General features: G+C 39.9%; 3 protein-coding genes and 1 long non-coding RNA gene across 4 annotated transcripts in view; 3 read left to right on the top strand and 1 right to left on the bottom strand.

Moving 5' to 3' along the window:
- LOC311077453 (NACHT, LRR and PYD domains-containing protein 3-like) overlaps positions 1 to 3,156 on the bottom strand; it is a 14,356-nt gene extending 11,200 nt beyond the window's left edge. Inside the window, exons 1-2 of the mRNA XM_084105960.1 lie at positions 3,101 to 3,156; positions 2,812 to 2,997 (exon numbers count right to left, since the gene is read on the bottom strand). Coding sequence (XP_083962086.1) covers positions 2,812 to 2,951 — 140 coding nt within the window. The 5' untranslated portion in view covers positions 2,952 to 2,997; positions 3,101 to 3,156. The remainder of the gene's footprint in view (positions 1 to 2,811; positions 2,998 to 3,100) is intronic.
- A 25,084-nt stretch (positions 3,157 to 28,240) lies between these two features.
- On the top strand, positions 28,241 to 39,717 carry LOC311077469 (uncharacterized protein). The gene is made up of 4 exons (XM_084105997.1): positions 28,241 to 28,526; positions 29,753 to 29,920; positions 30,123 to 30,477; positions 37,647 to 39,717. Exons 2-4 carry the CDS (start codon positions 29,753 to 29,755, stop codon positions 38,804 to 38,806), a joined length of 1,683 nt encoding a protein of 560 aa, XP_083962123.1. The 5' UTR covers positions 28,241 to 28,526; the 3' UTR covers positions 38,807 to 39,717.
- A 2,051-nt stretch (positions 39,718 to 41,768) lies between these two features.
- On the top strand, positions 41,769 to 60,579 carry LOC311069288 (uncharacterized protein; the record flags this gene model as incomplete). The annotated part of the gene is made up of 3 exons (XM_084092335.1): positions 41,769 to 41,927; positions 42,066 to 42,393; positions 58,213 to 60,579. The coding sequence occupies 3 exons, from the start codon at positions 41,769 to 41,771 to the stop codon at positions 59,304 to 59,306; spliced, it is 1,581 nt and encodes a 526-aa protein (XP_083948461.1). The 3' UTR covers positions 59,307 to 60,579.
- A 3,452-nt stretch (positions 60,580 to 64,031) lies between these two features.
- LOC311077528 lies at positions 64,032 to 65,370 on the top strand. The gene is made up of 4 exons (XR_014604914.1): positions 64,032 to 64,144; positions 64,283 to 64,524; positions 64,614 to 64,667; positions 65,285 to 65,370. It is a non-coding gene; the product is annotated as an uncharacterized lncRNA (long non-coding RNA).
- Positions 65,371 to 72,089: the final 6,719 nt, after the last annotated feature.

Raw genomic sequence — 72,089 nt, 5'->3', positions numbered from 1 at the left:
TTTTCTCTTAGTGGAGCCACAGAATTCATTATGTCATTACTAATGGAATTGAATAACATAAGATGTTCATCAACATTAAGCAAATTTGAAAGGGAATCAAGACCATACATTTGGCAAGCCCCATTCAAAAGAAAAGAAAAAGAATCACTAGATGAAGGGCTAAAGGTACGAATCTGCTGTGAAACCCTCTGTGTTTTTGTAACTTCATTTGGGAAGGAGCAAGTGAATGTAACAGGCATATGATCAGAGAAACTCAAATCAAGGATTTCAAGTTCACAGATCGAAATACCGTGCAACAACACAAGATCTAGTGTGTGGCCCTGTTTATGAGTTGGACCATTTACCACCTGCGTAAAGTCGAAAGAATCAGTCAGATTAGTAAAATCCTTGGCCAAGGAATTTGACTCACAACAAATGTGGATATTAAAATCCCCCGCAATCAAAAGACGATCATACTGAAGAACAATGTCTCCTAAAAAGTTTGCAAACTCATTTAAAAAATCCTTATTTGGTTTTGGAGGCCGATAAACCACAGCGATCGCTAACTGATCCATATTTAGCAGAAACAGGAGAACTTCAAAACTAGAAAACATTTCTGTCTTTAAAGATCGGCAGCAAAAATTACTTTTAAAAACAGACGCAAGCCCACCGCCTCTACCAGAAAGTCTAGGACAGTTCAAAAAAGAACAGTCTGAAGTTCTGAAAAGGGGCTTGTATCCCCCATACTCATCCAAGTCTCAGTCACTAGTAAAAAATCCAGTTTATTTAAGTTGAAGAAATCTCGCAAAATGTCTTATTTGCAAGAGATCTTGTGTTTACCAGAGCCATCTTGACACTTACTGGATCGCAGTCCGGCTGTGCTGCACGGCACAGCGGGCGAAGATTGCAGAGATTTACACCTCTGCGACGAGATCTGGGTCTCCGACGGCGGGAATAGTTTAAAAGTGTATCCTGGGTCACAGGTAAAATCCATTGAGCCACTTCAAGCGATTGCCGCATAACAAAGCGACCGGATCCAGGCCCGAGCTGAGAGCAATCCAAACCATGACGCGATTTCAGCTGACGCACTAAACTTAACTTCAGTTTAGCTGCAATGCCCGCTCGCTTTCCTCTTCTCCTACGGCGTTTCTTTCCATGAAAATTCCACGGCAACCGGATTTCCCAGGCCGGGACAGTTTTCAAAAATGGAGGGAAGTAGTTTGATTGAAAGAATTTTAAATCAGCGTTCGATGAAATCTCAACAGAGTCCCTTATATTCAAAAGCATTTGACGGTCATAAACAAATAAAGTAAAAACATTTTGAGTTAAAACAGAAATATAAAACCAAATAAACAGGACAGGGAACAGACGGCCAGCCAAACACACCAGCGCCATCATGCATCATGCTAAAAACACTTTCGGGTGTATATGCAGGTTAGCAGGTTTAGTTCTCTCAAAAATGAAAATTACCCCATGATTTACTCAAATGAACTATCCCTTTAAGTGATAAAACAGTTGAATGACTGGCAGCCAAAAAAAAAAAAAAAAAAAAAAAAATTAAAGTAAAATATCCTTATTTAAATAAACCAAAAAATTGAGATATATATATATATATATATATATATATATATATATATATATATATATATATGTGTGTGTGTGTGTGTGTGTGTGTGTGTGTGTGTGTGTGTGTGTGTTACCGGCAAAGTGTGAAATTCCGGTATTGTATAGAATGCCTAGGCAATGTATAGAATTCCTGATGTTTTTTGCAAAAAATACATTACGGATTACACAATTTGCCGGTAACATATATATTACAGGTAATTCCTGAATTATTAAGATCAAACACCTTCACTGTAAAAAAAAAAAATATATATATATATATATATTTTAGCAGTTTACAGGTATCTTTATCTGTAAATTATTGAAATTTTCAAAAGCATTTCTATTTTGCATAAACATTTTCCCTGACAGCAAGTGAATCACAAGCATTAACAGAGATTCACTCGCTGTCTGGGCAAGTTTTTATGCAAAATAAAAATGATTGTGTACTTCACAGATACAGGCGCATCAAACAGGCTGAGCGCAACAGATAGAAAGTGCAATAATTATGACTTATGCATTTGGATGAAGCAATTGTTGGACATTAAATATAGATTTAAAATTCTTAATGTACAGTAATAAATTGCATTTTTATGAGAACAGTAACTGTAAATTGACGATTGTAATTGGAGTATGTTCAGATGAATTACATTTTTAATTTAGGGATTTTAACTTCTGCTTTAAAATAGTAAGCAATCAGTTTTTGTTTTAGAACGTACTGTTTATATTTTAGAACAATTTTTGCACATAATGTATAGCATAGCCTACTGTATACAGATGCATTCCCTATATTTGTTTTCATAGCCTAATAGCACTATGATTTATAGTATTTATACCAATAATAGTACCATTACACTAAAATATTAACTCGTCAGCAACAAATAGTTATACTTTCCACCTCTGCCTACATAGGCCTACTGTATATTAATGATGTACTGTAGACATATGATAACCTGCACATTTAAAGAATTACATGACATTGAAGGTTGAGTATTTGATGTTCAGAAGTCTCCATCTCTGGTAATGACTCAAATATTTGTTGTTAATTCTCACAATGCATATATTGGTTTCACTAGATATAATTGAGGCTCTTCCATAGATTTGATATTTATACAGAATGAGAATTTAAGTTAGAAAATGTATTTCCTCTGTGTATATATTGTAATGAATGTTTACACATGAACTAATATCTTAGCAGTAATTAACTTTATCTAACGTGTTTATACTCACATAGTATCAGTGGTCACTGGTTTATCACTGAACTCAAAAGGAGTATCCTTGGATGCGTCACTCTTCATAGACACACAGCTGTGTTCAGGAGATCTCCGGGACTGAGAACATCCCTCCTCTGCTTTCTCACTGAGACTCATTTTAGAAGCAGCGCCACTCTTCTTTCTATCCAGAAAGATATTAGTCCTGCAAATACATATCGTTTATAAATTAGGAAAATTCACATAATTTATCCATAGAAAGACACAAGACACAGCAGAAAAGCCATTTGCTTTAAACTTGTAATTACCATGAAAATATCCTGCTGGTTTATGCTGCTTTTTCAGCCTCTTTCCTTTCCGATGTGAAGCTCTTGTATGTTTCTGCTTTCAGTTTTAGCTGTTCTACTTGTTACACCTGCTTTACTCAGAGGTCAAGGAGGAGTTTCATGTAGTTCCAGAACAGTGCAAAAGCAGAACAGTGTCCAATAAAAACATGTTTTGAAAAAGGAAAGATGCTGGTAACCTTCACATTTACCATGTTTGTTTTAACCCTCTCACACCTTAAGCAATGTAGTTCAAAGCAAAACACAAGCTATTCAGAATAAGTTTGATAAACGACATACAAATTGCACTTATTTAATGTGTTACTGCAAACACCATTTAAATTAAATATTCAAAAATAAAAAGGATAATGTAGCTCTGAACACCTGTATAAACTGTATATAACCCCAATTCACAAACAGTGCAGCACATGTGCACTAATGGAAATAAACAGCAAGCTAGCCAATAAATCGAAATGCATCCCTGATAAAAATGACTTCCATGATCTCCTAAAGACAATCATTTTATATTCTGTTAAACCAACTTTTATCTGATTAAGATAAGAATAAAAACAAAAACTGATGTTCAGCACATGTTGACAGTTGGTGCCACAATTTGTTGTAGGCACAATATGTATTTGAGGTATATATTGGATGTATACAGTATTATATTATGTTATATTAAAACATACCATTCTAATGAGTTCTAGAAGTTTTAAAATCCTTTAGTGTGAGAGTGAGATCAAATAAACATTGTGTCCTGCTGTCTGATTTAATTAAGATTTAATTTTGTGCTTAAATTTTTTACAATTCCCATAGCCTACTTCACACTGGAAGTTGAGGTTTTCACTGAGGCTAAATGCAGAAGTGGGCATTTGCAGAATTCATTGCATTTAACGGCCTGTGGTCCAACTACAGTGTCTGACTCAGTATATGCTCTTATGATTTGTTGCTGAGTTCATTATTGTGTCAAACAAAGAAAGCTGATGTGTCTGATGCAGCAACTTGAATCTGAAATAGACTGTATGATGACCTTTAGCAGAATTAATAACTCATGTTCAACTTATTTTGTCCTGCAAAGGTGACCGATTTTGCTGTTACACTGTGAGGTATCAGATCTTTCAGCAAAATTGATTTGACTACAATCCGTGTAAATCAGGGTATCTTCCGTCCATTTCATTTCCTATTTGAAATGAAATAAGCAGAAACGAGAAATGGCGCCTTTATCCGTTTTTTCGTTTTTTTCCAAAAAACGAAAAACGAGATTTCGGCTTGATTTTTCGTTTTTTAGTTCACAGGCAAAAAACGAATGAATTACTTCAAAATTAGTTTTGCACATGTGGACGGTCATGAGGCGCCCCTGTCAGCCGATTGGTCAAGAAAATCTGAGCATGGACGTCATCGGTAGTTCCCCAGGTTTATTCAACAAAATAATAGTCCTATGGCTCTGCGTACTATATTAAACTGTTCAGGGCAGGTCCTGGGCTTACTTATGTGCAACTTAACGCGTTTCAGAGAAATATTTATATATCAGAAATATTAAATATTAATCTGCACCCAGACGGTTTTATTAGCTGTGCGGAGTTAAATCTGTCTGGTGCTGCGCTAGGCAAGCAATGTTCAGTCAAGTGTAGCATATACGCAGCTGTCATAACTCTTCTTTTAGACAATACGCTCAGTTTTGGACAAGGGGTGGTTATTGCAAATACTGTAGGTGTAACGCTGCTGGCTGAATGATAGGAGGAAGCAGGATCCACATGCAGCAAACTTTATTTAATAAATCAAAAACTAGACAAACTCAGACTCGGGAAACAGGACACAGGAACCAAACAGCCAACATACACAAACAAGAACCCACAAACACTGAAACAAGATACAGGGTTTAAATACAGAGACTAACAAGCTAAACAAGATAACAAGGGGGCGTGGTTAATCTGAAACACCTGGGGAGACTAATAAACAAGAAAGACTACAAAGGACTACAAAACATGGCACAGAACAGGAAATAACAAAAATGCACACCAGACAAGGGAAACACAGGACAGGAATCATGACATAGCCCCCCACTTAAGGAGCAGATTCCAGATGCTCCTCAGGAAATAGTTCAGGAGGGTGGTGGAGCGGAGGCGGACCCGGGGGCGGGATGGAGGGCCAGGCCCATGGAACGGCAGAGGGCCTGGAGACTGTGGCAGAACGGGAGACCAGGGCGGATCAGGCTGTGCAGGCGACCAGGGCGGAGCAGGCTGTGCAGGCGGCCAGGGCGGAGCAGGCTGTGCAGGCGGCCAGGGCGGTGCTGGCTGAGGAGACGGCCACGGCGGAGACGACCCTTCGGGCGGCCACGGCGGAGACGACCCTTCGGGCGGCCACGGCGGAGACGACCCTTCGGGCGGCCACGGCGGAGACGACCCTTCGGGCGGCCACGGCGGAGACGACCCTTCGGGCGGCCACGGCGGAGACGACCCTTCGGGCGGCCACGGCGGAGACGACCCTTCGGGCGGCCACGGCGGAGACGACCCTTCGGGCGGCCAGGGCGGAGACGACCCTTCGGGCGGCCACGGCGGAGACGACCCTTCAGGCGGCCAGGGCGGAACAGGAGACCACCCCTCTGGCGGTCCTGGCGGATCGGGCTGGTCCGGAGGTGTATTGCCCCCCCCCAAAATTTTCTTGGGGAGGCTCCCCGGTAAAGAGTCCTGGACCAGCGATGAAGAGGGCTTTGAGCTGGGCAGGACCAGCGGCGAAGAGGGCACTGAGCTGGGCAGGACCAGCGGCGAAGAGGGCTCTGAACTGGGCAGGACCAGCGGCGAAGAGGGCTCTGAACTGGGCAGGACCAGCGGCGAAGAGGGCTCTGAGCTGGGCAGGACCAGCGGCGAAGAGGGCACTGAGCTGGGCAGGACCAGCGGCGAAGAGGGCACTGAGCTGGGCAGGACCAGCGGCGAAGAGGGCACTGAGCTGGGCAGGACCAGCGGCGAAGAGGGCACTGAGCTGGGCAGGACCAGCGGCGAAGACGGCACTGAGCTGGGCAGGACCAGCGGCGAAGACGGCACTGAGCTGGGCAGGACCAGCGGCGAAGAGGGCACTGAGCTGGGCAGGACCAGCGGTGAAGAGGGCACTGAGCTGGGCAGGACCAGCGGCGAAGAGGGCTCTGAGCTGGCGTGAAGCTCTTGATCGGCAGAAGTGACGTGAACAGTCTCTGGATCAGCAGAAGTGACGTGAACAGTCTCTAGATCAGCAGAAGTGACGTGAACAGTCTCTGGATCAGCAGAAGCGACGTGAACAGTCTCTGGATCAGCAGAAGCGACGTGAACAGTCTCTGGATCAGCAGAAGCGACGTGAACAGTCTCTGGATCAGCAGAAGCGACGTGAACAGTCTCTGGATCAGCAGAAGCGACGTGAACAGTCTCTGGATCAGCAGAAGCGACGTGAACAGTCTCTGGATCAGCAGAAGCGACGTGAAGAAGCTCAGGTTCAGGAACAGGCTCAGACTCAGGAACAGATGCGGTCTCAGGAACAGACAGAGGCTCAGGAAGCGTGGCGGCGGCCATCCTTGGAACCAGAATCAGGCGTGGCCGCCTTCTTGGCTGGAGATTCTCAGACAACGTGGTGGCGGCCATCCTGGGAACCAGAATCAGACGTGGCCGCCATCTTGGCTGGAGACTCCCCAAAGCTGCTGCTGGATCCATTAAGTGGTGGGTTCTTCTGTAACGCTGCTGGCTGAATGATAGGAGGAAGCAGGATCCACATGCAGCAAACTTTATTTAATAAATCAAAAACTAGACAAACTCAGACTCGGGAAACAGGACACAGGAACCAAACAGCCAACATACACAAACAAGAACCCACAAACACTGAAACAAGATACAGGGTTTAAATACAGAGACTAACAAGCTAAACAAGATAACAAGGGGGCGTGGTTAATCTGAAACACCTGGGGAGACTAATAAACAAGAAAGACTACAAAGGACTACAAAACATGGCACAGAACAGGAAATAACAAAAATGCACACCAGACAAGGGAAACACAGGACAGGAATCATGACAGTAGGTCTAATGCAAAACTGCTGATGGTGGTGGGTACCGCGATGATGGTACATAAAATTGTACTGTAACTGTAGCCGCGAGAGTGAGACAGCGAGATTATTGACAGGACGATAGCGGAGGAAAAAGCGCAAGATTTTGTTAGTAAAAAAATATTTATTTGTTTAATATAAGTGAGTTTGTCTTTGAAAACAACAACAAAACAGTGAAATAACAGTGTGATCACAAAACTGAGCGTTCGTTTTAAAGGGAAAATTTCCAAATATATTTTATTTATTTGTTATTTATTTGTTAGCCTATGCTGTTGTTATTCCGCCTTAATCGTTTTGTTAATTCAAGTTTAATACTATGCAGGAGTTTTTTTTTATTGTAGCCTACTATTTTATTGTTGTTGTGTCAAATTGACAAATTGGTCAAATTGTTTTTTAACCATTTTTAAAACCGTTTTCTTTTTATAAACAGTATAGGCCTACTGACTTTTTTTTTACGTTTTCATTTTTTCTTATACATTTTATGCTTATAACATCATAACTAAACAATTAAATGTAGCTGTATAATGAAAATACTTATTTAAATGTCAATCTTTGGGAGCTCATTTTTCCTGCTGTCTATGCCAAAGTCTTGTGCCACACTAAGCAAAATTGTAGGAAAGCTCATTATTCACTCACATGGGAGTGAGAAACAAAACATAACAAAAACATACATCAAATAAAATGTTTTTTATTTATTTATTGGCTCTGTAAAGCTGCCTTTGAAAATCATAAAAGGTTAAAAGCTAGGTATTTCAGATATCTTGAATATAGAAATGAGAGCTTATTTGTCTGACAAAGATTTTCATCTGTAATTTGCAATTAATTCTGAACAACGTGATTTAGCTTTTTCAAGTGTGTTTGGATAGGGTTAGATCACTTTTAGACACTTGCACTTTAGAACTGGAGTTGAAGTGCCCTGTCATACAAACACATGTGTCCATACAGTTGCTTTTGAATAGCTGAGGGACAAATTGACCCGGGCGGGAACATCACAAATGTGTGGTGTGAAAACGAACCAAAACGCCTGAAAAATGCTACAAAGTATAATTTTTCTCCCTTGGTCCGGAATGAACGGAACTACAGATGTGAAAGCACCCTAAACGGTTCAAATTGACCCGCAACATAACACAAGGGTTAGGGGTGCTGAGGGGGACCTCTGGCGTGGAGTCCGGAAGAAAAAAAAATATGGATGGTAAAAATCAAGTTTAAACAAACTCGTGTTGTGTTTTGGCTATGCATACATATTACGTGTGTTTGTGGTTGTATTTTACGCTGTAGGCTACAATTACACTGGGTCACCAACATAGCCCAGCACAGTTTTAACTCCCGCATCCGCATAGTATTAAACTTGTAGCATAAAACAACAGCATTAGGCTAACAAATAAATCAAATATATTTAGAAATTTCCCTTTAAAACGAACGCTCAGTTTTGTGATCACACTGTTATTTCACCTTTTTGTTGTTGTTTTCAAAGACAAACTCACTTTTATATTAAACAAATAAATATTTCTTTACTAACAAAATCTTGCGCTTTTTCCTCCGCTATCGTCCTGTCAATCATCTCGCTGTCTCACTCTCGCGGCTACAGTTACAGTACAATTTTATTTACCATCATCGCGGTACCAACCACCATCAGCAGTTTTGCATTACAGTATTTGCAATAATAACCACCCCTTGTCCAAAACTGAGCGTATTGTCTAAAAGAAGAGTTATGACTGCTGCGTATATGCTACACTTGACTGAACAGCACCAGACAGATTTAGCGCAGCACATTAATAAAACCGTCTGGGTGCAGCAGATTAATATTTAATATTTCTGATATATAAATATTTCTCTGAAACGCGTTAAGTTGCACATAAGTAAGCCCAGGACCTGCCCTGAACAGTTTAATATTCGGTACGCAGAGCCATAGGACTATTATTTTGTTGAATAAACCTAGGGAACTACCGATGACGTCCATGCTCAGATTTTCTTGACCAATCGGCTGACAGGGGCGCCTCATGACCGTCCACATGTGCAAAACGAATTTTGAAGTAATTTATTCGTTTTTTGCCTGTGAACTAAAAAACGAAAAATCAAGCCGAAATCTCGTTTTTTCGTTTTTTGGAAAAAACGAAAAAACGAATAAAGGCGCCATTTCTCGTTTCTGCTTATTTCATTTCAAATAGGAAATGAAATGGACGGAAGATACCCTGATTCGTGTATCATTCGTTCAGTCGTTTTTAGATTTAATATTGAAAGTAGAAAAATGAGAAAACGGTTCCTATTTCGTTTTTTCATAAAAAAAAAAAAAATAAAAAAAAAAACGAAAAACAAGAATTCAGCTTGATTTTTCGTTTTTTGTTTTGAGGTATTAAAATTAATCAACAGCTTGAATATTCGATTTCTACACATACCTGTAGGCGGGAATGAAACGCCCCTTTCCTCTGATTTGTCAGCCGAAGATCAAACTGTCCCGTCATCAGTTCTTCCTGCAGAATAAGAGTCCTCTGTAGTGTGGATTCTTAACGCGTTTATTGCAACTTTTTCATATGTTTTCCATCAACCAGACTAATGAATGCCTCGACACAACCCGTACTGGGGAATAGACTAGACAGGGCTTTCTTCTGTGTAGACCAGAGTTCTCAAGTGTCAGGGGTTTGCTATTTTCCTATTTTCCGAACTGTAAAGTCACATTTTTATTTTTTTATCATGAACTACGCTGTGTTTTATTCCTAAGTGACCTAATAATGCATTTTACTTCAAATAATCTAAATGTTGACTCTGAAAAGTAGGCGCGTCAGAAGGCTATTCACTCTATTTTGGTTCATTTTTGGTGTGCGCCAGAAAGATGTTCAAAGAGACTGAGACACGCTAAAGCAGCGCATCATGTTGTTTTCTTTATTTTTCAAAGGCATGACATTTTGTAGTCATTTTGAATGTACACAAATAAAAAATATACATTTTACTGTTTGGAATGACAGAGTATTAAATGACAGAATATTAAGTTATTTCCCCTGCTGAGCAACAAATCCAAGTGATGGCGCCGGCGCATCGCTCGCTCACACAACATCTAGGCTATTATCAGTTCACTTCTGGCATTGCTAACTTGACATCGCAGCCTGTTCATTATTAAAATAAAACACAGTCAACCAAATATATAAAAAGTTATTCTGCTTAATTTAATTGGTCTGTTGTACAATATAAAGGCTGTGCCGCAGAGTCCTACTTGCTGTTATTCCAAACTCATTTCCCTTGCTGTGAAGATGCTGATTTAGCTATAGGCTAAATGTTGTTTATAATAAAGGACACAATAGTCTATTATTATAAGCTATTAGGTTATATTTTTATTATACTTGGCTACTTATTTTTCATTCTTGTTGTTTTCTGAATACCGTTAATTTAAAGATTTGACATAGGCAAATGTCAAAGGGGAAGTAAAGGTAAGGGGAAGTAAAATACGCATAGACATAGCTTATATGTTATTAATAGTGTTTATAATGTTAATGTTGTATTTTATTTACCAGTCTTTTACACTATTTCTGAAAAGGCTAATAATAAAATGCGTTTGTTTCCCTCTCAACATGACCCGGTGCTCTGTGCACAAGCGCACATCTTTGAGATATAAATTAATAAATTTTAATAAAACAAGGCCTACATTATAAAACTCAGTAGAGTATGTATTTTAAGATCTCTGTTGTTCTCTGTTCTCCGGTTGTTAGATAGTCAGTCTGAATGACAGTTCATGCGTTTACATTAATATAGGCCTATTATATAGTCAATGCATTATTCTTTTCTTATTGTATTAGTGTTAAAAATATTTAATTTACAACTAATTATATTGATTTATATCTTCATTTATTATTTAAAAACAAATTAGGCTACTGGGCGATTGAGGGCGACCATGGTAGGCTAACAGCCGTCATTTATCCTGCATACCCAGCTGATGCAAAGCGTAGGTGAATTTATATCTACACAGAAGAAACTGTCACAGGTTGGGGTGGGCTCTTAATGACCGGCCGTCACCCCTGACTTACACACCACCGTGAGGAGCTACACTGCAGGACACAGCAGACAGGACAACCAAAGGTAAGTACAAAAGTCTCTTTATTTAATTAAAACATCTCTTTAAAACAATTACTGTAGTAGCTTCGACGTTCGCCTCAACAGGATTCGAATGGAGGAAGAGGCGGATATGCTTTGCAGCTTTAGCAGGTTCTTCACTGGACTCAGACGGAGAGAATGGAGGTGAGTATACTTCACCGCTTTAGCGGGCTCTGCAGACTTTTGTAGACTCTTCACTGGACTCAGACGGAGAGGAGGGTACGTATCCTTCACAGCTTTAGCGTACTCTTCACTGGACTCAGACTTAGAGAAGGGTACGTATACTTCACGGCTTTAGCGGGCTCTTCACTGGACTCAGACTGAGAGAAGGGTACGTATACTTCACGGCTTTAGCGGGCTCTTCACTGGACTCAGACTGAGAGAAGGGTACGTATACTTCACAGCTTTAGCGGGCTCTGCACTGGACTCAGACGGAGAGAAGGGTACGTATACTTCACGGCTTTAGCGTACTCTTCACTGGACTCAGACGGAGAGAAGGGTACGTATACTTCACAGCTTTAGCGGGCTCTTCACTGGACTCAGACGGAGAGAATGGAGGTGAGTATACTTCACCGCTTTAGCGGGCTCTGCAGACTTTTGTAGACTCTTCACTGGACTCAGACGGAGAGGAGGGTACGTATCCTTCACAGCTTTAGCGTACTCTTCACTGGACTCAGACGGAGAGGAGGGTACGTATACTTCACAGCTTTAGCGTACTCTTCACTGGACTCAGACTTAGAGAAGGGTACGTATACTTCACGGCTTTAGCGTACTCTTCACTGGACTCAGACTGAGAGAAGGGTACGTATACTTCACGGCTTTAGCGGGCTCTTCACTGGACTCAGACTGAGAGAAGGGTACGTATACTTCACAGCTTTAGCGGGCTCTGCACTGGACTCAGACGGAGAGAAGGGTACGTATACTTCACAGCTTTAGCGGGCTCTTCACTGGACTCAGACGGAGAGAATGGAGGTGAGTATACTTCACCGCTTTAGCGGGCTCTGCAGACTTTTGTAGACTCTTCACTGGACTCAGACGGAGAGGAGGGTACGTATCCTTCACAGCTTTAGCGTACTCTTCACTGGACTCAGACTTAGAGAAGGGTACGTATACTTCACGGCTTTAGCGGGCTCTTCACTGGACTCAGACTGAGAGAAGGGTACGTATACTTCACAGCTTTAGCGGGCTCTGCACTGGACTCAGACAGCGAGAAGGGTACGTATACTTCACGGCTTTAGCGTACTCTTCACTGGACTCAGACGGAGAAAAGGGTACGTATACTTCACGGCTTTAGCGGGCTCTTCACTGGACTCAGACGGAGAGAAGGGTACGTATACTTCACGGCTTTAGCGGGCTCTTCACTGGACTCAGACTGAGAGAAGGGTACGTATACTTCACAGCTTTAGCGGGCTCTTCACTGGACTCAGACGGAGAGAATAGAGGCGAGTATACTTCACCGCTTTAGCGGGCTCTGCAGACTTTTGTAGACTCTTCACTGGACTCAGACGGAGAGGAGGGTACGTATCCTTCACAGCTTTAGCGTACTCTTCACTGGACTCAGACAGCGAGAAGGGTATGTATACTTCACAGCTTTAGCAGGTTCTTCACTGGACTCAGACGGAGAGAATGGAGGTGAGTATACTTCACCGCTTTAGCGGGCTCTGCAGACTTTTGTAGACTCTTCACTGGACTCAGACGGAGAGGAGGGTACGTATCCTTCACAGCTTTAGCGTACTCTTCACTGGACTCAGACTGAGAGAAGGGTATGTATACTTCACAGCTTTAGCGTACTCTTCACTGGACTCAGACTTAGAGAAGGGTACGTATACTTCACGGCTTTAGCGTACTCTTCACTGGACTCAGACGGAGAGAAGGGTACGTATACTTCACGGCTTTAGCGGGCTCTTCACTGGACTCAGACGGAGAGAAGGGTACGTATACTTCACGGCTTTAGCGGGCTCTTCACTGGACTCAGACGGAGAGAAGGGTACGTATACTTCACGGCTTTAGCGGGCTCTTCACTGGACTCAGACGGAGAGAAGGGTACGTATACTTCACGGCTTTAGCGGGCTCTTCACTGGACTCAGACGGAGAGAAGGGTACGTATACTTCACAGCTTTAGCGTACTCTTCACTGGACTCAGACTTAGAGAAGGGTACGTATACTTCACGGCTTTAGCGGGCTCTTCACTGGACTCAGACGGAGAGAAGGGTACGTATACTTCACAGCTTTAGCGGGCTCTTCACTGGACTCAGACGGAGAGGAGGGTACGTATACTTCACAGCTTTAGCAGACTCTTCACAGGACTCAGATGGAGAGAGAAAAGTGTTCCACAGCTTAACTGTTTCTTCACAGGGCTCAGACAGAGAGAGAGGAGGTAAGGAGTCCACAGCTTAACTGGTTCTCTTCACGGGGCTCAGACGGAGAGAGAGGAGGTAAGGATTCCACAGCTTAACTAGTTCTCTTCACGGGGCTCAGACGGAGAGAGAGGAGGTAAGGATTCCACAGCTTAACTAGTTCTGATTACAACAGAGAGAATGGCACGTCGGCTAACTGTAACCACCAATGCTTTAGCGATGCTCTCCCACACTTGTGTTTCACTGCAACCCACACAAATAATCACACGTGAATATATCAATGTACAGCACTGCAAAGTCTCTCCACTCACAGAATAGGGCGTTGGCATGGGGTCCTGTCCACCACTCGCTGATGGAGTCTCATTGGTAACAGCAGTGAAGCATGGGGTATCCAATAAACTATAAACTCCTCCCAAAAGACAATTTCAAATTACATGAAGTTCCATCCAGTTCCAAGAGACATCAATTATGTCACAATCCAGTTAAAGACATCACTTATCTCTCATCGGTGTCGATTCTCCTCTCCAACCCTTCAGTTATGCCTCAGCCCGTTAGACTCGCCCTTTGCCCGGTTTCCGGTCTCCTACCGCGTCTGGAACACAAGACTGGCTTCCCCAACACCGCTCGACTCCACTCCGCTGGACTGCTGAACTCCCTTCGGTTTGAATGCAATACATTTTTATGTTACCCCCAATCAATGCGCGCCCCAATCGCTGTTCCGCTTACTCTCCTCCCACACCTGTTCTCAATCTTTCATAATAATCTCTGTCATTGCCCGGTGTACCCGGAACCGGAGTCTTTGCGGGTCTCACACCGGAAGAGCTCCCCATAGGAACCTCCGGCCGGAATCAAAGGTTCCGTCTCCTTCATAATCGTCATCACCCGTGACAAAACCCCTTGTCGGTACACGATCCGTTCTACTACGTATGCGTATAATGGGATTTTAGCAATATTGCGATTATACTTTACCTCATGTAAACACAATACTTAATAATGTGATTAAGCTCATAATCGCATCAACTATAATCGTATTAAAACAGGTGGCGTACGCCGTTTTTAATTGCAGTATGCGGCCATGTAAACACTTTAATCGCACTAACTGAAGTGCGCGTGTGTTTTTGTCACGCACCTTAAATATTGAAAATATGCACATGATGCAAGTATAACAGTGACACTCCAACAATGAAGTACACTTAAACAATAGATAGAACTCAGTGTCTAACACTGCATACACACACTATTAAATAACTGTAATCAATTCTGTAAAAATAGGGGAAAAAACTCTGCATTCTGTGTGTTATTTCCTACATAAAATTGTCATTTTTTAGACCAATAAAGTCAGTAAAGGGGCCGCTGTGGCCTACTGGTTAGGGCTTCGGGCTTCGGGCTTGTAACTGAAGGGTTGCCGGTTTGATCCCTGACCAGTAGGAAAAATGTGGCTGGGGGAAGTGGTAGAGCACTATCCACAGCTGAAGTGGTTTTTCTAAAAAAATAAGCTGAAAATGTGTTGTTTGTGAAAATGTTAACTTTTTAAATTTCAAAATATATTTCAATTTAAACAATTTGCAAAAGTTAAAATATATATGAACAATATATTTACATATATTTAACTAAAATGTATTTATTAGGCCAATTCCAAATATTTGCATATATTCCAAAAATATATTTTGAAAATATATTTCAAATATATTTCTTTTGTGTATGGGTTTACTGCCCCTGCAAGACCTCACCCAACTGCTCAGTCTGGAGCAAAGGATGCAGCACAACCCAGATTTCAAGCAAACACTGGTAAGAATTTCTTTCTTTCTAGTTATTAATTATTTATTTTATAATTTCTACGACATTCAGTGCTTGTGTCACTTTTTCCAAAACTCTTAATACAGTTGTCCTTACCAGCTTGGCACAGCAATAAATGTTAAATTTAAAATGGACTACAACTACCAAATCACTTAAAGGGATACTTCACCTCTGGAAAGATGAATGTGTATTTAAAATAGGTAATTTATGTAGAAGAAATGTGAAGACATTTTTGAATTTGGAGCTTCCTAGACTGAGAAAAGCCAGAAAATGTATTTTTGGCTTATGTGGATGAAAGACAACAACTCCCAGAATGCACTTGCTTCGCTGCCCTAGGAGGACACTCCCAAGCCACGCCTACCGGTAAGAGTGCGCAGTTGAAAACAACAAAGTTAGCCTACTAGTGAGTCTCCGTGACGAGTCTGCCCTGGATTTCGAGATCGCCCAAAATGTCTGGGATTTGGCTTTTGCGTTCTACAGTCGCCATTCATCATGTTTACTGTGGCGAGCAGGACGAGGCTGAAGGCCGTGGGAGAACGGCGCGAGGCCGGTGGCGTCATTACTGAGACGCGCCGGTCTAGTAAGTTATCTCTCACGGAGGAGCGGGAATTTTCTTAGCAATGGTAAAACGCACATCAACCGATCACTTGTTTAGCGTTCATGTAAACACTACATTCAGATTCACCGATCGGAATGAATTCAGCTAGATTGAAACAAAAGGTGTGCATGTAAACAATGAATGGCGACCGCGGAAAACAAAAGCCGAATCCCGGACATTTTGGACGATCTCGCCCGCCGGACAAGTCCGGGAAAAGGAGGATGGTAACCCCTACTACTCAGCTTTCTCCTACTACTCAGCTTTCTCCACTGAACAAGAGCCTGCTAGCTTAGCTTCCAAAGAAAGACGGCTGACACTGTGTGTACAGTCTGTGAGTGAGATCCCACCCTCTATGGGCGGGTTGAACACATGCGGGACAGCGCCTCCTACTGGCTGTAGTCTTTAGCCTCTGGCCAGAAAATCCTCTGATGACACAAAATGACGATTTCTGCGTCATCGGAGGATTTTTTCCAGACAAAATAAATCAGTAAATAAATCACAATAAATCTCTCCTCTCAGGGGGATATGAGGGTGGAAAGCATGGTAATTCGAAAACACTACAGGTTTTCTACTAATACAAAGCTTAATGCTAAATCCTGAAGTATCCCTTTAATACGTGTCCCAAACAGGTTTACTGCGGGCCCTTAAAAAGTCTTATATTTGGTTTGATTAAATTTAAAGGCACAATATGTAACTTTTTTGCTTTAAAAATAGCAAAAATCACTATATCTATGTTATATTTTTTTTTTAGTTGTGTACTTACATTATCCCAACTGTTTCCAACAACTTTCAAACCAGGAGAAATTTCAATTTAATTCGAAGACACGGCACGTTTCTTTATTTCCGTTTTGTCTCAGTCAATGGCGTCATATCCGCGTTGTCCCTGGTGTCCGCTTGTCCTGCCATGGTAACCATAGACATAATAAATACATAGACGCCCTATTGGCCGCTTTGGAACGTTGCTGCGATACGTCAACGCGTCCGCCATTTTGCGGAGGGCTAGACTGCGCTGTAATCAAATGCAAGTAAACAGGTGAGCTGCGGTTTTTCTGTATAAAACCCCCAAAAAATATATTTATCAACCGATTTCAGTGGTTTGTATGTGGTGTACAAAAAAGTTCAATTTCTAGTTATTTAAAATCTCGATAGTTAGACTTATAAAATGTATTTATTTTTAATAAGGAATGGCCAAAGCTCAGGGTTGTCATGTATTTGGTTTTTCATTCTTGGAAAAGAATTGTGAACACCCCCATACTGAGATATAATTTAATTTTCACATTAAATTAAATAAAGTTTTCTTATTGTGGGAAAAGCATATTCTGTCATTGACCCGATTTTAGCAATAAAAAAGATAACTGATGGATCCTTTATGGTAATACATGGTACAACTACAGTGCAATGCAAATAGTAAATATAAAATAAAGTGAGAAGTAGGCTAATAGTAAATAGTTTAGTCAATAAAATAAACAAACAGTATACAGCAAATTAAATAGTAATGAAAAGTATAATGATATAATATCATAAGTACTAATATAATAATAATAATATATTGATAATAACATATAGTTTATGTATAATACTATAATAATAGCAATAGAATATGAAATATCAATTACAGAATATAGACAATAAAAAATAAGTTAAATAGTTACTATGAATAGTACAATAATTTAACAGCATAACTATAATAGATTGATAATCGCAAGTGGTATATTATTAAAATAACAATAATAAATAATGTAAATTTATATATTTTAAAATATTCTTACATAGTCTATATAAAATAAAATGACACAACCCTGTCTCTTTTTGTTAAATTTCAGTTTTTAAAAGGTATAAGAAGCTATACAAGTCAAGAAATAAAGTTAATGAAACCAAAGATCACCCATTAGATATACACAAGACGAATTATTCTCACTAGACCAGTGGTTCTCAACCTTTTTTGGGCCAGCGCCCCCTATCCAATATCCAGGTCCCTGAACGCCCCCCACCCCCAAACTACTGAGCGAGCAGGAATGAGTGAGAGTTAATAGATGAAATAAGTGCAAAATTTTCTTTTATTAATACAACTGAACTATACTCCACAGTGATTCATCCAAAAAAAAAAAAAAGTTATAAACTGCATTGACATAGCAATACCAGTATTTCTCACAGGATTTTGGTAAATCTGTGGTGAGTGGACCTCAGGCCTTCTAGGGGGGTCCGGGGGCATGCCCCCCCCGTAAGAAAATTTTGTGCATTTTAATGTTAAATGCATCAATCTGGTGCACTTTGAGAGTTCAAAATTAAAAGTGCCAACCCATATTCAGTGTGCAAAGAAAAATTCAAACCTCTTTTAGTTGTGTCTGTCTACATTACACTACTACATAATAATAGTTATAATATTAATCCCATGACAGTAATAGCCATATATTGTAAAACAAATGCACTGAAATATAAAGGACGGTCATTAAAGTGGTAATGTTCGCACTTATAGGTTTTATTACGCATTTAGGAGAGTATTGCAAGAAGCTGCTTACATTAACCTTACTTTCGAAAAATAAATAAATACAATCATGATTTTTCATGAAAAATTATGTTAGAATTGTAGGCCTAAAATACCTTGGTATAAGCTTGTTTTCTTCAATGGTATAATTAATACAATTACAATTAATTTGGTTTGTTGTGATTAATTTGTGTTCATAATCAGTGAAAAAAATCTTCTAACAAGAATAAACACATATGAACAATTACATTATTATTGTATTATTAATTATTTGTATATCTTGAAACTACCCAAGCAGCGTTTCGCGCTCAGATGTGACGGCGGAATGAATACATTACCAAAATGTGATTGCAGAATATATTTAAATTATCCATCAAATTGTCATTTTCTCCTTACTGTCTTGTGAGTTAACAATAATGCCTGACCAGTAAATTACTTGGTGAACAAAGAAAACATTTTGGCATTTGGGATTTGAATTAGTTAAAGGAACTGTATGTAAGATTGTGGCCAAAACTGGTACTGCAATCACTTTCAAATTACTGTAGAGCGGTGTATCCCCTCCCCCTCCCCCCTGACTCGAGGTTGCCAGATAGGCTGCAGGATCATAGGCTGACACGTTTGTAGCTGCAGCTGTGGTATCTAGAGCAGAGCTGGCAACCCGGATGCTGAAACACTACTGACTTTGTGATTGGTAGATAGGTGGAGGGTGGCGCTTCAGGCCAAAACACAAGATGACAACATCAACATCAGTTGAGGGCTGCAACTATCACTTTTAAATGACAATATCCTGGCCGGACTACTGTTGTTAGTGATATAAGTATTTGAAATGAACATGATTTCTTAATGTCTAGTGACATATCAGGGCCATTTTATGATTAATTGAAATACATTTCTTACATACAGCTCCTTTAATGCCTAAAAATGTAAAAGTTTTACCTTATAAATAGAATATAGTTTAATTAATTTTAAAATTCTTCGCCAGAGTGAATGGGAACATGATTTATTTAAAATATTTGAAAAAATATGTGTTTCTTAAGTCAATACTTTTTAATGGCTTGTCAACTTTCCATACCTTTGATTCTAGTACAGTAAGTGCTGGATTCTCGGCACCACCGGATTGCTGTCAGCGCCAAACACATTTTTGAGCTCGTGAATGCTGATTCTTATCAGCGCTGGATTGTAGTCAGTGCTTGAGCGCTGGTCTATGACTGGAAAAATAATAGAGTCGTTGCAAAAGTAACGATAGGCTACATGTCGCATAAAACTGGAAGATTTTAGAATGTTAGGCATTCTAAACTTTTGAATAAGAAATAATATCAAGTCGTCAAAATACAACTCGTCAAAACTCCTCGAATCACAACAAGCGCGCGCGGTGAGAACACTCACAGCATACACACCCGAACTTGACTGCACATCATATTTTTTACATTATTGATACTGCTTTCAATCGTAATGCAATATAAATGAACACAAAAAACATGCCTAGTGCCTACCTACAACACTGACGGTGGACTTGCGGTCAGGACTAGAGCGGGTGCGGACGAATGTTTTTTTTTTTTTTTTTTTGAGCGCTGCTGAGGTATTCTTTCACGCGCACCATAGATGCACACAATATGATATCACACTCTGCACATATGTTTTACAACATAATTTAACAAAAACATAGTCCTAACACTTTTTTAAATAGCCCACTTACAGTGTTTATTACAACTACTAAATGCTTAAAATGAATAAAAGTAAATTAACAAAAATTTGCGTTACATATTTAAACTTGTGAACGCCCCCCATTAACACCTGAACGCCCCCCTTTCAAAAATCTTGCTTCCAACGCCCCCCGTTGTTCTCTGAACGCCCCCGTTGAGAACCACTACACTAGACTAAAGACATCAGATCCAGCGGCGAACGTCAGAAGCACTATAGCCGAGGCAAGGCTGTTCTCGGCGGGGTACATGAGCGCCCGGTGATCGCTGGCTCTCACAACTCCGAAACCGCCAGATAACATTTTTAAAAAGGCGCTCTCTTTATAAATAGACCACAGATTTGAGCTTTAAACAACTACATTGTCGACTGAAAAACTCTTAAAACTACATTTCGTGACACAATAACAGTAGTATTTTTAAATTTCGCGGCCTTTCTCCTCTGAAAATAAAAATAGTAAATGAAATACAACCAGGAACAAATTTTCAGTTTTGCTTGTGAAAGGTAATTCCCTGAGACCTGTTCCCAAGCAGCACAAGAAATAGGCATTTTTCTCAATTCTTATTATGAGAGGTATGGGAAAGTTGCCCTCCGCAGTATGGCGGCGCCGTTGACGTACGATCCAGCGGCCAATAGGGCGTCTATGTATTTATTATGTCTATGATGGTAACCATGTACCAGAGCCCTCTGATAGTAACCAAGACGACAGACGTGGATCACTGTATCTGCACGCTGTTGTTGTTTCGTTCAAACATTATGGACCATGGCAAGCAGACTTTGGATAAAAAAGGAGAACTAAAACGAGGATCAATATCAGCGCGGTGTTTTCGAGATGCCGAGAGCTCCCATTGACAGTATATAAACGAGAGCTCCACGTCCGAGACTTAGACCGCTCCTACATGTACTTTATTAAACAGGTGAGCACATTTACATAAAACTAATCAATGTTATATAGTTCAACAATGATAAAATGTTAGAATATGATCTGTATGTTATTCTAATGTTGATCTAGCTTACTGCTAGTCTCATACAGACAAACTAACACATACATTTAAACACATTTAAATGCAGTTTAGTGTGCTAGTGTAATGTTAGACCAAGTGAAACAGCGCTGCGTTACCTCACAAGTTTAATTTGTCTAATAAACTGACCTGTGAGTTGTAATTCTGTGTGTAGTTCGGTAGAATGAAATGTCCATATTCCTTTATATCCGCGGGACTCGCGTCGCGTGTGGAGCTGATAGCTGTCTCTTAGCAATCCCGAACTGCTTCATATCAGTCATGATAAAAACATTGATGTATTCAGTCAACCATAAACATTATTAGATCGGTCGGCTTGACGATGACGTCAAGATCCATAGTTCTTAGCAAATGTTGTGTCATCACCCATACACAAAAGAAATATATGTAAATATATTTTATAGTGTCAAAAATATATGTGGCATATATTCCAAATACATTGAAATATATTTGCATTGTTGTTCACTTATATTTATCATTTTGAAATATATTATGAAATATAACAAAAATATATGATGTTAAGTGTGAAATATATTTACATTTATAACATGTAATGTAAAATATATGACAAAATATATGGTCATAAAATGTTTAGCTTGCTAAAGAAGGGTCGAAAATGTATTTTGATCATAGTAATTCCTGTACCTTTTCCCCTATACACAACAGTAGGCTACCATATTTCACTACTGTATTATGACACACAGCTATAATAAATACTGTACTTACATTTAAATGACTGCAATGTAAAATGACAGATGCTTTCCTAGGACTATTAGGCCATATTAGGTGGCACGTACCTATCACTAAGTGCAATTATTTGATTTATTGTTGTTTTATTGACATCTTTCCTGAAGTCATTTAAAATATTGAAAATATGCACAATATTTATGATGCAAGTATAACAGTGACACTCCAACAGTGAAGTGCACTTAAACAATAGATAGAACTCAGTGTTTAACACTGCATACACACACTATTAAATATCTGTATTAAATTCTGTAAAAATATGGAAAAAAACTCTGCATTCTGTGTGTTATGTCCTACATAAAATTGTCATTTTAGGCCAATAAAGTCAGCAAAGGGGCAGCTGTGGTCTACTGGTTAGGGCTTTGGGCTTTGAGCTTGTAACCGAAAGGTTGCCGGTTCGATCCCCGACCAGTCGGAAAAATGTGGGTGGTTGAAGTAGAGCACTCTGAAGTGGTCTATCTAAAAAATAAATTGAAAATGTGCTGTTTGTTTGTGAAAATGTTGACTTTTTAAATTTCAAAATATATTTACATATGTTTAACTAAAATATATTTATTGGGCAAATTTCAAATATTTGCATATATTCCAAAAATATATTCTGAAAATATATTTCAAATACATTTCTTTTGTGTATGGGCAAACTACGCCTTTGTTATTGTAAATAGGTTAGGGACCCCTAGTGGCGGAAAAAATCCATACTGTATGCAGTGGCGGACTGGCACCAAAAAGAGGCCCTGGCAATTTTAGCAGAGAGGCCACATTTGTCTTCTCAAGTCATCTGCAACCAACAAAGAAACATAACATTACACAAACAACACACTCCAATAATAGCTTAACCAAGACATGAAAAATAAATGTTTTATCATTCACTTGTCATTATCTATCATCTCATCAGGTCAATGATCGCGAGAAATTCCACTGACTAAAAACATTCAAAATACCTTATAAATAGAGAGATTACATACATTTAGGCTATTTGTCCTTCACAGGAAAAATAGAAATAAAAAGTCATTATTATTATTTAGTTCATAGGGCTATTATTTTTCAGAGATAGGCCGTGGTGTTTGTTTGTTTGCTTTTTTCCTTGTTTTTTTGTGGCCGCCTGCAGCTCCGCTTAATTTATTATTATTTTATTCATATTTACATTTACATTTACATTTATGCATTTGGCAGACGCTTTTATCCAAAGCGACTTACATTGCATTCAACGTACACATTTTTACATTTTGTCAGTTCATATACTTAGTCTGTTGATTTGCGACGGCCTATTGTTGCAGACACTCCGCTTTATTTATTTATTTAGCCTTTTTATATGGTTGTGAACTTGTGATGAGCGCCGAGCGAGCCGCTGGCTGTGCTGCCGGTTGCGGGCGGCCAATCCGCCAAAAGGCGGCCGCATCTCCGCTTTATTTATTTAGCCTTTTTATATGGTTGTGCGCCACAAGTTGTGATGAGCGGCGAGCGAGCCGCTGGTGGTGCTGCCGCTTGCAGCCATTGCGCCAATAGGCGGCCGCTTCCTCGCTTTATTTAGCCTATTTATTTGTTTGTGATGCGGCCACAACAAGTGATGAGACCAGGCGGCCGCAGTGGCATTTGCCCACATTGCCCAATGGCCAGTCCGTCACTGACTGTATGTTTAAAGCCATAAAAAGTCTTAAAGGTAGGGTAGGTAGGAACTTTATAAAAAACTTTTTTCCAAATTTGTTTAAACTTTCTATATATATCAATACATAATTAAAATGTAAGTACTCTAGACCGTTTAATCTGCATTAAACACAGCTCATTATTTCCATTCGGGACGAAACAAAGGATTGGCTTAGGCGACTGTCACTCTCTCGCAACCATGGCAACCACCCTTTTGACACACAGGATCTGCCCATATGCGCATGCACCCGTTTGATTTGAGGAATTCAAGAGGCACGGAACCTAGGAATAGCAAAACAATGGCAGAGAAAGAGCAATCAAAATTCACATTACCGGCATATGCAGTTAGCGAAGGCAAACAAGGCAAAAAAGGAAGACAGTACTAGAAAAGGTAACGAACAAAAAGTCTTTGGATAAACAAAGAAATAAAACGCGTGTCAATATCCTCGGACCCTAGTTGCACGGCCTCTTGCACGACCTCCTCTGCTTCGCCCTCGACCCCGGACCTGTCCTCGAGCTGACGATGCGGTACTTGTCTCTGGAGTGTAGTCCTCATCAGAGTCAACAATGCTTTCATCATGGAAACTCTTACATGCAGAACACCATATATGTTATGACTCTTACACGAAATTCACCTTCATCACAGTGTAAATGATGGTAATGGAAACACGTGTATCAATGCAACCTGTTTTTAGCTTTGCCTTATAGATATAACTAGCTCGTTAGCGAATAAAAAAATATATATTTTAAACTTTACCAATATCAATATGCTAGCTTGATAGTGAGTACTAAAATACAGTAATTATGATAAAGTAATAAATGATAAAGTTAATTACATGTGATTCTGACATGATGTCACTACATGCACTGCGCTCCTTCCTCTCCGCTCGTCTCAGGTAAATAAATGCGTCTTCAGCTCAGCGGTCGGCGTCGCGCGTTCATGTGTTTTAGGGGCGTGGCTTTGGAAGGAGCCCAGAAGGGAGGGTGTGGAGTGAATGGAAATAATGAGCTGTCTTTAAAACAGTCGTGAGAGGTCTACAGACACTCGATTTTTATACTTTCTTTTTCAGAGTACTTACATTTTAATTATGTATTGATATATAAATAAAGTTTAAACAAATTTGGAAAAGAAGTTTTTTAGACAATTCCTACCTACCCTACCTTTAAATGGTACAACAAAAGTCTTAATGAAGTAGAAGAATTGGACATACCTTATTTATTTTTATATTGTATGGGTTTGTTCTGTAACGGAATACGGTTTCCATTTTATTTGTGCAGGTCATTTTATTTAAAAGAGGTATTTAAAAGTCTTACATTTTAAAAACTCTGCAGATACCCTGCCAAATCAACTCATTCTTCCATAACAATAGCAAAGGTTGTCACTCAACAACAACCTAAAAAAAACAGGTAGCGTTACACAGTGACTTGTTGTATAAAATTTCTTTACTAAATAAAACTTAATAGTTTTGAAAAGAGTATGCACACCTGTGCAAATGGCCCTGTAGTTAAAGTTTTGGTCATGTCATGAGAAACTAATTCATATAATTTTAAAGATGTAGGCTAGTCATTGAAATTGTGCCAAAGCAATGATAAATGATCCACAGTTTAGCCCACATAAACTGTTTTTTGTGCTCACTGTGTGAAGAGGTTTGAAAAACTGATATTAGTATTGAATAAATGGTCCTAGTGGCTGTAAAAAACAAAAACAGTAAATAATTACATAGATACTAAAAGTGTTTTTTTTTTTTTTTTTTTTTTACTTGCAACACCACTTTTGAAACAACATGAACATGAGGAAACAACTATAACCTAATTTTGGTAGAGGTGATAAACAGACCGTAGACAGGAGCGCTGACACAGGTGACGAAGCAATACATATTTATTAATAATTTTTATATTGTTTAAAAAAAAAAATGGTTTCAGGTAAACTGGTTGGGGCTTATTGGTGGGGCAGATATACGTGACTGCACCTGGCCCATAATGAAGAGGGTGATTGCCAACTCCCTGGCGAAGAACATGAATTGGAGGGGAGTGTGTGTACAGTATGTGTGTGTGTGCGTGAGTGAGTGCTTGTGTGAGTGAGAGAGTGCTTGTGTGAGTGAGAGTGCGTATGTGTGTGTGAGTGAGTGAGTGCTTGTGTGAGTGCGTATGTGTGTGTGCGTAAGTGAGTGCTTGTGTGAGTGAGAGAGTGCTTGTGTGAGTGTGAGAGTGCGTGTACAGTATGTGTGTGTGTGTGTGCGCGTGAGTGTGTGCATAAGTGAGTGCATGTGTGCGTGAGTGAGTGCTTGTGTGAGTGTGAGAGTGCGTTTACAGTATGTGTGTGTGTGTGTGTGCGTGTGAGTGAGTGCATGTGCATGCGTGAGTGCGTGCTTGTGTGAGTGAGAGAGTGCAGTGCGTATGTGTGTGTGTGTGCGTAAGTGAGTGCATGTGTGTGTGCGTGAGTGAGTGAGTGAGTGCTTGTGTGAGTGAGAGAGTGCGTTTACAGTATGTGTGTGTGTGTGTGTGTGCATGTGAGTGCGTGAGTGTGTGTGTGTGAGTGAGTGCGTGTGCATGCGTGAGTGCGTGCTTGTGTGAGTGAGAGAGTGCAGTGCGTATGTGTGTGTGCATGCGTGAGTGCGTGCTTGTGTGAGTGAGAGAGTGCGTTTACAGTATGTGTGTGTGCATGTGAGTGCTTGAGTGTGTGAGTGTATGTGTGTGAGTGAGTGCGTGTGCATGCGTGAGTGCGTGCTTGTGTGAGTGAGAGAGTGCAGTGCGTATATGTGTGTGTGTGTGCGTAAGTGAGTGCATGTGTGCGTGAGTGAGTGTGTGAGTGAGTGAGTGAGAGAGTGCGTTTACAGTATGTGTGTGTGTGTGTGTGCATGTGAGTGCGTGAGTGTGAGTGAGTGCGTGTGCATGCGTGAGTGCGTGCTTGTGTGAGTGAGAGAGTGCAGTATGTGTGTGTGTGTGAGTGCGTGTGTGAGTGAGTGTGTGTGAGTGCGTGCGTAAGTGAGTGTGTGTGAGTGAGAGAGTGCAGTGCGTATGTGTGTGTGTGTGTGAGTGCGTGTGAGTGAGTGCGTGCGTGAGTGAGTGTGTGTATTCTTGTAAATTGTTTTAATTTGTTTTTACAAAAAACAATGTTAACTTGCATATTTAAGTGCACTTGTTAATTGTTATAAATGTTTGTTTTATATTAAATGTTTATATTACCATGTTGTTAACAAAATGTTCATGTTATTTGTTAATTTTGAATAAAAGCCAAATCTTTTTCAATTATTGATTTTGTGTTTCCTTGATAAAATTAATTACATTTAGCAGTTTCTGGGCCACATCTGGCTTACAGTGTCTGGGCCATATCAGTAAATAAGAGTCACTTTACAGGGTGTGGGCCACATCTGGGCCAGAGGAAGTTGTTTGAGTCCGTTTTTCAGAGTGTTGGGCCAGTTTTGGGCCGGGGACCCAGCCAGAACTGGGCCAGAATTGAAGCAAGGATGAGGCCCAGAGGTGGGCCAGACAAATTTTGCTATCTGGGGATCGAGCACGGGTGAACCAAGGACTTGAATGAGGGGCCGAATTCGGCGAAATGTAAGTTTATTTAATTACAAATAATATAAAAATGATGAAGACTAGTTTATTAGATTTAGATCTTTAAGACATGTAAAACATCCGCGTTTGCGTATCGCCTTAGGCCTAGGCTACTACAGGGTTCATTTTCAAAACGTAAATGTAAGAAACTTATCCAAGATGATTATGACGATGAGTAGGCTACTATTATTTAACTGAAGTTATGATTACACATGCCTTTATTTGAATGTATATTTATCCGCCGGGATGATAGAATTGACGTCATTATACGTGATGACGTAAAAGAACTGGTGAACCGCTTTTTTGAACCGGCTCATTGACTCCAAGAGGGAAATTTTACTGGAATTCCATTTTAAGAGATGTTAATGGGAGAAAAGCATGGCTGCTCCCTTACAAATTTTGTATTTCTAACAAAGTAAGAGAAATTCACCTGAAGATCTTACACACAATATATCCAACTAATATGTGGCTTTCTAATTTTATGGATATTGGGAAAGAATGTTCCTTTTGTAACAACTGTGAGGAGTCTTTAAATCATCTGTTTGTTGATTGCCAGAGTGTAAAGTCATTTTGGAAAGATTGTTTTTTTACTTTTTCAGTTAAAATTAATCTAACGATAACACTGAATGTGAAAGAAATTATTTGCTACTTTGAGAATGATGATAAAAATATTCTCAATTTTGTAAATGTTATCATCCTGAATGGCAAATTTTTCATTCATATATGTAGATTGTCAAAATCTCCTGCTTTATACTCCTCCTTTATTTTCTCTAACTCACTCTGTTAATGAAGTCTCTTAAAATTGTAAAAAATTCAAAAGCTATGTCTATTGTAAGATATAATGAATCTGGCGTCTTGTGAATGTCTCTTTTTATTTAATTTTTTTTAATTTTTTTTATTTAATCATCTTTGCAGTTTATGTTACTCATGCCTGTTTTTTTTATGTAATGTTATTTATATGTTCTAAAAAAAAAGAAAAAAAGAAAAAAGAACCGGTTCATTGAAACGAACTGTCCGAAAGAACCGGTTCGCGGAAAAGAACCGGACTTCCCATCACTACCGGAAATACGTCATGCTCGCCAGTGCATATGGTGCATACTGCCTATTTACAGCGTGCCTCTGATCTTCGCGCGCTTTCTCCTGTCTTCCACAGAAAGCCGCGAACTCGCGTAATTCAAATATTAACGTCATTTTGATTTACCGCTGACTGAATAACATTTGTTTATCTGATCTAATTATCAGGTAAAAATATGATAGTATTCGTATCTTCTATCCAGTCGGATCTCCTCCTTATCTTCCAACTCCATCACCCTCGTCCGTAAAACCACAGAAGAAAGAAAGACTGGAGCATTCAGACGGTGAGTTTAATCTGTTTTACATTATTTATGCTTTTTAGCGGTTTGCTTGTTATTTGTCTTTTTAATGAACTTAAATTAAGCTTAGCCTATTCTTCCCCACTTAGCTTATGAAAAATAACCATGGTTTTGCTACAGTAACCATAACACATGTCCTCATGTTTTACTATGTTTTAAACATATTTGTATTAAAGGGACACTTCACCCATTTCACCCAGCGCCTTGTATCGTTAGTGTATTTGTGACTGGCCTTCATTTCTTCTTGTCTGTGTTCTGCTGGAGGGGGTACAGTAATAAACAGCAAAAACAGTAATATTGTGAAATATTATCATTTGAAATTACTGTTTTCTATTAAATCTAAATTAAAAAAATTTTTCAGTGAGTCAAAGCAGCTTTTGATTGGCCGTTACCCCAGTCTTCAAAAATATTTTTTTTATATAATGTTTTTACATGAACCTTCCTTTACTGCATGTGCTTGTTTTCCACAGAAAGGCTGACTGACTAACATATAAATAAAACATATAAACATATAAGACTAACAATAAAACATATGTTAGTATATTCGTCTATTAGTAACGCCACTGAAATACAACTGTATTTTTAATCAGAGAAATTAGGTTTGGTGAAGCCTCTTTTACTCCATCGCTCGTACTGTAGGAGGCGCTGTGACGTTATTTAGTCTGCCGGTAAGACCACTGAAGAAAGACAACTGGAACTCTCAGACGTTGAGTTTAATCTGTTCTATAAGCATTTTAGCTGTTGGCTTGTTATTTTTATATATCTAGTTTTTAATTAACTTTAAAATTTAGCTTTTCCACGCCTACTTAGCTTATGAAAAATAGCTATGGTTTTGCTACAGTATAACAAATGACGTCATGTTTTTTCTACAGTAACCATGTTTTAACCATGATATTTGTAGTAAACAGTTACTAATACCAACACAGTGGGTAATTTTCAATGCTAGATTCACAATTTTGGGTGAAATGAGTAGAAATCTTACAATATCATGTTTATTATATTACTAAATGAGTAATACATGTAATAGTGTCATATAGGCTACTATTTGATAATATCCCTGCACAGTGTTGGCTCAATACTAAAACTAAACATAAATGCTCCTAAACACTTATATCTGAAATTAATATTCTCTGAAATGGGCTATTTTGAGTTTAAATCAGTGTCAGTTCATTGCAAATTCCTCATGAACTAATGATGAAGTTTGTCTTCAGATGTTGACCATGAGAGCGCAGATGGATGTGATCTGCTGTAAATCAGTAGGAACGGATCTGTCCATGCTGGATATTGAGGATTTCATCACTGAAATCTGTCAGCTGAAGAAAGAGGTGGCGTCACTGGAGGCAAAGCTGAGAGAAAGAGGAGACAACCCCAACAGAGAGGTTTGAGCAGCTCATCATTTCATCCTTCAGCTCAATCAAACCAAAGTTTTGTTAGCTTCTCACTTATACACATCTCAAATTAAGCCAGCAGCAAAATATGCTAACAAATAACCAGTATAACCACTAGAGATAACTGCTGAGTAATGAGGCTAATATCAGCAGGTTGTTGTTTATTTGTGTTGATCTATGATGTGTTTGTCAGGATCTGGAGAAGGTTTCAGTGTGTGTGAGAGATGGGACAGAAGCTCAGGATTCAGTCTGGAGATCCAGAGACACACAGGACTCAGAGCTCAGCCTCACTTTACTGTGTTATACTGACGCTCAGGATCATGGATCCGCTGATCAAACCTCTGACTGTAACGCTGGAGAACAGCAGATGAAGATGTGCTCCGTCAAACTGGAGGACTGCAGGAACCTGATAGAGAGACGAGGAGAAGAAACCACAGCAGAGGAACAACAACAGAGCCATGAGGAGGAGGAGGAGGAGGAGGAGGAGGAGGAGGAGGAAGATCAGAATGAAGATGTTTATGATGATGATGATGACTTTGTTCCTGCAGGTATGTTTCTTTCTTTTATGACCAGATATGCTGAAGTAACAGAATTAGTGTTAAATTGTAGAAATTCATGTGGAGCAGCATTTGTAGCGAACTCTGCCAATTCATTAAGACTGTGTAAAATATCCCAGTGATAAAATATCAAATCAGACATTGTATTTATTTAAATGACAGCCTTAAGTTAAAAGTTTGATAACACACATCACAATTTGGATCAACTTATCTCTGGGCATTGTTATTTTTTTCTGCAATTATATTGTACACATACAGTATATTGTACATATATCTGATATAGCATTGTATTAGCAGCTCTAGGATAAAGTTATTGTCCAGCTAAAGTTAGTTTTGATTGATTGATTCACTTCCATTGCGAAGGTCATTAGTTATTAACGTCGGGGCCGCTAACACGACACCGTTCTAACAGAAAACCCTCAATGCGCTCCGGCCGCCCATTCGCACAAAACAGTGCCTGGTGGCTCGAGAATGCACTCCCGGAAATAGGTTCCAAGGTGCAAAAGATTATCAGTTATCTCTGCGCAAACCTCTGCACAAACACCGACGTTAGTTAGCGCGTCCGCGTAGCTACGTGGGGACTCTGTACAGATAAAACGACAGCGATTTACACTTTTTTACAGCGTTGACACTTCAGGACTGCGTTGTCGTCGTGTCCAGGCATAGGTCCTTCATCAGATCTGGATACAGCCTGGATCCAGCGGACTGCAGTAAACTTCGGGATAAACCGAGAGACTAATATCTGCGTAGACGCCATCCTTAGATGTTCATCAGGATTTATGGGAAGTGTTCCCGGTTCCGGCTGACCTGATCTATGCAGCCTAACATTGAAGTATAGAAGTGTATAATGTGTTATGTGTATGCTAGGCCAAAGATATGTGTTTTTAGTCTAGATTTGAACTGACAGAGTGTGTCTGCTTCCCGGGCAATATTAGGAAGACTGTTCCAGAGTTGTGGTGCTAAATAGGAGAAGGATCTACCGCCAGATATTGATTATTGATATTGATAGCCGGAATTTTAAGATCGCAATAGACGTGAAGGACTATAATGCGTTAAGAGCTCGCTCAACTCTAGCTTCTGCGTTTTGGACCAGCTGTAATTTATTTATTAAGTGTGCAGGACAAGGTTATTCTAGGTTATTACATGAGGAACTTTTTTGTCCAATAATTAAAATCTCTGTTTTTTCAGAGTTAAGTAGTAGGAAATTACTAGTCATCCAGTCATCAGCTATGCATTCCATTAATTTTGTGAATTGGTCATTTTTGTCGCGGCTTGAAGAAATATAGAGCTGAGTATCATCAGCATAACATTGAAAACTAATTCTATGCTTCCTAATGATATCTCCTAATGGTAGCATTAGGCATGTGCCGGTATCACATTTCCATGCTGCGATTAATTGAGTGATCTTTTATCACGGTATACGGTATTATCACGATATTTTAATTGCACATGAGAAACAGATGGATTGGGGGGGGGGGGATGTAAAAAATAAAATAAAACTTGCATCACAAGGTGTAATTGTGATTGTCAAAACATTTGGTAACTAAACTGAATTTTATTAAGTTTAGTAAAAACATGTTACAATGATTACATTTTACAATGACTGGTAGGCTACTGTTTGTATTGCTTAACACAAATTTAACGATTTCAATTCAATACTTGGGATTTGATTTAAATCTTGATTCAATATTGACTAATTTTGGATAAATATTAGGAAGGCTACAGTAGATAGCCCACATGTTATTTTTTTCTCATGAAAAAAAAAAATATCTCACATAATGCTATGTAACCATATAGAGCCCTATCAGCTGGTATTATTAAAGGTTACAAATAACTAATTAAATCAAATATAATGTGGTTTTCATTATAATAACAATTATGTAATGACACAAGTACAAATATAATAAATATGTAAAAAAAATTGCAGTGTACATATTCAGCAAAATACTCCTCTTTATCTATTTGTTTTAGTCATCATATGCTGCTGGTCATTAAATGGTTTAAATGTAACGTTCTGTGACACAATTGTTCTCCTGTTTCATATCAAAAGTAACCTGCTCTGTCTTGTTTGACGGTCTTCGTGTCCTCTTTGCTCCGCGATGTTTCTCTGCGTGAGAAAACGGATGTGTGGCGTGAGCGTGTGAAGAGTCTCGCGCTGAACGCGTCAAGTTGGCAGCTCTGCTTTTAGAAGCGGGATGGATCCGGATAGATCGGCGGCGGCGTTCCTCCTTCCACCATGCTGCTTCTCTATGTGAGGACTGTTTACATTAGACTAGAAGTGCGCACCGGCCGCATGCTTATACACATGGCGATTGTTTACATCAGAGTGCGCACGTGTTTCGCGCAGCATATACGCAGTGTTTGTTTAAGCGGCTGATGGAAAATAAGCTATAATGCGCGTTCTAAAAATCTAAATTTGGATCTATTGTTTTTCACGGTATTTTGAAGTGCCCGCGATAACAATATCGTGCATATTCATTACCGCGATTTATCGCATTACCGAATACCGGCACATGTCTAGGTAGCATGTACAGAGTGAACAGCAACGGTCCTAGTACTGAGCCTTGTGGTACGCCATACTGAACTTGTGATCGATGAGACATTTAACGAGTTTAGTAAATTCTTCCTCTCCTATAGCAATGAATGAATCAAATTTTCATCCTTCCAAACCTTTCAATCAAACCTTAAGGAGACTACATGCACTGTCTGATGCGATACTGTAGTAGACGGTTGCATAGTTATAATTTTCTCACTGATATTATCAATCTTGTTAGTAAAGAAGTTCATAAAGTCATTACTGCTGTGCTGCTTGGAAACGTCTGGGCTTGAAGCTTTATTTTTCGTTAGTTTAGCCACTGTTTCAAATTAATACCTAGGGTTTTGTTTATTTTCTTCTAATAGAGTTGAAAAATAAGCAGATCTAGCAGCTTTTAAAGCCTCTCTGCATGAAATCGAGCTCTCTTTCCACTAAATGCGAAATACCTCTAGTTTTGTTTTCTTCCAGTTGCGCTCCTTTTGAAAATCTCACTGCATGCAGATGGATAACACTATGACCAATCACAACAGGTTATCGCTTAGCTACCAGCGGAGCTAACTGGTAGATTATACTCTTACTGTATCAGGTCGGCAAAACAGCAAAAACGCCCTTCTTGCAAAGGAAGGATTCGAGCACAGTCTTCTGTTCCTCTTATAGAGAAAAAAAAGTCTAAATCTTTCATTGTAGCGGCCAAAGCCGTTTCAAACAACTGGTGTTCATCCATAGCCATCTTGCAATGCTTACTAATGACTTCGACGTCGCAGCACTGTCGTCATCTCGCCTCTGACCCGCCTATATCAGATAACCCGATGTGATTGGTGCAGCTCAGATAGAGGGGCATATTTAATGAGCATCATTCCTCGACACCAGAGTAACTCGCTGAGCAAATTCAACTTGTGCTCTCGCGAGAACTCTGGATTACCAGGGTAATAAATTACAGCAACACCTCCCCCTTTGCCTTTCAGACGAGGTTCATGTTTATAACAGTAATATTGGGTGGTGGACTCATTTAAAGTAATATAATTGTTTGGTTTTAGCCAGGTTTCTGTCAAACACAGCACATCTAGGTTATAATCTGTAATCATTTCATCAATATTCAGCAACCCGAGCTTTATCATTTGTTTATCTGTATTATATCTGTTTTTTATTTGTTGAACATAAATTAAATTATTACCCTTAAATGGGTTTGGGAGTTTTTTGTATTTCCTAATTCGGGGAACAGACACACAGTCTCTGAGTCTCATAAGATGGTATCTAGGTGAAAGAGTCTCTATATGATGGGATTTATCTGACCTTGGTGACGTGAGACAGCTAGCAGACGGTTGGTTTAGCCAGTCTGTCTGCTTCCTGACCTGGGCCTCAATTCATGTTTGAGCTCTAAGACTATATGCTATATTACTAGAGAGAAGAGCAGCACCATCCCAGGAGGGATGAATACCATCTCTTTTCAACAGGTCAGGTCTGCCCCAAAAACTTTTCCAATTGTCTATGAATAGGGCTGGGACAGTTACCGCATTACCGCAATACCGCGGTCACGTGACGCCTACCGCGGGTCTGAGCTCGTCACCGTCATCACCGCAAAAAAAAATAAACACTGGCCTTCACATGTGTTCACGTTGTGTCTAATGACATGGATTGTGTCTACATTATGTCATACATAACATTGTGTCTTACATGGATTCAAGGTTTTCTAAACAAAACTTATCTTCAAAAGATGGAGCAAATCTGACACCCTGTGCAGACTCCCAATTATATTGCAAATGTCTTATAGCCTATAATTTGAAGCCCCAAAAGCAGGACCTCAGCTTTTAATTGCACGTGCTTATTTAACACAATTCTGCCAGAAAGACTCGGGAGAATTAATGCTGTAGCATAGACATTTATTAATGAGCTCAGCAAGCAATCAAATTCTTTGGCGGAGGCCCCGTTCATGACTCGAATTCCAGGGGTATTGAATCAGCGACTGCTGACTGAAGATGAAGGCAGGGGCGCCGCTCACCCCCCGAGGCGATGAAGGGGGCCATCTGGTGGTGGTGGGGTGGATGGAAGGGAGGGCGTCTTGAAGACTTCAGGTTGGAGAGGAGAGCCCATTTAGTGATGTTGGGGATGGTGATGGTGGACACCTGGGTGGTCGTGATGGGGGGGGATGGAGGAGAAGATCCGTCTTAGTGGTGGTGGGGAGGAAGGTGGTGGCTGGAGCAACAGCATCTGCGGACTCAGATATGAGTAAGTGCTGCCCTTTTATGCTACAGCAAGAAAATGAATGGGTAGTTGAAGAGGCAATTAGTGACGTAAATGATTGAGTCTCCCTGGCAGAACTTGCGCTAGCTTTATTTCTCTCACGTGAAGACCGCGTTTGTCAACCCTCGCGGAGTCGCGGCAAGTGCACCAGAGAGTAATCTTGACGGCACTTGCAAGAAAATGGATAAGTAGGCTACATAATAAAATTCACAAATATTACACCATTTAAACATTATTAAAAAAAAAACATAGGCTACTGAGTTACTAACAATCTTTGTCAAAGAATACACTTGTATGTTCACAGTTTGAACGTTCTTGTTTCCATTTGTTTCATTTCAATATCTGAGGTGAATTATCCATTGTTGCTTTTACAGCTACAAAGCTGGAGCACTAAATGATATTCAAAGTCACATTGCATGCTTTTAACATTAGATTATCATCGCCACACTTTGTTTGTTGTTCCAGCCGCAACGTCGCAGAAAAAAAAAAAAACTGGGGGAGGGTGGGGAGGGGGGTTGAGGTTTAAAGTGGTTTACCGCTATACCGCGGGAATTTCTTGCTTTTCAACCGCGGTAAGAAAAAATCCATACCGTCCCAGCCCTATCTATGAATTCTATATTATTCTGCGGACACCACTTAGACAGTCAGCCATTGAGTGAGGACAATCTACTAAGTATCTCATCACTCCTGCGAACAGCAATGCGGCCAGAGCAAATTACAGTGCCTGACATCGTACTTGCGAGTTCACACACCTCTTTAACGTTAATTTTAGTGATCTCCGACTGGCAAAGTTGAATTTACGATTAGCATTAGCCAGCACTTTTAAATTTGCTTTGATGTCAGGTGCTCTGGCTCCCAACAAACATGTGACTATGGTGGCTGGTGTCTCTATTTTCACATTCTGTGTAATAGAATCACCAATAACTAGGGCACATTCAACAGGATTCACAGTGGGTGTTTCACTGAGTGGGGAGAGACTATTTGTTATGGTAGTCGGACCGGAAGAACAGTGTTTTGTCCCGCGACTACAGTGTCTCACGGTCAGCCAGTTGCCCTGCTGCACGGGCTCTACAGCTGGAACCGAACAATGTACAGAGTTCACTAAGCTAGTCACATCCAAAGCAGTATCTAAAGCCCTTGCACTCTTATTATCCTCAATTAAAGTTTGGATGCATGTCTCTAGTTCTGAAATCTTCTCCATCAGCCTGACTACTTCCCTGCATTTATCACATGAAAAGCCCTCTGTGCTGACAGAGAAGGCTAATACTATACATGTGATACGAAGTGCAAGTGACAATAAGAGGAGAAGACATGACTCACCGTGTTTGTTGACTGATCCTACTCACCACAGTTGTTTGATGGACTCGTAAAAGGCGCGCGAGAAAAAATAAAGACGGCAGGCACGAATGGCGCGAGCGTGCACGAGAAAAAATAAATAAAGACGGCAGGCACGGATGGCACGTTAACAGGCTAGCGAATTACTAGCGTGTTGTGCTAACGATAACGATTTAGATTGAAAGTAGCGATGTCAGATTAATGCGTGGTGATGAGTAAGTTATATTTAGCAATATAAACAACAATGGAATGATATATAAATAAAGATTCAAAACAGAAAGCTATACGGAGCATACAGACGCAAAGCACTCAGCAGCAAGGCAGACAGACAGACAGACAGACAGGAGCAATCCATGATAAGGGTTATTAAGGGTATATAAGGGTATTAAGGGTATGATAAGGCCCAAAGGTGTCTTGGGTGGTCAAACAACCCTTGGTATTTTCCTCGTGGGGCTCAAGCTGTGCCCTCTCCAAACCAATCTATCTTTTACAAACTGCCCAAAGTTGACATCTTAAAGGTGCTGTATGTAACTTTTTCACTCTAATAAAGCATACTAATGCCATAATATGTTTGCATATATTGAGGAAACATGCTAAGTTTACATAATCATTTCTCTGAAAAACACTTCTACAGCCAGTTTTTTTACTTTGAAATGTGCGTTTCCAGGCATTGTCCATTGCGCTCTTTCCTGTTGCGTGTGCTCAAACTGGCAACTTGTGTGAACGCCGTCGAGTCTGTGGAGCAGGTGGCGGGACAAACGACGAACTCTGATATTTAAAATAGGAAAGCAGTACCTATTTCGACCACTAGTTGTCATTCTTACAGACTTCACCTTTAAGTGGAATCTTACAAGGGTTCGTTGTTTACAGTGGTGGAGTTGGTTAGTTAGCTTAGATGCTGCCCACTTCATTTATGGTCCTAGATTGTTCCGTTTGAACAAATCATCTCTGTCCGATCTACTCTCAGATCCAACACAATTTTATTTTGACTGATCATTCAGCTTTAGTATAAAAGTTCTATATTTAATGCCCATTTTGCTCCTTTCAGAAGACATCGCTGGTTCATCTTCTGATGGAGAAACTGCCTCTACATCCAAACAGCGACGGACAGTGAAGAGTTTCTCCTGTGGAAAAACATTCAGCAAACAGGGTCATTTAGCAAAAAGTGAGAGAAAACGCACAGAACTGAAAGACTTCACCTGTAAGAGATGTGACATCAGCTTTCCTACCTTAGAAGAGAAGAGACGTCATTCAAAAAAGCACAGCGTGAAGAAGGAGTTTCGCTGCGAACAGTGCGGGAAGGATTTTTTCACCACTCCTGATAATATGAGAGCTCATATAAAGACACACAGCGAAAAGACTTTGCACTGCAGTGAGTGTGACAAGTATTTCCGCACCAAACAACATCTTACAATGCATAAGAGAATCCACACTGGTGAAAAGCCGTACAAGTGTCCTCACTGCGAGAAGAGCTTTAACCAGAGATCCAATTTGAAGAGCCATCAACTCACACATAGCAATGAGAGGCCATATCAGTGCCCCCTCTGTGAGAAGAGCTTTAACCAGGGATCCCATCTGAACAACCATCTACTCATACACACCAATGAGAGTCCATACAAGTGTCCCCTCCGTGAGAAGAGCTTCAAATGCGGAACCAGTCTGAAGAAACATCTACTCACACACACCAGTGAAAGGCCGTTTCAGTGCAGTGAATGTGAGAAAAACTTTAAAAACTCCACTGCTCTAAAGGTACACAAAAAAATACACTCTGACTTCAAACCGTATCAGTGTTCACACTGTGAGAAACGTTTCTATCATTCAACTCACCGGAAATCCCATGAGAGGACTCACACCGGAGAGAAACCGTACCTGTGCTCCTACTGCGGGAAGAGCTTTGCTAGTCCATTTTATTTCAAAGTTCATCTGAGAGTTCACACTGGAGAGAAACCATATCACTGTGGTGATTGTGGGAAGGGTTTTACTAATTCAAGTAGCTTACAAATACACCAGAGGACTCATACAGGAGAAAAACCTTTTAAATGCTCACTTTGTGACAAGAATTTTGCTCAATCAAGTGCCATGAAGATCCATGAGCGAATGCATACAGGAGAGAAACCTTACCGCTGCTCCATCTGTGGCGAGAGATTCACTTTTAAATGGGGCTTTCAGACTCACCAGAAGAAACACGCCGCTCCAGAGTCATCATAGCTTCATCATGTCATTATTTTTAGGTTGTGTCAAAAAAAACACCTTGCAGTGTTACAGGGACGTTATGGTTGTAAAATACCTAAAACTAGAATGTCCAAAGGAGACCAAACTTAAATATCTCTGTCTTAGCACCTTATATTAGGCCATATGTGAAAAATCTGGGTGTTTTACTGGACAGCGCATTAAAATGCATTATTATGCTATTTTAAAGTTTCCTAATGTTGTGGAGTCTCCTACAACAGGTTTACAACCAATGTACAATCAATGGCTTGAGAATATCCATAATGCACTGTGATGGTCGCACTGAATAAATTCCTGCATCTATCCAGAAGATGGCGCCCACAGCTCAATCATCCATCCATTAATTTTCCAAACTGCTGGTCCAATGTGGCTACAGCAGAATATCATACAGGTATAAATTGCTTTTTAATTAATTATTAAATTGTATAAATAAGGTTTATACATAGTTTCCATGACAGAGTTCAAGATAAATCTTTTCATCTCAGTGCTGGAGCTGCCAGTTTGTTCAGTTTTTAAACGATTATTAACCAGCACAAACTATGCAAAAGCGGCAGCCCTTCCAGTGCACTCAGTGTCTGAAATCACCCACTCGTTTTCATTCACTCCTATATTAGTGGGCTAATGTAGGGAAAAGTGAATGAGGGTATAGGGGGTGATTTTGAACAGCAGAGGTTTTCAGACTCACTAGAAACTTCCAGGCAAGTGTGTTGGAGCTAAACTGTGCGGGACGTTGGCCCTCCAGGAGCAGGATTGGACGCCCCCGTTCTTGAACATTATTAACTGTGTAGAAATGAATCCTCTGGATGAAAATCTGTTTCTTTTTGACAACTTTTAATTCATTGTAATGTGCAGATCAGTGTCTGCTGTTGAATTAAAGTGTGTTTATGGTCTTAGTCACTTGCTGAAATGATCCAGACATGGAAATGAAATAATACACTACAGGTACAGCAGGGCTCTTGAGTGCGACCAATTTTGTAAGGGTGCGACTTAAATTTTTCCTAGGTCGCACCGGTGCACCTAACGTCCTCGCATCCGCTCCGCTGCCTCTCCACGAACTAAGCGTTTGTTCTCCTTTGACGAAACTCACACTCTTCTCTCACGCGGTGTCACAGCTCGCACAACACGGCAGCCCTGCTTAATGAGTGACGACTGAGGACAGAATTAAACATTCAAACGTAGCCTGGTTACACTTAAGGTCTGTTATATTAGTCTGATTTTATTTTAAATTTCGGCTTCCAAAGATTATTAAAAAATAATATATTGAGTTAAAACTATCTAACTAAGCGCAACTTCTTCTCGCAGCATTACGCTGTCATTTCTCCCTAAAACACAAACTTAACGACAGAATCAGCACGATCGGTGAATGTTGTAAAATGCAGTCTAACTACTGTAGCTAAATTGGGGGATGCGCTTAATAATTAAAAGAGCTATTAAAAACACTAAAATCTGCGCAAGAGATGCTGTTCGCAAGACGGCGCGCGCTCCGAAACAGACCGAGACAAGCAAATTATACTCTCGGTTTCATGTGCACGTCTAAACGATCAATTGTACACAAAAGTGTGTCAAAATTACCGGCTTGGAGATTCACTAAAAACAGTTTGTCTTAAATGTACGTAGTTATGGAAATAGTTGGGAGAATAATATACACAGGTAACAAGTATGTAAATGCAGAGAAACTACAAACTAATTACTAAGTATTTACCTGGTAAGCATATGGTAAATTATAGTATTTTAGTGTGTAATTACTTAAGGTGATTAGTATGCAATTACAGAGAAACTACCAGGGAAAAAAACACCACTGTTAAATATCAACTCAACAAAGTACTGTGTACTTGTTACCTGTTTAGGTTGGTAATAACTCAGATTTAATTGTGTACTTCCTCAGAATGTAGGCAGCCAATTTTTAGAAACACCTCCAGTATTACCCATCAATTCAAGTTAGGTGTGTAGTTATCCTAGGGTTATGTTGGTAACAGTCTGTTTATTTATTACTATCTTGAAATTAAGACGGTAGTTTCCAATAAATTACCTTGTCTTACATAGTTGTTGTTCATTGCTACACCCATTTATAGAGGGTTTATCAAATAATTTACCTTACACTTACCTGGTAACTACCACGCAGGAACAGTTTTCCCTAATGTCATGGCACATCTTAAATACTGGGTATGTTCTTGCAGATGTTTTTACAATTTACTCAGTAAGTAAAGTGCAACTGTACTGTAAAATGAAGCCTTGTTTATTTCCATGGAATTACTGCAAGAACATACCCAGTATTTAAGATGTGCCCTAAGATTGGTACCCTACCCCTACACGAGAACGCGCAAAAACAAGGGTTAGGGCAGAAATCTAGGGTAAGGGGAGGTATTGGGACAGGCCCTTAGTCTACCGGTAAAACCACTGAAGAAAACCCGACAACTGGAGCTCTCAGACGGTGAGTTTTTAATCTGTTCTATATGCGTTTTAGCTGTTGGATTGTTATTTTTATGTAGCCTATCTAGTTTTTAATTAACTTAAATTTAGCTTTTCCACGCCTACTTAGCTTATGAAAAATAGCTATGGTTTTGCTACAGTAACCATAACAAATGACGTCATGTTTTTTCTAAGTAACCATGTTTTAACCATGATATTTGTAGTAAACCGTTACAATACCAACACAGTGGGTAATTTTCAATGCTAGATTCATTGGGTGAAATGAGTAGAAATCTTACAATATCATGTTTATTATATTACTAAATGAGTAATACATGTAATAGTGTCATATAATATTTGATAATATCCCTGCACAGTGCTGGCTCAATACTGAAACTAAACATAAATGCTCCTAAACGCTTATATCTGAAATTAATATTCTCTGAAATAGGCTATTTTGAGTTTAAATCCGTGTCTGTTCATTACAAATTGCTCATGAAATAATGATGAAGTTTGTCTTCAGATGTTGACCATGAGAGCGCAGATGGATGTGATCTGCTGTAAATCAGTAGGAACGGATCTGTCCATGCTGGATATTGAGGATTTCATCACTGAAATCTGTCAGCTGAAGAAAGAGGTGGCGTCACTGGAGGCAAAGCTGAGAGAAAGAGGAGACAAACCCAACAGAGAGGTTTGAGCAGCTCATCATTTCATCCTTCAGCTCAATCAAACCAAAGTTTTGTTAGCTTCTCACTTCTTATGCCTCAGTAATGAGGCTAATATCAGCAGGTTGTTGTTTATTTGTGTTGATCTATGATGTGTTTGTCAGGATCTGGAGAAGGTTTCAGTGTGTGTGACTGATGGGACAGAAGCTCAGGATTCAGTCTGGAGATCCAGAGACACACAGGACTCAGAGCTAAAACGCAGTTTCCTCTCTTATACTGACGCTCAGGATCATGGATCCGCTGATCAAACCTCTGACTGTAACGCTGGAGAACAGCAGATGAAGATGTGCTCCGTCAGACTGGAGGACTGCAGGAACCTGATAGAGAGACGAGGAGAAGAAACCACAGCAGAGGAACAACAACAGAGCCATGAGGAGGAGGATGAAGATCAGAATGATGATGTTGATGATGATGATGACTTTGTTCCTGCAGGTATGTTTCTTTCTTTTGACCAGATATGCTGAAGTAACAGAATTAGTATTAAATTGTAGAAATTCATGTGGAGCAGCATTTGTAGCGAACTCTGCCAATTCATTAAGACTGTGTAAAATATCCCAGTGATAAAATATCAAATCAGACATTGTATTTATTTAAATGACAGCCTTAAGTTAAAAGTTTGACAACACAATTTGGATCAACTTATCTCTGGGCATTGTTATTTTTTTCTGCAATTATATTGTACACATACAGTATATTGTACATCTGATATAGCATTGTATTAACACCCCTCCCCCCCACCACCACCACCACCACCACCACCACCACCACACACACACATGTCCCAATCACTTTTTAAAACAAAGTTACGCTACTCATAGGGGATAATTTCACATGCTTCCATGTCAAAGTATCTGTTATCAGATCTGTTGGACATGCAGCTTCTGTTCATGTGTGTCAAGACATTTTAGAAATCCTGATCGGACAATGTTTTACGGACTATGTAGGGTCAACAAAAATACATATAGTTAGGGTAATATTAAATAACTTAAACCATGATATAAGATTTTGGCCATATTGCCCATCTCTTAAGTAATTTTTTCCCTGTACGTATCGTTTGGTCCACCACAAGGTGTCACTGTGGCCTCAAGTCAAGTCACCTTCATTTATATAGCGCTTTTAACAATATGATTTTTTCAAAGCAGCTTTACAGTGATAGTAGGAAATTACAATAACAGAGATTGTTTTGGCTTTACAGCAGCCCTAGGATAAAGTTATTGTCCAGCTAAAGTTAGTTTTGATTGATTGATTCACTTCCGTTGCGAAGATCATTAGTTATTAACGTCGGGGCCGCTAACACGACACCGTTCTAACAGAAAACCCTCAATGCGCTCCGGCCGCCCATTCACACAAAACAGTGCCTGGTGGCTCGAGAATGCACTCCCGGAAATAGGTTCCAAGGTGCAAAAGATTATCAGTTATCTCTGCGCAAACCTCTGCACAAACACCGACGTTAGTTATCGCGTCCGCGTAGCTACGTGGGGACTCTGTACAGATAAACGACAGCGTTTTACACTTTTTTACAGCGTTGATACTTCAGGACTGCACTGTCGTTGTTAAAAAGGCTCTCCAATCTGGACTATAGTTAATTGTATTATAGTTATATAGAAGAGACACTAATGCCCCCTTGTGGCTGAATACACATTAGGTTAACCCTCTGGGGACCACAAACGCGCCCGCGCGTTTTGCTCGTTTTTTTTTTTTAGCAATGAAAATAAACACTAAATGCTCTGTTAATTTTGATCTTTCATTTTCGTGTAATACATCAATCGATCCTGTTCAGTTTCTATTTTTTTTTCTGTATACTCACAATAAAAATAAAGTGTTTTGCTTTTTGACAAATAAAGAAAAATTAACATGATGCGATTTCTGCCTTCTCTCTGTCAGTAAACTCCCATTTGAAACGCGTTCGAAAATGATCTATAACTCCGCGAAAATTCAGTCAAACAGGCAAACAGACCCACGGGCATAAAGCTTGAGATCGCATCTTTTAAATGAAGTAATTTATATAAAAAACAAATATTCTCAGCTTCTGTAATCTGTATAAAAAGAGAGCGACTCCTGTCGAGCTCATTAGGAGCTAATTCACAGTAATGTGACCACTCCCCGGAGAGCGCGTGCTATTCAAACGCAAATTCTGAGAACTATTTCAGAGCTGTGAAACGCCCACATCAGCTGTAAACAAAGCGCGTCGCGACTCCTCGCGAGTGAGACATTATAGCCTACCTTATGGAGAAAAGATTCCTCAGAACAGTGCTGATGAGGAGCAATATCTCCTGAAATGAGGAGCAGATTCCGCTGAGGAGTGAGGTAGGCTGTTTTCTTTTCTCACGTGTGGAATAACGTTATGGAATAACGTTAGTGTAGGCCTATGTAAACCGCAAAAAGATGAATCGCATTTCTATAATATGACTCGCCTTTCTGTGAGATGAATGAAGGGGACATATTTGTAAAGACTGTTTAGCCTAAATATGAATCGTGCGTCTGTGTGTGAAAGAATAAACTGCTTTGCTATAGCCTACTGAGATGAGTAAAAATCGACTGGAATATGTTGAAATAAAATGTATTTGTATAAGCAACGTATTAAACTGCAAAAAAAATACTATTTTTGTCAAAAATAAATTCATAGACTAAGATGTTAGATGTTCCAATGTTGGCTATATTCAAACTAATGAATACATATGATAAAATGTAGGCCTATAATCTTTTTTTTTTTTTTTTTTACAAAGAAAGAGTACACTTGAAATATTGTTGAAATTGTAACATTTTTAATAAAATAGCAAAACATATTTACAAGAGAGATGTAAGCGAAATCTTAAATGGTCAATATAAGTCTTCTTCTAAATACATCTTTTGTCCTTGCATTGTGGCTCAGTCAGTTTCACACCTGAGTGAATGGCTCATTATGCAGAGTGGGTGGGACATTCATAATCTAAGGTGTAAACTACTCCTCCCCCTCGCATATTGGCTTTCCAAGCAAAACCTGTTTTACACCATTTAAATCAATGTATTTTTTTTTGTGAACGATAAAGCAAGACTATTTTTACATCATTTTGAAGCTAGAACTCAAAGGGACAACATCCATTAGTCAAAAGTCTTGTGGACACATATTTAATATTAATCTTAATTCAGCAACTTTCATTTTAATTTTTTCCAATAACCACGCATAAACATTATTCTCTTAAAAATACAAACATCTACATACACGTTGCTCGCATATTATGGTAGCCCTGTTTGTGCTATATAGAGTGAATTTACACCTTTGCCATTAACATGTTTATAAATAACTGAAAAAAGCACAAATGTCAAGGCATGTCAGAACATCTCAAGGACCCCAAAAACAGCTTGGTCGCAGAGGGTTAAGATATACAAGACTTGCATTAACGGAACAGGCTAGCTATTGGGGCGTGGTCTATTGCACATACACAGAAGAAGTTTGATGGAGTTATGCTGCTTGTTAGATCGATCCTACAGAGTGCGTTCATATACCAAACCACTACTGTTTGCATGTGGCTGCAAATTACCATTAAAGAGATATACGTCTCTGACCGGACGTCTTGTGACTGCTCATTCTCCACCAGAACATAATATAGTCTCCATTACAAGTGGTCCTTTGAGCCGGATTGAGGAGCTGTCACAAGTAAGATGTATCAGCATGATCCTGACACCAGACCTGAATCTCCTGAGCCCATTGTCAGACCCAGGCGATCAGTGCGTCTACCTAGTTATCTATCTGACTATGAGGTCACCAGATACCACCCAAGGCTACAGTCACGGGACAGAGCAGACACCTCTTCTCCTGAACTAAGTGAAGATTCTGATCCACCAGGAGCAGCTTCACTCAACATAGCTGCTAGCTACCATGAACACAGACCAAGTCCTCAGCATGGGCAGCTAATAGAATGGAGCTCTATCAGGGAAGATGAACAGCAGCATAAAATCTCCTCTCCACATTCTGAGTCATCGGTGGTCTTAGCAGAGTTTCAGCAGCTTAAAAGAGAGAATGATGAACTGCGGCATTTTGCAAATGAACAGATGAGACTGTTGGAAAAAAGGAATGAGGCCCTTGAAGCACAGATGAAACAGCTAGTAGCAAGTAACCAGCCCAGTCATCATTTAACAGGTATGTCCTCACCAATACCACAGCCTCGTCTTCATCCCCCACAAAGAGCCAAAGAAGCTAGGCCTGTACCCTTACCTCGATCAAAGCTGTCTAACAAAGTGAGTGATGGTGCAGATGATCAGGTCAGACATGACTTCCTTTCCAACTTAGATCAGAGGCTTAAAAGGCTTGAGATGACTTCACAGCAGACCTATTCCAGTCCTATCTCACCTCGACAGTCTTCCCCCCAGAGACCCTCACACTACAGCAGAACAGATGACATCACAGGTGTCAATCGTCACACAGAGCAACGTATCCCTCCCAGCCAAGAGAGCACTTACCGTGGACCAGCTCCCACCATCCCAAACTTTGTAAAGCCAGACCCAAGAGAGTTTTCTCGGTTACGAATCGCGTTGGAGAATATTCTACCAGCTGATGCCACTGAGAGATTCAAGTTTCAGATACTTGTCGACCACTTAAAATTGGAAGAAGCTCTGCTTATAGCAGATTCCTACAGCAACTCATTGTATCCCTTCTCAGATACTATGGAAGCACTCAATCAGCAGTATGGACAACCCCACCAGCTGGCCCTTCAGAGGATAGCAGAACTTATGGATGCCCCGAACATCATCAGTGGAGATGTGAAAGCTTTCAGGATGTTTGCATTAAGAGTTCGCTCATTAGTCAGTATGCTTCAACAGCTGGGCAAGAAGGCTTATGTTGAATTGGAGTGTGGATCCCACGTAACAAGGTTATTGTGTAAACTTCCACATGATCTGCAGACAAGCTTCAGAAGGTTTATCTATCCCCACAGAGTATCTATCCCCACATTACTGGATTTCTCAGCCTGGCTAGAGTTCGAGCTGCAGGTTCAAGAAGATAATTCCAGGTTCTCTCTTTCCACGAATAAGCCAGTAGCCATGAGCAGAAAGGGACAAAGTAGAGATTTGAAACGTCAAACAAACCCAAGAAGTATATTCCTTGGTACAGAGAAATGCACTGTCTCAAGAGCCATGCCAGTAAAGGATACTGAGTCGAAGTCCAGGGAGAGAAACATCTTCTGTCCATATTGTGATGGGCATGATCACTACTTGAATGGCTGCTCTAGTTTCAGTCAGTTGAGCAGAGATAAGAAAGTAAAATGGATTCAAACAAACAATCGATGTTGGCGTTGTGGGAGAGGGCACCAAGCGGCAAAATGTAATCTCAGAACTCTTTGCAAGATCTGTAATGGCAGACACCTGTTTGTCCTCCATGAGGTTAATAATCGGCCCACCACAAAGACCAATGACTCTCCTGATCCTGGATCCTCTGAGAGCTGCCTAGTGAACACCACCACAGAGACCTTGTACTTAGATCGACCCGCTGGCAGTCGTCAAGTTTTGTTAAAGCTTTGTAAGGTGCTCTTAAGGAATGGCAATCATTGCTTGGAAACTTACGCCATACTAGATGATGGGTCCGAACGTACAATACTCCTTCACTCTGCAGTTCAACAGCTTAAGTTGACAGGTCAGCCTGAAGAATTGGTGTTACGTACAGTACGTCAAGACTGCCACAATCTACAAGGGGCTGCTGTGGCTTTTACAGTATCACCTGCCTTCCAACCTGAGATTTCCTTCAAGATACACAAGGCGTTTACCGCTGAACCACTCGGACTGGCTGAACATACACATCCAGTCAGTGAGTTACAGAGCAAGTATCGGCATCTACAGGGATTACCGCTGCAACAGATTGATTCCGTACAGCCACTCCTCCTCATAGGTTCTGACTATCCACACCTCATTACACCAGTTGAACCAGTTCGTCTAGGCCCTCCAAACGGACCTGCTGCTATCAGGACCCGTCTGGGTTGGACACTGCAGGGTCCCACTCAAGAAATTAAGCATTGCCTCTCAGAACAACAGTGTCTCTTCACTTTTACTTCCTTTTCCCCTACCGACCTGTATAATCAAGTAGAGAGATTATGGCAATTAGATGTGCTCCCGTATCGCAGCGAAAAACTCATTACTCGATCCAAGCAAGATCAAGAGGTCATTGCTTTACTCGAGTCAAAGACGACTAGAGTTATGATTGATGGAGTTGCTCGATACGCCACTCCATTGCTTCGAGTGAAGAACATGCCCATACTTCAAGCCCCAAAGGAGAGTACCCTGCCTTGTCTCAGAGGAATAGAAAGAAGGTTAGCCAAAGATCCAACTCAAGCAGCATCTTACAGGGCCGAGATGAAAAGGTTGGAGGAGGAAGGATATACTTCAGTGATATCTCCAGAACAGGTGGAGCAGACAACTGAATCATGGTATATCCCCCACCATATGACTCAGCACAATGGAAAGAACAGAGTCGTTTTCAACTGTTCCTTTCAGCACAGAGGGAAGAACCTGAACCAACTGCTACTTCCAGGTCCTACATTAGGCCCTACCCTGATGTCCGTTCTGCTAAGGTTCCGTGAGCACACCGTGGCTTTAAGTAGTGACATCAGGGGAATGTTTCATCAGGTGCGTCTGTTGCCAGAGGATCGCCCTCTGGTACGCTTCCTGTGGAGAGATCTCAAGAGAGAAGAGCTTCCCCAAGTCTATGAGTGGCAAGTCCTTCCCTTTGGGACGACATGCAGTCCATGTTGTGCAACATTTGCATTACAGAAACACATCATGGATCATAGTCAACCAGGAGAAGATGTCCGTGAAAGCATTGAGAAATCCTTCTATGTGGACAACTTCCTCCAAAGTTTCAGTTCCAAGGAAGAAGCAGAGTCAATGGTGACAAAGTTGCGAAACCTCTTGGCAACAGGTGGGTTTGATTTAAGACAGTGGGCTAGTAACTTCCCTAATGTCCTGAGCCATGTCCCATCTCATGCTAGATCCACCAGCATTGAATTGTGGCTGACACAAGGTCAACCAGATGCTCAAGAATCCACGCTTGGTCTACACTGGCAATGTATGTCGGACACACTGTCATACAAGTACCGTCCCATTGACTACTCAGTACCCACAATGCGCAACATTTACAAGGTCTTGGCCAGCCAATATGACCCGTTGGGTTACATTGTCCCTTACACTACACGAGCTAAAATATTAGTTCAGCGCCTGTGGGACAAGAAGAGGGAATGGGATGATCCCCAACTACCAAGTGAGTTACTCCATGCCTGGCAGGCATGGGAATTGGAGTTGCCAGACCTCCAACTCATCTCACTCTCCAGGTGTTACGTCACTACAGAGTTAGACAAGACCCAATGTCTGAGAGAGATCCATATCTTTTGCGATGCCTCGGAGCAAGCCTATGGCTCTGTAGCCTATCTACGGACACAGAGTCCCCAAGGAGACATAGAAGTAGCTTTCCTGACTGCCCGTTCAAGAGTTTCCCCCAAAAAGCTTCAGTCAATCCCTTGTTTGGAGCTGTGTGCTGCCTTAACTGGAGCTCAGCTGGCTAAGCTTCTGATATCAGAGCTTAGCATTCCAATCCAGAATGTCACGCTCTGGTCTGATTCAACTACTGTGCTAACCTGGATCCAAGCTGACTCATGTAGATTTAAGGTTTTTGTTGGAACAAGAGTAGCAGAGATACAGGAATTGACCGACCCAGGGGCATTATGTAGATACCAAAACGAATCCAGCCGACGACATCACACGTGGCAAAACTCTGGCTGAGTTGTCCAATCCAAGCCGGTGGAACCAGGGTCCACCATTTCTCGTTCTGCACACAGATCAGTGGCCTAAGAGTCCACTTCTCCACCTACAGAGTGAGGATGAGGAGGTGAAACAAGCTACTTTTTGTGGGTTCACTGTTCCAGACAAACATCCAGCGTTGCCTGATAGTGGTCAATTCCAGTCCTATGACGAATTGCTCAAAGCTACTGCCCAGGTATTGCATGGGGCGGCCTCGGATAAAGATGTTCTGACGGCAGATGAATATCAAGAAGCTGAACTAGCTCTCCTCCGCCTGGCACAGAGCCAAAGTTTCCCTGTGGAAGTTAGCCATCTTAAGTCAGGTAAACCTTTACCCACGAGTAGCCGTCTCCTGTGCCTCACTCCGGAATATGATAGTAGTATGCAGCTCCTTAGGGTTGGTGGGCGCCTCAGAAGGACAGAACAACTAGATGAATTTGCAATTCACCCCATAGTTCTTGACTCTAGACATCCACTGAGCAGGTTGATCATTCAAGATTTTGATGCAAAACTGCACCATCCAGGAGCAGAACGTGTATTTGCAGAAGTGCGACGCAAATACTGGATCTTGAAGGGCAGGGAAGTTATTCGTCAACATCAAAGAGCTTGTTTAGGCTGTAAAACATGGAGAGGTAAGCCAAGCACGCAGAAGATGGCTGATCTCCCCCCATCAAGACTGCGCTTATTGCAACCAGCCTACTACTCAACAGGGGTAGATTGTTTTGGACCCTACCTTGTTAAAATTGGACGCAGAAATGAGAAACGATGGGGGCTCATATTTAAGTGTCTGACAACCCGAGCAGTGTATTTAGACATCCTCAGCAACATCGACACTGACTCATTCTTAATGGCCTTGAGACGATTTATCTCCTGTAGAGGGAAGCCATTCGAAATCATCTCAGATCAGGGGACGAATTTTCGGGGAGGTGATCGAGAGTTACAAGAAGCCTTTGCATCTCTTCACCCAACATTAAAAGAGCAGCTAGTCAGCCAACAGATTCGATTCCAGTTTAATCCCCCTGGTGCTCCACACTTTGGAGGCTGTTGGGAAAGGGAAATCCGATCCCTTAAAACTGCCCTTTGTGCTACTATAGGGGATCAGATTGTAACCGAGGAAGTTCTACGAACTGTACTTTTTGAGATTGAGGGCATTCTCAACTCTAAACCCCTCGGTTATACTTCGTCTGATGTAGCGGACTTAGACCCAATAACTCCTAATATGCTGCTTATGGGGCGGCTGGACTCATCCCTACCTCAAGTGGTGTACCCACAATCAGAGATTCTGAGTAGAAGACGCTGGAGGCATAGTCAGATTATGGCGGATCATTTCTGGAAACATTTTATCCGCAATTACCTGCCAGGACTTCAGTCCCGCCAAAAATGGCAAAGAGATTCAGGAAACTTGACACCTGGAACTATTGTCATGATTGTTGACCAGCAGCTCCCTCGAGCTCTGTGGCCAGTTGGGAAAGTTACGAAAGTTCTCCCTGGAGAAGATGGTAGAGTCAGGGTGGCTGAGGTTGAAGTAAAGAACAAAACCTACCTTCGCCCAATTTCCCGTCTGATCAGCCTCCCTAATCTGCCAGACTGATTACTCCTTAGAACTATGCCCAAACTGAGATTGCCTTTTCCAGGGTACACATTTACAGAGAAAATGTGGGGGCGGCTGTTAAAAAGGCTCTCCAATCTGGACTATAGTTAATTGTATTATAGTTATAGTTATATAGAAGAGACACTAATGCCCCCTTGTGGCTGAATACACATTAGGTTAAGATATACAAGACTTGCATTAACGGAACAGGCTAGCTATTGGGGCGTGGTCTATTGCACATACACAGAAGTTGTTTGATGGAGTTATGCTGCTTGTTAGATCGATCCTACAGAGTGCGTTCATATACCAAACCACTACTGTTTGCATGTGGCTGCAAATTACCATTAAAGAGATATACGTCTCTGACCGGACGTCTTGTGACTGCTCATTCTCCACCAGAACATAATATAGTCTCCATTACAGTCGTCGTGTCCAGGCATAGGTCCTTCATCAGATCTGGATACAGCCTGGATCCAGCGGACTGCAGTAAACATCGGCATAAACCGAGAGACTAATATTTGCGTAGACGCAAACATTCATCAGGATTTATGGGAAGTATTCCCGGTTCCGGCTGACCTAAACTATGCAGCCTAACATTGAATTACATTGTATAATGTGTTATGTGTATGCTAGGCCAAAGATATGTGTATATTTAGTCTAGATTTGAACTGACAGAGTGTGTCTGCTTCCCGGACAATGTTAGGAAGACTGTTCCAAAGTTTTGGTGCTAAATAGGAGAAGGATCTACCGCCAGCAGTCGGTTTTGATATTTGATATTGATGTTGATAGCCGGAATTTTAAGATCGCAATAGACGTGAAGGACTATAATGCGTTAAGAGCTCGCTCAACTCTAGCTTCTGCGTTTTGGACCAGCTGTAATTTATTTATTAAGCGTGCAGGACAAGGTTATTCTAGGTTATTACATGAGGAACTTTTTTGTTCAATAATTAGAATAATTAGAAAATTGTTTTTTTTCAGAATTAAGTAGTAGGAAATTGCTAGTCATCCAGTTTTTTATATCAGCTATGCATTCCATTAATTTTGTGAATTGGTCATTTTTGTCACGGCTTGAAGAGATATAGAGCTGAGTATCATCAGCATAACAGTGAAAACTAATGCCATGCTTCCTAATGATAGGTAGCATGTACAGAGTGAACAGCAACGGTCCTAGTACTGAGCCTTGTGGTACGCCATACTGAACTTGTGATCGATAAGACATCTCTTCATTTACTGCTACAAACTGATAACGGTTAGATAAGTATGATTTAAACCATGTTAATGCAATTCCACTAATGCCAACATAATTTTCGAGTCTATTTAAAAGAATGTTGTGGTCAATAGTTTCAAATGCAGCACTAAGATCGAGTAACACTAATAGAAAGATACAACCACGATCGAATGATAAGAGCAAATCATTTGTGACTCTAATGAGAGCTGTCTCAGTACAATGGTACGGTCTAAATCCTGATGGAAATCCTTGCAGATATCATTTCTTGCTAAAAAAGGAAGATAGTTGTGAGGATACTGCTTTTTCTAGTATCTTTGACGGGTAGGATTCGAGATCAGCCTGTAATCGACTAATTCTGTAGGATCAAGTTGTGGTTTTTTAAGAACCGGTTTAATCATAGCCAGCTTAAAAGTTTTTGGTACGTATCCTAATGACAAAGATGAATTAATTATATTAAGAAGAGAATACATGACCTCTGGAAGCATCTCTTTCAGTGGCTTAGTCGGTATAGGGTCTAAAATACATGTTGTCGATTTAACGAGTTTAGTAAATTCTTCCTCTCCTATAGCAATGAATGAATGAATAAAAAATTTCCTCAAGGAGACTACAAGCACTGTCTGATGCAATACTGTAGTAGACGGTTGCATAGTTATAATTTTCTCCCTTATATTATCAATCTTGTTAGTAAAGAAGTTCATAAAGTCATTACTGCTGTGCTGCTTGGAAACGTCTGGGCTTGAAGCTTTGTTTCGTTAGTTTAGCCACTGTTTCAAATAAATACCTAGGGTTTTGTTTATTTTCTTCTAATAGGGTTGAAAAATAAGCAGATCTAGCAGCATTTAAGGCCTCTCTGTAAGCAATCGAGCTCTCTTGCATGAGATGCGAAATACCTTTTTTGTTTTCTTCCAGTTGCGCTCCATTTTTCTGGCTGCTTCTGGCTGCTCTTAAGGGCCCGAGTGTGCTCGTTGTACCACGGCGTTGGACTATTTCCTTTAATCTTCTTTAAGCGCAAAGGAGCAACTGTGTCTAAAGTGGTGGAAAAGAGAGAGTTAAAAGTTTGTCACAATATCGAGTTCTTCTAAGCTATCTGGGATGCTGAGATGATGAAACTGATCAGGAAGATTATTAATAAAGCAATCTTTAGTGGCAGAAGTGATAGGTCTAACATATTTGTAACACAGAGTCGGCTTTGCAGCCTTGGCTAAATGAAGTTTACACGAGACTAGGTAATGATCTGAGATGTCGTCACTCTGCTGCAGAATTTCAATGGCATCAACATTGATTCCGTGTGATTAATATTAGATCTAGAGTATGATTACGACAATGAGTAGGTCCTGACACGTGTTGTCTAACTTCAATAGAGTTCAGAATGTCTTTAAATGCCAATCCCAATGCATCTTTTTCGTTATCTACATGTATATTAAAATCACAAACAATTAGGAATTTATCTGCAGTCAGTACTAACTCTGATAAAAAGTCAGCAAATTCTTTGATGTCTGTATGGTGCCCTGGTGGCCTGTATACAGTAGCCAGCACAAATCTCAAACGTGGTTAATCATTTACACTAGATAGTGTTACATTAAGCACCAACACTTCAAAAGAATTATATTTGAAACTAGACTTCTTAGTAATTCTGAAGATATTACTATAAATTACTAGCTTGGAAATCCAGACCTAAATCTAATAGATTAATGGTCTGGCGTCGACTAATGAAAATCGGCCAGCTCGAGGGGTGGCACCAAGCATGCATTTGAAAATCTCACTGCACACAATTGGATAACACTCACAACCAATCACAACAAGTTATCGCTTAGCTACCAGCGGAGCTAACTGGTAGATTATACTCTTACCGTATCCGGTCGGCAAAACAGCAAAAACGCCCTCCTTGCAAAGGAATGTTTCGAGCACAGTCTTCTGTTCCTCTTTTAGAGAAAAAGTCTAAATCTTTCATTTTAGCGGCCAAAGCCGTTTCAAATAACTGGTATTCATCCATAGCCATCTTGCAATGTTTACTAATGACTTCGACGTCGCCGCACTGTCGTCATCTCGCTTCTGACCCGCCTATATCAGATAACCCGATGTGATTGGTGCAGCTCAGATAGAGGGGCATATTTAATGAGCATCATTACTCGACACCAGAGTACTTTGGATTACCAGGGTAATAAATTACAGCAACACCTCCCCCTTTGCCTTTCAGACGAGATTCATGTTTATAACAGTAATATTGGGGGGTGGACTCATTTAAAGTAATCGTTTGGTTTTAGCCAGGTTTCTGTCAAACAAAGCACATCTAGATTATAGTCTATAATCATATCATTAACAATGAGTGGTTTTGAAGTAAGGGATCGAATATTCAGCAACCCGAGCTTTATCATTTGGTAGAATGGTATTATATCTGTTTTTTATTTGTTGAACATCAGTTCAATTATTACCCTTAAATGGGTTTGGGAGTTTTTTGTACGTCCTAAATCGGGGAACAGACACAGTCTCTATATGATGATAGCTAGATGAAAGAGTCTCTATATTATGGGATTTATCTGACCTTGGTGACGCGAGGCCGCTAGCAGATGGTCGTTTTAGCCAGTCTGGCTGCTTCCTGACCTGAGCCCCAAGTCATGTTTGAGCTCTAAGACTATGTGCCATATTTCTAGAGAGACGAGCAGCACCATCCCAGGAGGGATGAATACCATCTCTTTTCAACAGGTCAGGTCTGCCCCAAAAACTTTTCCAATTGTCTGTGAATTCTATATTATTCTGCGGACACCACTTAGACAGTCAGCCATTGAGTGAGGACAATCTACTAAGTATCTCATCACTCCTGCAAACAGGAATGGGGCCAGAGCAAATTACAGTGCCTGACATCGTACTTGCGAGTTCACACACCTCTTTAACGTTAATTTTAGTGATCTCCGACTGGCAAAGTTGAATTTACGATTAGCATTAGGCAGCACTTTTAAATTTGCTTTGATGTCAGGCGCTCTGGCTCCCAACAAACATGTGACTATGGTGGCTGGTGTCTCTATTTTCACATTCTGTGTAATAGAATCACCAATAACTAGGGCACATTCAACAGGATTCACAGTGGGTGTTTCACTGTGGGTGAACCGAACAATGTACAGAGTTCACTAAGCTAGTCACATCCAAAGCAGTATCTAAAGCCCTGGCACTCTTACTATCCTCAATTAAAGTTTGGATGTGTGTCTCTAGTTATGAAATCTTCTCCGTCAGCCTGACTACTTCCTTGCATTTATCACATGAAAAGCCCTCTGTGCTGACAGAGAAGGCTAATACTATACATGTGATACGAAGTGCAAGTGACAATAAGAGGAGAAGACATGACTCACCGAGTTTGTTGACTGATCCTACTCACCACAGTTGTTTGATGGACTCGTAAAAGGTGTGAGAAAAAATAAAGACGGCAGGCACGAATGGCGCGAGTGTGCAAGAGAAAAAATAAATAAATAAAGACGGCAGGCACGGATGGCACGTTAACAGGCTAGCAAATTACTAGGGGTGTCCCTGACTATGGATTTTCATAGTCGAATCAGAATCGTCAAGTCTTGCCTATAGTCGACTAATAGTCGAATCATGTGTATGGGGGCGGGGCTTTAACATTTCAAAGCTGCGATGTACAGACAATCACACAAAGATATAGAAGAAAATGTATAAAAACATTTTGGATCAATAAAACTAAGAAATAACATAAATAACTCCAGAAAGGCCACACTGCAGACAGGATTTACATTTCACATGCAAATCAAATAAAATCGGCTAAATTATCTGTGCAAGTAGGCTACAGCACAACATTGATGCATCATGCACCGAAAAAATAAACAATTCATTTACTAAATTAAATTAGAACAGAATATACCTTTCTAATAAATAAAAATACAAAACGAAATAAATCAGAATCAAGTCACAAGATGAGGAGCAAATGCGTGCAAAATGCCTTAAGTACAGTAGAACATATATTCAACACACAAGCCACAAATAGTTAGATTAGATAACCCTGACAGATCAATAAATAAAATAAAAATAAAGAAATATTAAAATATTAAAATAACGATAGTAGCCAGAATTTTCAACTTTTTTTTTTAATCTGCAGAAACAACAATAAATGCTAAACTGGAGTGGCAGTCTTTTTAGCTAAAAATGTTCACAGCATCCAAAAATCAAATTAGAACCATCTGAAAAGTTTTTAAATCACTTGTACCCTACCTGATCGAGAGAACAAATCCAATCTTTCACTCTGTCTGTGTCCGTTGGAGTCTTTTCAAATTGTGCGCGCGGATAAAATACATTCTTAAACACTTAACGTGAAAAACGTTTGACGACTTGATCTCCTAAAATAGTTAAATTAAAATATGAAAACACATTGCGTTCATCTGCTTATCTGCACATAGTATGGTTTCTTAATAAAGTGTGTACTGTGTACATTAAGCCACGTTAAAGTGCCTTTTAAGTGTTTTAAAAGCTTTTTTCACGTTAAGCATTTTAGAATGTCCTGTGACAAACCAACTTGTTAACGGTGGCCGGCAGAAGTGCGACCATGGTTTTCCTGATGCTAAATCCAGCCTCGGAGAATATCATTTCTGATGGTGTAGGCCTACATCCTTAGATTTTCTTATCCCAGACATTGTTAAAGATTTAAATCCTTGCCGCCAAGACGCTCCTCTGTCGGTCACGGATTGAAAGTGAAACTTAAATCTGTCACGGGGTGTTTGGATTTATTCACGCACGTTAAAACATATTTATTAAAAGCTTCTTTCTTTGCACATTTTTATATACAGCGTTAACTTAAATAGGCTGAATATTAACGTATTGACAGAAAACCAGTAGTTCTATGTGAAATCAGACATTGAGCGCCCTCATATAGCCAAAGTGGCATGATCCTCATTTCATAACACCTCTGCGAAGATTCGACCGTGAGATCGGTATCAGTCTCCTCCAATCGAAGCATCGAATCTTCGACTATTCGGGGTCACCCCTACAAATTACTAGCGTGTTGTGCTAGTGATAACGATTTAGATTGAAGGTAGCGATGTCAGATTAATGCGTGGTGATGAGTAAGTTATATTTAGCAATATGAACAACAAAGGAATCGATCTTTTACAAACTGCCCAAAGTTGACATCTTAAAGGTGCTGTATGTAACTTTTTCACTCTACTAAAGCATACAAATGCCATAATATGTTTGCATATATTGAGGAAACATGCTAAGTTCACATACTCATTTCTCTGAAAAACACTTCTACAGCCAGTTATTTTACTTTGAAATGTGCATTTCCAGGCATTGTCCATTGCGCTCGTTCCTGTTGCGTGTGCTCAAACTGGCAACTCGTGTGAACGTCGTCGAGTCTGAGGAGCAGGTGGCGGGACAAACGACGATCTCTGATATTTAAAATTGGAAAGCAGTACCTATTTCGACCACTAGTTTATCATTCTTACAGACTGCACCTTTAAGTGGAATCTTACAAGGGTTTGTTGTTTACAGCGGTGGAGTTTGTTAGTTAGCTTAGATGCTACCCACTTCATTTATGGTCCTAGATTGTTCCGTTTGAACAAATCATCTCTGTCCGATCTACTCTCAGATCCAACACAATTTTATTTTGACTGATCATTCAGCTTTAGTATAAAAGTTCTATATTTAATGCCCATTTTGCTCCTTTCAGAAGACCTCGCTGGTTCATCTTCTGATGGAGAAACTGCCTCTACATCCAAAGAGCGACAGACAGTGAAGCGTTTCTCCTGTGGAAAAACATTCAGAAAACAGGGTCATTTAACAAAAAGTGAGAGAAAACACACAGAACTGAAAGACTTCACCTGTAAGAGATGTGACATCAGCTTTCCTACCTTAGAAGAGAAGAGACGTCATTCAAAAGAGCACAGCGTGAAGGAGTTTCGATGCGAACAGTGCGGGAAGGATTTTTTCACCACTCCTTATAATATGAGAGCTCATATAAAGGCACACAGTGAAAAGACTTTGCACTGCAGCGAGTACGACAAGTATTTCTGCACAAAACAACATCTTACAATGCATAAGAGAATCCACACTGGTGAAAAGCCGTACAAGTGCACTCAATGTGAGAAGAGCTTCAACCAGGGATCCCGTCTGAACAAACATCTACTCATACACACCAATGAGAGTCCATACAAGTGTCCCCTCTGTGAGGAGAGCTTCAAACACGGAACCAGTCTGAAGAAACATCTACTCACACACACCAGTGAAAGGCCGTATCAGTGCAGTGAATATGAGAAAACCTTTACAAACTCAAGTTCTCTGAAGTTACACCAAAAAATACATTCTGATAACAGACCATATCAGTGTTCACACTGTGAGAAACGTTTCTATCATTCGACTCACTGGAAATCCCATGAGAGGATTCACACTGGAGAGAAACCGTACCTGTGCTCCTACTGCGGGAAGAGCTTTGCTAGTCCATTTTCTTTCAAAGTTCATCTGAGAGTTCACACTGGAGAGAAACCATATCACTGTGGTGATTGTGGGAAGGGTTTTACTAATTCAAGTGGCTTACAAATGCACCAGAGGACTCATACAGGAGAAAAACCTTTTAAATGCTTACTTTGTGACAAGAATTTCACTCGATCAAGTGACCTGAAGATCCATGAGCGATGGCATACAGGAGAGAAACCTTACCGCTGCTCCATCTATGGCGAGAGATTCGCTTTTAAATGGGTCTTTCGGACTCACCAGAAGAAACACGCCGCTCCAGTCATCATAGCTTCATCATGTCATTATTTTTAGGTTGTGTCAAAAAAAAACACCTTGCAGTGTTACAGGGACGTTATGGTTGTAAAATACCTAAAACTAGAATGGTCCAAAGGAGACCAAACTTAAATATCTCTGTCTTAGCACCTTATATTAGGCCATATGTGAAAAATCTGGGTGTTTTACTGGACAGCGCATTAAAGTGCATTAAAGTGCATTTTTATGCTATTTTAAAGTTTCCTAATGTTGTGGAGTCTCCTACAACAGGTTTACAACCAATGTACAATCAATGGCTATATAATACCTATAATGCACTGTGATGGTCGCACTGAATAAATTCCTGCATCTATCCAGAAGATGGCGCCCGCAGCTCAATCATCCATCCATTAATTTTCCAAACCGCTGGTCCAATGTGGCTACAGCGGAATATCATACAGGTATAAATTACTTTTTAATTAATTATTAAATTGTATAAATAAGGTTTAAACGTAATTTCCATGACCGAATTCAAGATAAATCTTTTCATCTCAGTACTGGAGCTGCCAGTTTGTTCAGTTTCAAACGATTATTAACCAGCACAAACTATGCAAAAGCGGCAGCCCTTCCAATGCACTCAGTGTCTGAAATCACCCACTCGTTTTCATTCATTCATTCATTCAAGTGAACTATATTAGTGGGCTAATGTAGGGAATAGTGAATGAGGGTATTAGGGGGTGATTTTGAACACAGCAAAGGTTTTCAGACTCACTAGAAACTTCCAGGCAAGTGTGTTGGAGCTAAACTGTGCGGGATGTTGGCCGTCCAGGAGCAGGATTGGACGCCCCTGTTCTCGAACATTATTAACTGTGTAGAAATGAATCCTCTGGATGAAAATCTGTTTCTTTGTGACAACTTTTAATTCATTGTAATGTGCAGATCAGTGTCTGCTGTTGAATTAAAGTGTGTTTATGTTGGAATTAAATCACACAAACAGAATGACGAGGCCTAATTCTTTTAGCAGTTATTTAATACTGAAAAACATGATGGCATGAAATGAGTCTTAGTCACTCGCTGAAATGATCCAGACATGGAAATGAAATACACTACAGGTACTGTAACGTGTTATAAGGTCACACTGTCAGTTTTTGGGATTGACAATTGCATTTACTTACAGGTGTGAATCTTGAAATGTCTTGTTCACAAATCAGCTTACAGTAGCGCCTTAAATACTGTCTGTATTAATATGCAATGGGAGTCAAGCCTGTACTTACCAGTGAAAGTGACCAGAGTAATATCTCAGTTTACAATAAAGCAGTTTGATGCAATTAAAAATGCAAGTTTATTGTGTTTCTCTCTGTTTGTCTCAGGGAGTGTGTGTATGTTTGTGACTGGCCTGCTTCATTTCTTCTTTCCTGTGTTCTGCTGGAGGGGGTGCAGTAATAAACACCAAAAACAATAATACTGTGAAATATTATTCCAATTCAAAAATCACTGTTTTCTATTTGAATATTCAAATGTATTTTCAGTCAAATCTCCATTTTATTGGCTTTTACTCCAGTACTCCATATTTAACATGTTTCATATACTCTTTGCAACACTGCATTTCGGTCGTTGTTTTTAACTTACCTAAACAGATACGCATGCCAGTTATGTATCCACCACCTCCAAAACTCTGAAGCTGCTGTCAGATTATGATGTTCCAAGGACACTAGTTTCCTATTGTGTATCAATAACAGTTTATGTGATGTGTTAATCACAAAAATTTTTTCCCTAACAATTTGACAACAGCTTCTTGTGAAGTAGGCTATTCAACTATCCCGCTTGCTTGCAAGACTCCGTGGCTGAGCAGTGTGCACCCGCTTCCTTATTTGGGTTGTGGGTTGCCAGGTTTTAAGACATAAAGTTTTAGGCTAAATTGAAAGTAAGTAATTTGTATGTACACAAAAGAAATATATTTGAAATATATTTTCAAAATATATTTTTGGAATATATGCAAATATTTGAAATTGGCCCAATAAATATATTTTAGTTAAATATATGTTTACATATATGTTCATATATGTTTTAACTTTTGCAAATTGTTTCATTTGAAATATATTTTGAAATTTAAAAAGTTAACATTTTCACAAACAAACAACACATTTTCAATGTATTTTTTAGATAAACCACTTCAGCTGTGGATAGTGCTCTACCACTTCCCAAGCCCACATTTTTCCTACTGGTCGGGGATCGAACCGGCACCCCTTCGGTTACAAGCCCGAAGCCCTAACATGCATTTCGTCCCTCTTAAAAAATTGCATGCATGCTCAGCTCATCGGTTCTCAGTATGTCGAACACGTCCGAAATAAACAGTTCTCGGTTCTGTACCGGTGATCCGAGATCCGCTGTACCGATGGCTGTACCTGTACGTTCGGTAGTGCGCGCATGCTCAGTATCAACTGCTCGTGTTCATCACTTCTCTCAGCACAACATGTCTCAGTTCAGTGAACTTTTGGATTTACTGGAGTAACATATATATATATGCGAATGATGTTTAACACATTTACAAGTGATGAATAGTTTACACTTTAGATTAGGGGATGCAGAAAGTGTTGTAAATGATTTATTCATGTGTTTACACATCTATAACAGGTGTTGAACACTGTAGTGTGTACTGCAGTGTAAGTGCTGACTGGTGAGGGTGTAGACAGCTTTTCTGCGTCACTTTCCTACTGTCTTGCACCACTTGGCTATACTGTCTTCCACATATCTGCCAAAACTCCCGTTTTTCCCAAGTTTCTCCCGTATTTCAAGGTCATCTCCCGGCGCCCTCCCGTTCTGTTATTTCTCCCGAAAAACTCTTGTAATTTGCATGACCATCAAACTTAATTTTAAAATCACGGATCCATTAATTTTTTCTGTTAGTCTGACATTTCCCAGGTTGCCAGATTGTGTGTGAAATACAACCTACCCATACACAAAAGAAATGTATTTGAAATATATTTTCAGAATATATTTTTGGAATATATGCAAATATTTGAAATTGGCCCAATAAATATATTTTAGTTAAATATATTTTGAAATTTAAAAAGTCAACATTTTCACAAACAAGCCACACATTTTCAATTTATTTTTTAGATAGACCACTTCAGCCGTGGATGTGGGAGAGCAGTGCTCTACTTCAACCACCCACATTTTTCCTACTGGTCAGGGATCGAACCGGCAACCCTTCGGTTACAAGCCCAAAGCCCAAAGCCCTAACCAGTAGGCCACAGCTGCCCCTTTACTAACTTTATTGGCCTAAAATGACAATTTTATGTAGGAAACAACACACAGAATGCAGAGGTTTTTTTCCCCCTATTTTTACAGAATTGCATACAGTTAGTGTGTGTATGCAGTGTTAGACACTGAGTTCTATCTATTGTTTAAGTGCACTTCACTGTTGGAGTGTCACTGCTATACTTGCATCATAAATATTGTGCATATTTTCAATATTTAAATCTTTAATTCAATATCTAAATATTTAAACTTCAGGAAAGATGTCAATAAAACACAACAATAAATCTAATAATTGCACTTAGTGTTAGGTACGTGCCACCTAATATGGCCATGTCTAATGGCTAATGTATGTCATTTTACATTGTAGTCATTTAAATGTAAGTACAGTATTTATTATAGCTGTGTGTCATAATACAGTAGTGAAATATGGTAGCCTACTGTTGTGTATTGGAGAAAAGGTAGAGGAATTACTATGATCAAAATACATTTTCGACCCTTCTTTAGCAAGCTAAATATTTTATGACCATATATTTTGTCATGTATTTTACATTACATGTTATAAATGTAAATATATTTCACACTTAACATCATATATTTTTGTTATATTTCAGAATATATTTCAAAATGATAAATATAAGTGGACATCGTCAATGTATTTGGAATATATGCCACATATATTTTTGACACTATAAAATATATTTACATATATTTCTTTTGTGTATGGGTCCAGCTGCGCCTCGACCCTCCACGCCTTCGGCTCCACCGGGCTTCTTCCCTCTAGCTTCTTTGTTGTCCTCACTCCCTCCGCCTCGAACCAACAGCTCCACAGTGGGCTTCCAGGCCCTGGATATTGCCAAATTTCTATTCTAAAGAGATTTCTAAATAACAATGCCCTTGCCACACTTGTATTTACAAAAATATTTGGTTTTGATTTAAAAAAATAAATCCTAAAAGAAAATTTGGGCATAAAATTGGGTGGAAACATGCATATGCGCCAAAATATGTTTATATTTGTGTATATGCTTATCAAAACTAGATTTTGTTCTAACAGATATGTTTAAGGTAGTAGAGTTTTCCGAAACGAGGGAGGTGGAGCTGGTCCCAGGCATTTGGGTCGAGAATGGCCAGTGCTGTTGGCCTAAATCATTAAGGGGCATGGCCCTCTACCAGGCCATCAAAAACATGATGGCTCCCAACCAAGACTGGGACCGGTGGGAGGTGCGAACAATGTTTTCTACAGGTAAATTTTATATTTTCATGCTGGTTTTGACTTATTCTGCCATTTTAGTGTATACATGACCACTGGCTAAGTTACATTATTACACGACCCTCTGGAATGTGTGACATTGATTGGTCCATTGCAGCATTTGATCGAGCAAGTGGTTCATTATTAGATTATATTGTCCAACCCGCAGTATAACTGACCGTTGTTAGGCTCAACAATGTGTTTTGTATGCTGTTTGTAAAATCATTAGCCTGAGTCTTGCAAAGTAATAAATTTTTTCCTCCTTGAATTTAACTTTTTTTTTTACAGACAGTTAGGAAGAGGGCAGGAGGAAGGCCAAAGAGGCAGAGACCTGGTCAGATCTCCAGTCCGAGGCAGAAGTGTCTGGCCAAAGACCACCCAGGCGTAAAATGTATGGATATTTTTTCAGCACATTACTATTCCTTGATGCTTTCATGCTGTATTTTAAGCAATATTTATCATGAAACATTGTAGAATTTGTCAATATAGTTGATTTCATTTTGATCAATTTTGTTTATTATTAAAATAGCAAGAATGTCCGTATTGGTCCACCCAGAGGTCAGGAGGAGTGTCTGTTAGACTCTGAGGATGAGTCTGCCCCACCACCCAAACAAAATGTGCCATCTGCCCCCACTATACACTTCCCTACAGTGACCCCAAACACCAGTTTCCCCTCTGATCCCACCACCACTTTACCACCACTATCACCAGCACCACATGGCACATTTTCTGACATGATCCAAAACTGGCAGCCGATGGACAATATGCCATGTGAGTTTTCTTTTGCTTTCTTATTTGCTTTTTTTGTAGGTATTCATTTTGTAGAATATTTTATCCTCAATTCAAGTTTTCTTTTGTAGCACTGCCAGGTTATCAGACATTTTGAGTGCCCCCCCGGCAATCATCAGAATCAGGTAGGACTAACAGTGAATTCCACTCAGCCATCATACTGGAATATGTATAAGTTATATTAATAAGTAAATATAAGTAATAAGACTAAGGACCAGATTTATTACCAGCTTGCACCAGTGCAAACTTTCTTTTGGGGTTAAAAAACACTTTCAGGATTTACTAAATGACAATGAAAAATTAGTGCTGAAAAGGCATTGACAGGGTATTTTTACGGCTGATGCAATATTGTTATATTCTTAATATTAAATATTAAGTATATAAATATTCTTATGCAAGAAGTTGCATATGCATTTGTAGGAGTTTCACTATCAGATGCAAAATTTATGAGAAGAGCTGCCAGCTGGCAATTTGCGCTCCTCTTGGTAGATTGCGTTGGTCATTATGGAAATGAATTGGCGGATCACTGCTGAATTTCAGCAACATACAGAAAAAATGTCATATTTACACAGGTTTATATTTTTGGAATGTCGACGTTCTAAATTTACTAAAAAATCTTTTTTGGAATTGCTCTCACACTAATTTGTCCTGTTTAGTAAATCTGTCCCTAAGGATGCAGATGTATATTTTTTTTGTTACTTTTTATATATATTTTTCAAAATCATGAACTTCTTTATTATAGCCATGTTGAAGGAGGTGTTGACAAAAGTAGAGATGGTGCTGGACCAACAAACAACCATCCTAAGACTGCTGCAACTGCGGGAGGCCCAGGTGCAGCCTTTAGGTAATGAGGAAGGTTCCCATACACAAAAGAAATATATTGAAATATATTTTAAAGTGTCAAAAATATATGTGGCATATATTCCAAATACATTGAAATATATTTGCATTGTTGTTCACTTATATTTATCATTTTGAAATATATTCTGAAATATAACAAAAATATATGATGTTAAGTGTGAAATATATTTACATTTATAACATGTAATGTAAAATATATGACAAAATATACGGTCATAAAATGTTTAGCTTGCTAAAGAAGGGTCGAAAATGTATTTTGATCATAGTAATTCCTCTACCTTTTCCCCTATACTCAACAGTAGGCTACCATATTTCACTACTGTATTATGATGACACACAGCTATAATAAATACTGTACTTACATTTAAAGGACTGCAATGTAAAATGACAGATAGTTGCTTTCCTAGGACTATTAGGCCATATTAGGTGGCACGTACCTAACACTAAGTGCAATTATTAGATTTATTGTTGTTTTATTGACATCTTTCCTGAAGTCATTTAATGCACTGTGAACTAAATGAAATTGACTGCATTTGATTTTTATTTGATTTAATTGATTTTTATTAACTAACATTAAAAAAGGTTATTAAATGCTGTAATATATTGTTCATTGTTAGTTTTACGTTAGCTAATGCATTAAATAATGTTAAGACCTTATTGTATAGATTTACAACATGATCTTTGAAATACAGGCTTGTATGAAACAGCACACAAGAGTCAAGTACTCACTCACTGCTGTATAAAAAGGCATCTGTTGGAATTAATGCAATTAACACTCAGTGATGGAAATTTTTATGTATATATATTCAGTGACTGAACGCCAGAAAACGTTTATATTCCATATTATGTTCCTTTTAGTGTAAATGAATCATCATTTTGTATATATCTCCATCATTTGGTTATGGTCAAAAACTATTTTCCATGATGATCAAGTTTGTATTTTTTTGAATGGCACCTCTGCATAACCATTTGTTTAATGTTTGCTATTAAAGGAAATGTAGGCTGTCTTCAGTCCTCATTCTCCTGGATCTGTCTGCTGCCTTTGACACTGTGAATCATCAGATCCTTCTTTCCAACCTCTCATCACTGGGCATCACAGGAACTTCACTCCACTGGTTTGAGTCCTATCTCACAGGTAGGTCCTTCAGGGTCGCATGGAGAGGCGAGGTATCCAGAACTCATCAACTGACCACAGGTGTTCCCCAGGGTTCAGTTCTTGGACCCTTGCTCTTCTCCATCTACACCACATCACTGGGACACATCATACAGGCACATGGCTTCTCCTACCACTGCTATGCGGATGACACACAGCTCTTCCTCTCAATTCAACCAGATGATCCCACAGTAGCTGCACGGGTCTCAAGCTGTCTGGCGGACATCTCGACATGGATGAAGGAACATCACCTGCAGCTCAACCTGGCAAAGACTGAGCTTCTCGTCCTCCCTGCCAATCTGTCTCTACAGCACGACTTCACTATCCAGCTAGATTCATCATCAATCACCCCATCAAGGTCGGTCAGAAATCTTGGAGTAACGTTTGATGACCAGCTGACCTTCACAGATCACATTTCAAAGACAGCTCGATCATGCAGGTTTACACTGCACAACATCAGGAAGATCAGGCCTTTCCTAACTGAGCATGCAACACAACTTCTCGTCCAGGCCCTGGTCATTTCTAGGCTTGACTACTGCAATACTCTTCTGGCCGGACTTCCATCATGTGCAACCAAACCTCTACAGATGATCCAGAACGCCGCAGCTCGTCTTGTCTTCAACGAGCCCAAGAGGGCCCACGTCACTCCTCTGTTCATCTCTCTGCACTGGCTACCTCTCGCTGCTCGCATCAAGTTCAAGGCATTGACGCTTGCTTACAGATCTATCACAGGCTCAGCTCCTTCCTACTTTCACTCACTACTATGAGTCTACATCCCTACCAGAAGCCTACGATCGATCAATGAGTGACGACTCGCGGTACCTTCACAGAGAGCCACAAAATCACTTTCCAGAACATTCTCATTCACAGTTCCATGCTGGTGGAACGCTCTCCCCACCCTCATCCGGAATGCAGAATCCCTGACAACATTCAAAAGACAGCTGAAAACCCATCTCTTCCGTGAGCACTTAACCGCATAGATAAAAAAAAACCCCTCCCCTTTCCCTCTAAAACTTCACTTATCGGGCTTATGCTACTCTGAACAATGCCTGAACTTCGTATCTTGAGCACTTCTTGCGTTGTTTTCGTTTTTGCCTCTTCATGACTCGCTTAATCTAGTCCTAATTTGTAAGTCGCTTTGGATAAAAGCGTCTGCTAAATGACTAAAAATGTAAATGTTATATAACCACTTGTTTAAAGCCAGGGGCATAAGGCAGCGATGTCAAAAACAAACTGAATCTAAGTTGTATCTTGGCAAGGAACAACATCTGTTTGTGTCGCTAATGGAGAATAAATGTGTTCAAACACGAGTGTGTTCATGCTTCACACTGATTTTTGTGATTGACCAAACAGAATATTCTTATTCTTTGAGTTTTTAACACAGATTGAAGCTTGCGTGTTGCACTACTGCCATCTTCTGGAGTTATTTAACTCAGACCTATACATAGCAGCATGTCATAGACTCTTGTCATGTCATAGACATTTTTCCTACATTTGTAAGGAAGCAGTTCAGTTATCTTCTGCCTTGTCCACTCCTCCTGCATTCAGTGTGTTCTTTACTCCACGTCTTGTTATTCCCATTTTTTTTTTTTTTTCATGTCCTTTCTCTTTCTTGCAAATAACATGCACATATTTTACTGTTTATTTGACAATGGTCACAAATGCCAGTTTTTCCTGGAATGATTCCCTATAATGTGAAGTTTTCAATTCAATTTATGATGTTGTATTCTTAAATTTGTTATGATCGTTTCCTCTTTCACTTATTTCTTCTCTTACTATCTCTTACAATGCCAAGTCTATTCTGAATATCTCGTATACCTTTATATTCCCGGTGCCACTGTTTCCACTCTTTAATAATTCCTTTCCATTCACTGATCTTTCCTTCTGATCTTCAGAGACTAATGTCAGTATCTATGTTTTCTGTTTCTTAAGGCGAGACACCCCAGGTGAATAGGGTAAAAAAAAAAAAAAACTAATAAATATCACCATACTTTACTAGTTGATTTATTACATTAATAATTGCAAAAAATGCCCTAATTTGCATACATTGCTAGAACAAACATTTAAACATTGAATCAGAAATATCAACAAATCAGAAGATACTGTCAACAGCCAAATTAATTTTCGCCATTTTGTTAGGAATAAAATGTTGTATCAGGAAAAATCAGGAAAATTATATATGAACAAACCCCTCTGTAAAAAAATTCAGATTATAGATAATAAAACTGTAAAGTTTGGTGTATGTAAGTGTTACTGAAGTGAAGATTTCTGGCTCAATGTAGGAGGAAAAACTCATTTTGAGAAATCGGCCTTCAAAGATATACACTGTAATTGAAATCTACAGACGCAAATAGATAAAGTGCTTTAAAAGATACAGTTAAAAGTGTATTTGGATGTTTTCTGTCCACTAGTCTGAAAAAACACCAAAATCTCAAAATTGACAGATTTGTGCCTGTATTGTCTGGCCTCAAAGGGATAGTTCACTTTAAAATGGAAATTCTGTCATCCTTTACTCACCCTTACCAATGGTTCCAGTTAACTGTTTGGTTACTGACATTCTTCAAAATATCTTTCTTTTGTGTTCAGCAGAAGAAAGAAATTCATACAGGTTTGAAACAACTTGAGGGTGAGTAAATGATGACAGAATTTTCATTTTAAAGTGAACTATCCCTTTAAAGGTGAACTAAGTAACTTTTTTACCTTAACTGAACAGCTCCGGATTCATTGGAATGGTTATATTACTTATTTCGGGTTGAATGGTGGTCGTTTCGCACCCCCCTGGTGCCCGTGAGCGGAAAATCCGCACTTGCAACTTTGAGCCAGCGGGCCGCCGGCCGCCGCGTCAGGAAGTATCGCGTGATATCAGGTCTCGCGATGTAAACAATTGCTTTACGGCCAAAAGAAATCAGCTAAAATGCTGTCATTATTGCGCTCCCTCACGCTGTTCGAACCCGAATGAAGAAGACATTTTAAAGAATGTCCCATCTGCTTTGATGTCGTTGATCTACTAGCCTCTGGTGTCTGAGAATCGCCAACGAGTTTTTACAACAGTGTTGTCAAATATCTATTCCGAAGCTGTGGGGGGAGCTCTAGAGAGAAACCTGCGAGCAAAAAGTGAAGAAAGAAGAAATCCCGAAACTACTGAGCCCTGCTTTAAGGCTTGTTTAGCTTGTTTATCTGCTCTTTCATTGATCATAGTATTTATATGAGTGGGAACCCAAATAAATACATCTCAGTTTCTTTATTTTTGAGCGTATTGTCACTTCTCCATAAAATAACCCCTGATGATTTCTGATTCTACCTGTTTTGAGGCTACACAAGACAAACTGAGTCACCACAGATTAGAACTTTGTTTTATACACACACTGCCCGGCCAAAACATATAATCACTGTTTGGATTTAAATAGTCAAATGCTTAAGAGTCTATGATTGTATCATTATTGCAGTGATTATTATATGTTTTAATTATATGTTTGGCAACAGTTCTTCTAACCCTAATATATAGAGTGTGTAGCTTTTCATTTCTTAAACAACCATGTACAGTAGGAAGACAAATCATGGCCATATTCCAGGATGACAATGTCAAGATTCATCAGGCTCAAATTGTGAAAGCTCTGAGTCCAGACCTTAAATTCATTGAAAGTCTATGGGATGTGCTGGAGGAGACTTTACAGAGTGCTGGACTCTTGCATTGTCCGTACAAGATCCTGACCAAAACTGATGCACCTCTTGATGGAAATAAATGTTGTGATGTTATTTCCAACTAGATGTGCATCAGTTTTTGTTTGAGATCTTATATTGACAATGCAAGAGTCCAGCACTCTGTAACTGAGTGGAGTCAGTTCATTACGGAAACTTCTAATGGTCATCTACTGGTCAAACAGTTGAAGTGCAAACGTCTGATTCTTCAACATGTTGATTTTGAAACAACATATTAAGTCGACTACATGATCATCAGAGGTCGAAGATATTCTAATCACAATCCAGTCCAATCTGATAGAGTTCAAACAAATGCTGCTAAAACACTGTTGTTACCTCTATGTCTAATGTTAACATTCATATCATCTTCCTTTCTTTATTCACATAAAATTGTGTACGCATAAAGTCATAATCACTGTAAAGTTCAATTCAATTCAATTCAAATTTATTTGTATAGCGCTTTTCACAATACATATTGTTTCAAAGCAGCTTTACAGAAAGTGCATTTCAGAAATGTACATAGAAAAATACAGTTAGTTAATCATACATTAATTTAGGGCATAAACATATCGCCAGCGTTGAGTCGTCTCTTCACAGGCTTCGAGTCGTCTCTTCACAGGCGTCGAGTCGTCTCTTCACAGGCGTCGAGTCGTCTCTGCACGGGTGTTGGGGCATCTGTAGTTTCCATGGGAGGCTGGATACAAACTGGAGCTGACGATCTGTATTTACCTCAGGACTAGCGTCCCGAGATAACAACAGAAAAGCAGATGGGAAATAATTAGCGTAGCTGCTGTTCATAACAATAATGCATTCAATCTGATTCAACTGTAGTATAAAAGTTAAGTATTATGTGAATGCTTGGCTAAAGAAATGCGTCTTTAATCTAGTTTTAAACTGGGACAGCGAGTCTGAGCCTCGAACAATATCAGGAAGGCCATTCCACAGTTTCGGAGCTAAATGTGAAAATGCCCTCCCTCCTTTAGTGGACTTAGATATCCTAGGAATGACCAGAAGCCTCGAATTTAGTGATCTTAAAGAGCGCGATGGATTGTAGGGCGTTAGAAGTTCCGTTAAATACCCAGGAGCTAAACCATTTAGGGCTTTATAGGTCATTAGTAATACTTTGTAATTGATACGGAACTTTATAGGTAACCAATGTAGAGATGATAGAATTGGTGTTATATGGTCATATTTCCTTGACCTAGTAAGAACTCTAGCAGCTGCATTTTGGACTAACTGTAGCTTGTTTATTGAGGATGCAGGACAACCAGCTAATAAAGCATTACAGTAATCTAGTCTCGAGGTCATGAATGCATGAACTAACTTTTCTGCATCAGAAACTGATAGCATGTTACGTAGCTTAGCAATGTTTCTAAGGTGGAAAAAGGCTGTTCTTGTAACATATGAAATATGACTTTCGAAAGACAGGTTGCAATCGAGTATAACACCCAGGTCTTTTACTGTAGAGGATAAAGTAACAGGACATCCTTCTAAAGTAAAGTTGTATTGTAAGAGGTTTTGTGGGCAGTTTTTTTGACCAATAAGTAATACCTCCGTTTTATCTGAATTTAATAGCAGAAAATTACACGTCATCCAGTATTTTATATCTTTAACACACTCTGTCAATTTAGATAATTTATTGTTTTCATCTGGTCGTGATGAAATATATAATTGAGTGTCATCAGCATAACAATGGAAATTAATTCCATGTTTTCTTATAATATTACCAAGTGGCAGCATATATATTGAGAATAGCAGAGGGCCTAACACAGATCCCTGCGGCACTCCATAGTTTACTGACGTTATCTTCGATTTTTCCCCATTTAAACAGACA

The sequence above is a fragment of the Abramis brama genome (assembly GCF_963993115.1).
Source record: "Abramis brama genome assembly, chromosome: 2".
Classification (NCBI taxonomy): Eukaryota; Metazoa; Chordata; class Actinopteri; order Cypriniformes; family Leuciscidae; genus Abramis; species Abramis brama.
This window is presented reverse-complemented; position numbering and strand designations above follow the sequence as displayed.

Excerpts from the sequence above, each read along its gene's own strand:
- LOC311077469 (XM_084105997.1), top strand. The coding sequence starts at position 29,753 with ATGTTGACCATGAGAGCGCAGATGGATGTGATCTGCTGTAAATCAGTA. Across the intron at positions 29,921-30,122 it reads GAGACAACCCCAACAGAGAG|GATCTGGAGAAGGTTTCAGT; the intron begins GTTTGAGCAGCT and ends TGTGTTTGTCAG. Across the intron at positions 30,478-37,646 it reads TGATGACTTTGTTCCTGCAG|AAGACATCGCTGGTTCATCT; the intron begins GTATGTTTCTTT and ends TGCTCCTTTCAG.